We start from the raw sequence: 54631 nt of genomic DNA, 5'->3' as shown, positions 1-54631 counted from the left end.
CCCATGTGTACCACTGCTGTAGCAGACCGAATTCGGAAGGAATGTGCAGTACCACACAGGGACTCTTCCCTCTCCTGTCCATTTTTGATTGACGAATGTGAAGCAATAGTTATGTATCGGATAGAATTAGGTCGGATAACCAAGTGCCCTTGACAGACTGGTCGGGGGCAGGGAGCTCGCACACCCATCCTGATGGATGATGAAGGGGCCAGGCGTGGGTGTCCTTAACTGAAGGAATCGCCTGGTGTCCTTTACTGATTCTTATTCAATTTTTTTAAGCTAAGAGAGGAATAGCGGCTGTCAGGCTAGTAAAAGACTTAACCACACGTCCAGGTAACACAGTCAGGCAAGGTATAAAAGCACCTGATCTGTGGCGGGAGGGCTGACTGTGCCTGATATCCCCAGATTTGCCCCATAGGCCATAAAATCTGAAAGCCAAAGGCTTTGAACCAAAAGTCAATGAAATCAGCCATAAGAGTGGACAGAGCCAATATGTCGCTTCTCCCACAGCCCATCGAGGCTAGGCATCGCGATGCCATTAGTAATTCCAGAAATAAATGTGCTGGTAAGTCGAAGAGAAACTTAAGGTGAAGCTGCACAATTGCGCAGAGTGGGAGTGACATCATCTTGGACCGCTTTGCAAGGGTACCGATGACAGCTCGATTATCCATCCCAAAGGAACGTGGCGATCTCTGAAGTCCTCCATCCAGGGTGAACTGGAACTATTATGAAAGAAACTTCCAAAGGTTAAATAGCATGCAATAGTAACCAGGCAAGCCAAAAGGCCACAAAGTCCGACACCAATGATTTTGGACCTAAGTCCATCACATCCGCCCAGGCCCTCTTATAAGATGTCACTACTCCCTCAGCCCGTTGAGGTATGTCAACGCAATGCCATTAGTAACCCCGGGAAAAAATTCTGAGAAGTTGATGATAAACTTAAGGCAAAGCTGCACGAATGCACAGAGCGGAGCGACATCCTCTTGGAATTCGACGCCTGCTCTGCAAGGACACCTACGACAGCTCGACTATCAATCCAAAGACAAACACAGAGATCTCTGAAGTCCTTCCACCAAGGTGAAGAGCCACTACAATGAGAAGAAACTTGGAAAGGTTAAATTGTATGTAACCGCCAACTTCATGCACCACTGGTGTCCATGAAGGAGCCCTGACTGAATCTGATAATGTGGAAAGAATTACCAATTGTCCTGCCAGAGAGATATCCCCTTGTAAAGATCCAAGAAGTTCAGTCAGGAGTACACCCATATGAAGAGGAATGAAGTCCAGCGGTTTACCCAGCCAGAAGCGCCCCGAATGGCCGGCCTGGCTTGCGAAGTTCAAGAGTCCCCAGAGACTGAAACCACCATATGCGTGCTAGGGGAAGTGAAGAACTCTGGAAGAGGGGAGTTTTGGATCTCGAAAGATCCAACAGCATAAACCCTCATATTGTGCTAATATATGCTGGGATTCCCAACCAAAAGTGAATGAGCTCTGAACTGGAATCCTGGCCTCAAAGACCTCTAATTTTATATTTAAGTAAGGCTGTTAGTGGTACACAAACCATGCCATCCTTAGCCCAAGGCTAAGCAGCCCAGCAAAATCATTCTCAAAATAACCTACAGGGCCCAGGACAAAGCGATAGAAAGCACGGATTGTAATATATGCTTTGTTGTTGTTTTAATTATTATTATTATTAATATGTATTATTGCAATAGTAACATTAATCCAATTATATTCGATACTAACAAAAGATATTTGAGATTGTAAATATCTGCACGGTGCTTATTGTTATTATTATTAAATATTAATAATTATTATTATTGGTGTACTTATTTCTTATTTAAAGCACTGTTTCATACTGCCATCAATGAGATTTGCAATGGGCAGAATGTACGCAGGCAATTAACGGGGAGGGAGTGGTTTAATCAGCAACCAAGCATAGAAACAGCCTGACGTGTCCCTGTGGTTCTAATCGAATAAATAAGATTGCAAACCAATATTGCTCTTGCCAAAAACAAAAACAAACAAACAAAAAAAAGTCACCAAACAATATGCCCCCGAGTATTGATAATATCTATGCTGATGACCAGCCAATGCCCCAATATTGTCTGCATCGCCTAGGAAGCAGGACCCCACAGGAAGCGGGGTTTATTCTCAATAATGTGACTCAATATTATGCACACTGACTGGATTGACAATAATTTATTTATTTATTTATTTTAATTAAGAATGCTGAAGTTTGTTTGGCGTGGGCTTGGACACACCTGGACTAGACACCATTTAAAGCAGTCTACTGTGCAGGGGACAAATCTGAATTCAATAACCAAAATTTTTAAGGATGTGGAATCTTTTAAAGGTGTGGAAAAAGTAGGAATATGGTAGGGTGCCCCTAATTCCATCAGAAAATTGTTGAAGGTTATGGCGTTATGCAACCCCCAAGCTACATCTGCTTCATAGAATCTGAGTTTTTGTTGTTGTTTTTTGTTTGTTTGTTTTTTCCTCCCCTGGTGGTCATCTAGTCCAGCCCCCCGTATTGCAAGAGTACGCAGCTTCCAATATGGGAATTGAACCTGCAAACTTGGCGTTAACAACACTACTATCCTACCAACCTAGAAACAGTACCTCAGAGTTTGACTTGACCTTAGAGTTCGAGGGACCCTAGAGGTCATCCAGCCCATCCCCCTGTAATGCAAGAATATGCAGCCTTCCCCATATGGGGATGGAACCTGCGACCCTGGTTTTGTTTTGTGTTTTGTGTGTGTGTGTGTGTTTTGTTTCTTTCTCTCTCTTTTTTTCCCTTTTTTTAATATATATATCACTACTATCCTGCCAACCCAGAAACAATAACTCCACCTCAGGATGAGAACCAGAATCATACTCTATCGGCAAGGCGACAGCAGGAGCCCCCATTAGCTAAAGTGGTGCCAATGAACTGATTGGCGGCCCCTGGGGATGCCCTTTTTATTTATTTATTATATTATTACTTTCCAAAAAGGACACTATAAATCAAACCACCCTAAAGTACATTTATGCTAGGACAGTGAGTTGAATAGACTGTAGCCTTGGAAGGGGTCTGTAGGTCATCCAGTCCAACCCCCTGCAATGCATGAATATGCAGCTGTCCCACATGGGGATCAGTGTGCAACCTTGCCGTTTTAAGGCACCGTGCTCCAATCAACAGAGCTATTTCAAAGGGAATCTAGTACAGTATAGTGTATACTGGCCAGAAGCAGGCTTCTTCTTCTTTTAGTGTGATGCCCACAGAGATGTAGGAAATAGAAGCAAGCAAACCGCAGCATAAAAGGAAAAGCCACTACCAGTTAAATTAACTCAAAATGTAAAAAGATCCTAAGCAGTCGTAATACTGGGATTTCCTTATGATGAAATTTACCCTAAAAGAAGTAAGGATACTGGGCTAAATGTGTGGTAGCATGACGAGAGGTACTGATTTTATTATTATTAATTTATTTACTTATTTATTATTACTGGGCTAAATGTGTGGTAACATGAAGAGAGGTCCTGATTTTATTATCATTCATTATTATTTAATTATTATTTTATTGTATTTTTATTCTGAAAGAGAATTTTGTATGCAGATGTAATAATAGCTAGCAGATGCCAAATTCAAATAATCAATCCACAGCTTAAAGAGGCTAAGGCAGCAAGTACTGTTTCTTAAACAATTGAGAATACAATACTGAAATAAAACGGGGGGGGGGAGGACTTGCAACAGGAAGCATGTAACCAAATGTTAAAAGAACAGGTAAGCGTTTTATAGTAGCAAGCAACGTCTCACTTAAAGCAGGGCCAGATAATTCAGAGCAGCTATACTGTGTAACAAAACTGCTATGGGCCTGATAAAACTTCCCCGCAGCTAAACTATGTAACAACTGCTGCTATTGGCAAAGTAAACTGCAGAGCAGCAAATATATCAAAAGGCCAGGCGATCTGGTCAGCTAGGCGATCAGGAAACAATGTAAGCAGGCTGACTGGAAACTGCTGGGCAATTAAGCAGTACTTAAGCAGTAATTACTGGATCCGACCCAAGACTGCACGGCGATCAGGGAAACAAAGAAACTGGGATTAAGGTGATTTTGCTGATAGGTAGAAACTGCCAAGCCCTTAAGCAGCAGTTCAGCCGACTCTCTCATTTTTTATTTTATTTTATACGCGACTTATTGGGAACCTTTGCGAAGCAAAAAACAACAAAGGGGACCCAGCAATCCTTCCCTGTCCCAGGGAATAGTCCGACACTGAGAGCAAAATTGGGAAAAAGGCTGGTAATATGCAAACATAACTATAGCAACTGCAGTAATTAAGGCCAATGGCTCAGTGAATGGAAGCAATCAAGGGGCAATTTACCCCGCAATATCTATATCAGCAGCTCACAGTTAAGGGTTTTAAAAGCAGACTCACTGTAGTTTGCGACCAGAAAAGGCAAGGAATTTTAACTTTTTGTAAACTTTGTGGCCACGTGTTCTATTAAAATGGCGATGCACATGTGCTTCATGGTCGTCTTGGCAACCCTCAGCAACTCGGCAAAGGGAAAAACATTCAGCAGTTCCCTCTAAGCCTTAAACACTGCAAATGTTAGCAAGCACAGGGAAAATAGCAACAGCGATTAGAACTAGCTATAAAAGGGGTCTAGGAGCAGCGAAAGGGGGGGTGGGGTGGATGATTTAACCACGATAGCAACAAAGTAACCCTCGGCAACACTCCCAAAGCTACTGAAGCACGAAGCTGCTAATTAAACAAAAGGCAACTAAATAGGTTGTGCTGCTCTGGCTTCTTTTGCAAAATTAAAGCAGAGGTGAATTATGCACGTGTTGCAGCAACCCGATACAAAACAAACACGCACACATTAGTCAAGGGGATGTAGAGGGGTTTCGCTTTTTGTCTTTTTTTTTTTAAAATAAAAAAAAGGTAGCTCGCAAGGAGGGGTTTTTCCCAGCGGCAGAGAGAAATACAAAGGGCTAAATGAAAACACAAGGCAGAGATGCAAATTTCCAGGCTGTCCCCCCCCACACACACCCCGCAAGCATACGATACCCTACAGCAGCTGCTCCTTGCTCTCACAAGATCCGTCAGGATGCCGAAGGAAAAAGGCATCAGCGACGATCCAGATCCGATGAGGGGAAACGCAGTTGTTGAATCCAGAAGAAGCAAGGAAGAGTCTCTGCCGCGCTCTTGTTCAAATAGGTGAGCCGCGCCCCCCAGAGCGACCTAATTGGCTGTGCTAGGGGCGTGCCGCGGCAGGGAGATGACCAATGGGCTGGGGGGGAATGCTAACCATTCCCCCCCCACGTGAAGGCCTCGTGGCGCCCACAACATCTCCTCCCCCCGAGGTGGGGAAGAGACTTTATAAATTTTGCTAAGACAGATGTCACACCTGTGCCACGTAAACCCCCCAAAACCCCATGTTTCAAAACACACCACTCAGACGAAAATGCATGCTGGGAAAAGAACCAGGTTGCAAACCATCGCCCTCTAGCGGCGGCTACACTGGTACTGCATCCATAAAAACTTCCCTCTCAACAGCACCTCGGCTCCAGTTTACATACTAGGCCGAAGCCTTTACAGACTAAGCCAAATGGAGGTACTGATTCGCTTGGGTGGGGTTTGGGGGGAGGGGACAGGATAGGTCCGGACACGGTGGGACCAGTCACAGGGATGACCCAGGGGTGGGGGGAAGAGGGTGTGTGATACGTCATGGGTCAGGATACAGGGTGGGGGTAATCACAGGGATAAGCCGGGGGTGGGGGGAAGAGGGGGTGGGATACGTCATGGATCGGCACAGGGTGGGGGCAGTCACAGGGATTATCCACAGCAACCCGTGGCAGGGCCAGTTAGTATTGTTTATAAAAAAGTTTATTTTTGTAACATAAAAACACGGTTTATATTCTGCAATATATAGAACTTTCGTATTGAATATCAACTTTATGCATTGTTCTGTTATGTATTCTTTTGTTTATTAGTCTACTTTGTAATATAAAATCTTTGTAAAAAATCAATTAAAAAAACCAACAACCACCAGATGGAGCTGGTAGACAGCTGCCCTGGACACAGAACTGTCCTGCGCCTCCATGGACAGCTGTGAATCCAAAATGACTCCCAGGCTGCATACCTGGTCCTTCAGGGGCACAGTGACCCCATTCAGGACCAGGGAATCCTCCACACCTGCCCGCCTCCTGTCCCCCATGAACAGTACTTCTCTCTTGTCAGGATTCAGCTTCAATCTGTTAGCTGCCATCCATCTTCCAGCCGCCTCCAGGCAACTTATGAGTTGGCAGTCAGCCTGGTCATAAGACAGAAGAAGTGGGGTACTGCAATGAAATGTTGTTGTGTGGACTGTGTGTTGCTGCTATCCAGGAACCCGATTGCAGCCCGTCAACAGTTGCCACTGAGCATGCTCAGTCGTCTTTGCCTCAACCTCCCCTAAAGTTTTTATTGCATGCTTGAAAATGGGGGTTTCCCCCCATGCCAGCTGATGCCCTCCTTTCTGTTTTTGCTACCATTTTGGCCACGTAAGCAATAATAATAATAATAATAATAATAATAATAATAATAATAATAATTTATTATTTATACCCCGCCATCTGGCTGGGTTTCCCCAGCCACCCTGGGAGGCTTCCAACAAAATATTTAAAAAAGCTTCCCTAAACAGGGCTGCCTTCAGATGTCTTCTAAAAGTCTGGTAGCTGTTTTTCTCTTTGACATCTGGCAGGAGGGCGTTCCACAGGGCGGGTGCCACTACCAAGAAGGCCCTCTGCCTGGTTCTCTGTAGCTTTGCTTCTCACAGAGAAGGGAACTGCCAGAAGGCCATCGGCGCTGGACCTCAGTGTCCGGGCAGAACGATGGGGCAGGAGACGCTCCTTCAATATGTCACTATTGGGGTGTTATTTTTATTTTGATTGTGCATTTTGTGGTTTTATATTCTGATTTTAGTCTGTGAACTGCCCCTGAGACCTGTGGGCATAGGGCAGTACTGTATATAAATTCAAATAATAATAATAATAATAATAATAATATGTGCAATATATGCAAACAACTACAACTACATATCTCTGTGTGTAGAAGCTAGTGGCACATTTTACTGCACAAAGGTACAATGTCCATTCATTGGCTCTGCCACCCCCACCCCCCGCTGTTGGCATGCGGCCCTCAGGAAGTGCTCTCCCACTGATCCACGGCCCTTCTCCCATATACTGCCCCTGAAAAGGAATGCCCCATTTCGCCAGCAGGGCTAAATCCCTATTTGTTGACCTCTGCTCCATTCAGAGGTTATCACCATCAAGACGAAGGCAATGTATGTGGGAAAGCTATCGATCCCCAAAGGAATTGGGTTGAAGGCACAAGGAGAAGGGGACGACAGAGGACGAGATGGTTGGACAGTGTTCTCGAAGCCACCAACATGAGTCTGACCAAACTGCAGGAGGCAGTGGAAGACAGGAGTGTCTGGCGTGCTCTGGGTCTATGGGGTCACAAAGAGTCGGACACGACTAAAGAAGAACAACTAGTGACAGGTTCGAGATGGAGTTGTGTGTGTTGTGTGAGCAAGTTGCGGATCTGCATTAATTATATGTCATCGGAACCATTGGCTTCCTAGAATGGGTGTAAAGTCTATGCACTTCTAAACCATTTAGGAGATTTAGAATTGTAGAGTTGGAAGGGACCACAGGGGTCATCTAGTCCAACCCCCCCAAGGCAGGGATATTTCACTCAATGTGGGGCTCGAACCCACAACCCTGAGATTTAAGTGTCTCATGCTCTACTGACTGAGCTATTCCAGGAGTTTGGTGAGGATGGATTAGATCCCATTGAACAATCCCATTAACCTCCCCCTCTCCCACAAGAATGGTCTTGCCTGGTGGGGGCGAGTTTTGAACACCGCAGGGCTGTTGTTGCTGTGGTTTCTTGGAGAGGGATCATAATCTTAGTGATTTCCACACTTGAGGCCTGCTCTTCGTACCCTCTGACCTTTGAATCTGCAGTTTCCTGTTCTGAATGGTTGACAAGAATGAGCGAGACCTCAGATTCCTTCTTTGAGAGGGACTATTTGTCCGTCCAGATTGGCAACGTCTACAATGACTGGCAGGTTGTCCTCAGCACCTCAGACTGGGAGTCTCTCTCCCAGCCCTGCCTGGAGATTCTGGAAATTTGAACCTGGAACATTTCTGAAGCTAAAGGAGATGTTCCAACCTCTGAGCTGTGGTTCTTCCTCGAAAAGATGTCCTAAGACCATAGGAAACTGCCTTACACTGATTAGACCCCTGATCCATCTGGCTCAGTATTGCCTACACCAGGGGCCCCCAAACTAAGGCCCGGGGGCCGGATGCGGCACAATTGCCTTCTAAATCCGGCCCACGGGCAGTCCAGGAATCAGCATGTTTTTACATGAGTAGAATGTGTCCTTTTATTTAAAATGCATCTCTGGGTTATTTGTGTGGCCTGCCCAGTGTTTTTACATGAGTAGAATGTGTGCTTTTATTTAAAATGTATTTCTGGGTTTTTTGTGGGGCATAGGAATTCGTTCATATTTTTTTCCAAAATATAGTCTGGCCCCCCACAAGGTCTGAGGGACAGTGGACCGGCCCCCTGCTGAAAAAGTTTGCTGACCCCTGGCCTACACTAGCAGGCAGCAAAAATCTCCAGAATTTTTCCAGGCTGGGGTCTCTCCCAGACCTAGCTGGAGATGCTGGGAATTCAAATCCGGGACTTTCTTATGCAATGCAGGAAACTGTAGCAGCCCCTTGCTCTCAACCCGGAGGGTCTGTGTGGCTGGTATAACTGGACAAACATATATAGGATAGGCTAATTCTCTGTGGATTTACCAAATTCCTAGTTAAATCAATCAAGACTACTGCCCATCGCGTCATTGTGGGCATTGGATTCCATCAGCTGATGGCGAGTTGTGTGCATAAATCCCTCCTTTTGCCTCCCCTGATTTTCCTTTCCTGATCAGCCAAAAGGACCTTTTGTATTCCTCCTCTTCCAACCAACATGGACCTTGAACAAATTCAGCTTCTTAGACCGCCAAGGTGATTGGGGATGGCTGTTCATCTGTCAATGTCAGGTCTCCCAATTCCTCAATCTTAATTTCAGTTCTGCAGTAATGTGTTGTTGTTTTTTTAATTCGTGAGAAAAATTGCCAGCATCTTAGTGTTAATTTCTCCTAATAAATGCATTTCTGAAAAACTAATACAGTCGTATCTTGGTTTTCAAACCGCTTAGCTCTCGGACGTTTTGTCTTCCGAACCCCGCAAACCTTGAAGCAAGTATTCTGGTTTGTGAACGTTCTTTCGGAAGCCGAAAGTCCAACAGGGCTTCCGCGGCTTCGAGTTGGCCGCAGGAACTTCCTGCAGCCAATCAGAAGCTGTGCTTTGGTTTCTGAATGTTTTGGGAGTCGAACAGACTTCCGGAACAGATTCCGAGGTACGACTGTATGCATATTTTTGCAAAGCCATTCCCTCCAATGTAACACAGGTTTGCATGCTGTTTTCGGAGAGATCTACACTTCCCCCTAAAATAAACATTTTTGTTCTTGCTGGAGAACTGCCTTGCAAAATTTGGAGAGGTGCAAATTTCAAAGGCTAAATGTGTTTCGGTTTGGCGTAGTGGCTCGAGAAGTTTGGATGAGGTGGCTTCTCATCAAAATGCAAAAAAAAAAAAAATCAATTTTTTTCTCTATACCCACTGATGATTCAGAGAAGCCCCACCCCCCTAGGCCCGATCTCAGGCTGCCCACAGAGGGAACCTTTGGTGCAAGGTCAAGGGCAGACAGGAGAGAAGGAGGCACTGTGATTTGGGCATCCTAGGGAAAGGGTTGAGCATCCTTCCTGTGAAGTCTTTATTTTGCGAAACTTGTTTCATAGGCACCATTCCAAAAGGCACATTAGCATCTTGACATGTTTATTAGCACAAAGCCACGTTAGAACTGTGCATTCCTGCAGGCAAAACAAGCAGATGAAGGAGCGGAAACAGATCAATCGAAATGAAAACTTTGTAACACTAGAATATTTTTTCCATCTTTCCATTTTTTCCAAGTTTTCCATCTTGCTTCTCCCCCTGCCTCTCCCCCACATCTCTGTAAGCAGACATGTGGAATTTTTTTAAAAGGACATCAAGGAATTAAGCCCACCCTAAAGAAAAATAAAAGCACGCCAAAATGTGAAGGCTGCAGGAAGGGGCAGAGAGTTTCAGGCATGTCAAACCTGCTGCCCTCCAGATGTTTTGGGCTACAATTCCCATCTTCCCCAACCACTGGTCCTGCTAGCTAGGGATCATGGGAGTTGTAGGCCAAAACATCTGGAGGGCCGCTCTGTGCCGGGCGGAATGTTGTGCTGACCCAGGAGACTTCTACATTTGCCTAAAAAGCGCCTAGCCCTCATGAAACAAAACTGGGAAATGTTTGAAGGAAATGTTCAGAACCAACCTGGGCTCGGCTTCCAGGAATCAAAGAGCACAGATTTCGTGGCCTGTACCACCTTTTGCAAAACCTTTCATTGATATCACCTACACCTGCTTTGACACCTGCACGGGCACCCCTGCAGCTCAACAACCACCCCCTTTTGCGAAATCCGCGAATTGCAAATTAAGCAGCTCTCAAGTCTTTTTTCCCCCAGACTGCAGATGTTTGGCTTCCTGCTCCAGCCTTCCAAGTCAGCAGTCATGAGGGAAGCCCTTTTCCGGCTTGTGAAAGGTGCGTGAGAGATGAAGTTATATGGAGACACTGTTCTGGGCTTCGGTAGGATTCATGTAGAGGTACCCGATGGGCAGTTCCTTGTTCCTGGCCTCGATTTCCTTCGAGATCTCGGCCAGGCGTTCCTGGAAGGCAGCGATAAGCTTCCTCGGTGCTTCCTCTGTGAAATGTTCCTCAGGGTAGTAGCCCAGGGGTCTCTGAGAGAAAAAATTGTGTACATATTACCAGGAACATGACAGGCAGGCCTTACCTGGACCCTTGGCTCAGCTAACACAGTATTGACCACACTGGTCCAAAAGAAAAAAGGGAGGCAACCTTTTTTTTCACTCAAGGGCCACACTGCCCCAAAGTTAGTCTGCCCAGGGCCACATATTGGCAGGGGGTGAAGCAAAGATAGGCATGTGGCTGCAACCTGCTCTGTTTTTGAAACAAAATTTTCCTTCTAGTATTACCTTAAAGGTAATTACCTTAAAATTAATTACCTTAAAAAGTAATTACCTTAAAAATTACCTTAGTATTACCTTAAAAATTCCTTCTAGTATTACCTTAAAGGTAAAGGGACCTCTGACCATTAAGTCCAGTCGTGACCAACTCTGGGGTTGCAACGCCCATCTTGCATTATTGGCTGAGGGAGCCGGCGTACAGCTTCCAGGTCATGTGGCCAGCATGACAAAGCCGCTTCTGGCGAACCAGAGCAGCACATGGAAACGCTGTTTACCTTCCCGCCAGAGCGGTCCCTATTTCTCTACTTGCACTTTGACGTGCTTTCGAACTGCTAGGTTGGCAGGAGCTGGGACCGAGCAACGGGAGCTTACCCCATCGCAGGGATTCGAACCGCCGACCTTCTGATCAGCAAGCCCTAGGCTCTGTGGTTTAACCCACAGCGCCACCCACGTTCAGGTATCTGAAGAAGTGTGCATGCACGCGAAAGCTCATACCAATGACAAACTTAGCTGGTCTCTAAGGTGCTACTGGAAGGAATTTTTTAATTTTGTTTTGATTACAGCAGACCAACACGGCTACCTACCTGTAACTGCTCTGTTTTTGTCACCCTGCTTCCTCTCAAGGGGTGTTCACACATTACATTCAACAAATGGGCACACAAACATGCGTGGAGACAGCTGACCTGTGTTCAGTCCACCATGTGAACGGGCTTTCTGTCATCCCCCTTTCTCTCTATATGTCACCCCCTTCAGTGCTGGATTTACGTAAAAGCTAAACGAGCTATAGCTTAGGGCCCCACTCTCTTGAGCCCCCCCAAAAAAAATTAAAGGGAAAAAACCCCTGGATGTACATTTCCAAAATATAAGATAAAAAAACAAAAATAAAATAAAACCTACATACAGAAATGGTGTTTCTTGTTTGCCAGAAGCGGATTAGTCATGCTGGCCACATGACCCGGAAGCTGTCTGCGGACAAACACCGGCTCCCTCGGTCTATAGAGCGAGATGAGTGTGCAACCCCAGGGTCGTCCATGACTGGACCTAATGGTCAGGGGTACCTTTCCCTTTACCTTTACATTCTACTATTTATAATTATTAGTACATGGTTTGCATCATATGTTTACACCTATTATTATTTCATGTTATACTTATAGCAAGTTTCAATCTAGAGACTAGGTTATGTGTCTTTGTAAAGTGTGTTTCTAAAGGAACTTTTGTTATTGCCAAATGCCAATGTGTTTGCACTATTAAGTTTGCTTTGAATAAAAAATCATTTTAAATTAGAGCTTAATCATTATTTCACTATTAATATACTTCTTAATTGTATTTCAGTTCAACAATTATTTTGATAAAATACATATTTTGTTATGTGTGAATGTCTTGAGATTCCTATTAGGTCCACAAATGACCATATAGCATATATTCAACACAAAAAACAGCGGCAATTTGTTGTTGACAAAGGACAGCTGGACATAGAAAGGGCCCCATTACCTTCAGTAGCTTAGGGCCTCATCAAGCCTAAATCTGGCCCTGCACCCCTTTAACATGACTTACTGGTGAGGAGATATAGCAAGGTCATGGCCACTGGGATAGGCGTTGTTGGATAATGTCCCTGCATTGCGGGGGGGTTGGACTGGGTTCCCTTCTAACTGTGAAATTCTGTGTAGCATTATACCAGGGGGAACATGGAACTGCCATGATAATTCCACTTCCAGCCCTGTGCGGCAATGCCTTAGCTCTAGCATGGAAGTCCCATTTCAAACATTGCTTATCTACGTCGGCCGTCTAATTTAGCTTTGCAGACTCTGATTCCTTTATTTAAAAACATTTAAGCACTGCATTTTATCTCTGCCGCTCCCTGCTTCTCCTTTCCCTTCGCTCTGCCCCCAGCACACTCACCAGGTCTCCCGGCTCGTAGCTCACGATGGAGAGCAGCGTCAGCAGAGCGCAGGAGGAGTTGACTTCGGGAAGCGTGGCCAAGATGCTCTCCAAAGTCGCGGAGCCCTTCACCTTGGGCGGGGGCTGGCGCAAGGTGGCCGGCGTGTTGGGCATCCAGGCGGCGAAATCAAACTGTTGCGCGGGGGGGGGGGAGAAATGGCACCGTCAAGGAGGTGGGAGAAAACAGGTAGAGTCCAGGCGAGAGCAGGTGGGAAACCCAATGATAAAAGAATCGGTGTGGGAATTTGTCGTGTGTCACAGGGACTGGTTGTGGGGGTGTTTTAGCCAGCCTGGTCTGGTTGTGGACCCATTTCTTCGGAGGGCAAAACGATGTCTCGGGCAGAATCTACTATATGTTTTGGGAAATGGTTGGTTGTTTTCTAAGGGTTCAACTGCTTCTCGAGATACGGTTGCCAACATACCTGCCAAGTTGCTGTCGGAGAAATAAGGGACCGGGCCGGAAGTAGCAGACCAGAAGTAGCGCTGCTGCCATTTTGGAACTGGGCGGAGCATGCTCAGAAGTGACTTTTGATGCTGCTTTGCCCAGTTCCAAAATGGCCGCCGCGCCAGAAGTAGCACTGCAGCCATTTTGGAACTGGGCAGAGCAGCATCAAAAGTCGCTTCTAAGCATCCTCCGCCCAGTTCCAAAATGGCCGCCGCGCCAGAATAAACCGGGGGAAAACAAAAAAAATTCCGTTTTTTCAGCTAGGAACAGCTGGAAAAATGGGGATTTCCCGGGGAATACGGGAGACTTGGCAGCTATGGTTGCCAACAGGGGCGTAGGAAGGGTGGGGGGGGTGCGGTCTCCCCCGGGTGCCACCCTGACAGGGTGTGTGTGACAAAATGGCGGGCGGCACTCACTGCGGGGCTTGCAGCGTGCATGAACCACGTGTCTCGGCACCCGCAGGCTCCACGCTGTCCGCCCACTGCCTCCCCCCAGCTGTAGGGCGGCCGAGGCCCCATGGCTTACCTTATCCCGTCCCTAAGGGCACTGTGTGCCCCACCCCGTCTCTATGGGCTACGCGCCCCACCCCATGGCACGCCGGGCCAGGTCCCCGAGAGCCTTCCTCCACCGTTGGTCACCCAACTTGGCATGAGGGTTTCCTGAGGTAGGAGCAGTGGTCTTCACTGATGTTTTGATGCTGGCTGCTGCCAATCAAGATGGTGGAGCGAAGCACGATTGTGGTGTGACTTCACCCATTTGTGAGGGGTTGGTCACCTTTTGAGATGTCATTTCCTAACTTTGCATGATGGCTACCGAGGTGGAGGTAGTGATCTCTTGGACCAAACCCAAAAATGACATTATCCATTTTAAAAAATCACATTTCCATACCTGCCAAGTTCCTCTCTGAAAAATAAGGGACCGGACCGAAAGTAGCATACCAGAAGTAGCATGGCGGCCATTTTGGAACTGGGCGGAGCATGCTCAGAAGTGACTTTTGATGCTGCTGTGACCAGTTCCAAAATGGCTGCCGCACCAGAAGTCGCGCTGCAGCCATTTTGGAACTGGGCAGAGCAGCATCAAAAGTCGCTTCTGAGCATGCTCTGCCCAGTTCCAAAATGGCCGCCGTGCCAGAATAAACTGGGAAAAAACAAAAAAAATCCATTTTTTCGGCTGGGGAGCTATGCATTTCCTTTTGGGGTTTGGGTGGGGTGGGGTGGGGGTTCTACAGATTCCCAGGCAGTGTTGGGTGCCCTCTGCTCATAGCTGCCAAGTCTCCTGTTACAAAATACAGGATCAGCAGCGCCGGAAGTCGCTTCTACGCACTTCCAGTGCCGCTCTGCCCATTTCCAAAATGTCCACAGCGCCAGAAACATACACAGAAGGAGCTCCCCCTGGCCGGTAAGAATTCCAGCGGATTTACAGGGGTTTTTAAAAATCCAGGCTGCCAGCGGGAAACGGCTTTAAAAACGGGGGTTTCCCGCGAAAAACAGGAGACTTGTCAGCTATGCCCCTGCTAACCTGAAATTATGTGGGGTTAGTAGAACCCCCCCCCCCAAAAAAGTCTAACATGCCGTGACAGGCATCCTCTTGCAGTTCCTTGAAATTTTGCCTCTCCCCCTTGCGGTGGACATACCACTGGGAAACAGACACAGTCCAATACGGAATTGGGTTTAAGGAAAGGGATGGGGAGAAAGAGGACTGGATGAGGCCACGTACCTGTCCGCTATTGACAGCCGCATGCCTTGCAGAGGAGCAGAAGATGACCATGGTGAGGAACTTGATGAGCTCAGCTCTGGTTTCCAAGGTGGAAGGAACACCTGTTGGGACGGACAGGAAGTTTAGCTTCCCCCCACTCTGCAACATGAAGTCGTGTCCTATAGGGATGGTGTGTGGGCAGTTCTGTTGATGGTTAGAGATGTGATGGAGCAGAGGGGATTGTGGGAGAGGAAAGGGGATGAAAGGGAGGGGAAGTTTGTAGGTGGTGATGCCTTCAAAGCAAAGCCCTGTAACTGTTTGGCAACTGTTATAAGAATTATAACAGGACCCAGGTTATAAGGGACCCAGGTGGCGCTGTGGGTTAAACCACAGAGCCTAGGGCTTGCTGATCAGAAGGTTGGCGGTTCGAATCCCTGCAACAGGGTGAGCTCCCGTTGCTCGGTCCCAGCTCCTGCCCACCTAGCAGTTCGAAAGCACATCCAAGTGCAAGTAGAGAAATAGGGACCGCTCTGGCGGGAAGGTAAACAGCGTTTCCATGTGCTGCTCTGGTTCGCCAGAAGCGGCTTTGTCATGCTGGCCACATGACCCGGAAGCTGTCTGAGGACAAACGCCGGCTCCCTTGGCCTATAGAGCGAGATGAGCGCCGCAACCCCAGAGTCGGACACGACTGGACCTGATGGTCAGGGGCCCCTTTACCTTTTATAAGAATTATAAGGTCTAAGATATAAAATAAATGTTCATAAATGTGCCAGGCAAGCACATGCATAAATATATAAACCATATGTCTGAAACAGTACAGGGGAAAAGTCCTAAAGCCATTCTGACTCTTCCAGTGACCTCAAATATTCCTCTGCAGTTTGGATGGAAAAGGGAAAAAACCTCCCCATTGTCACTGTGCTCACAAATCCTGCCTTAAGGGCACGTTTGGGTACGAATAGGGTGGCGCTGTGGTCTAAACCACAGAGCCTAGGGCTTGCCGATCAGAAGGTCGGCGGTTCGAATCCCCGCGACGGGGTGAGCTCCTGTTGCTCAGTCCCTGCTCCTGCCAACCTAGCAGTTCGAAAGCACGTCAAAGTGCAAGTAGATAAATAGGTACCGCTCCGGCGGGAAGGTAAACGGTGTTTCCGTGCGCTGCTCTGGTTCACCAGAAGCGGCTTAGTCATGCTGGCCACATGACCTGGAAGCTGTACGCCGGCTCCCTCAGCCAATAACGCGAGATGAGCGCCACAACCCCAGAGTCATCCGTGACTGGACTTAATGGTTAGGGGTCTCTTTACCTTTACCTAGGGTGTGCCTGTGACCTTGACTCAGGAATTAACTATTTATAATCACAAAAGAATGGCCAGGCTGTCCAGGTAAACCCATTAACAGGTTTCCTGCCAGACAGGATTCTGCTGTAGACCGCCCCTTCTGTCATGTATGTATGATGTTTTGGGGAGGGTGGTGGTCTTGGGCTACAGGGTGGGCAATTTCAAGAGTCTATATAAGGGCTTCCACACCATTGTTCAGGGTTCTCCTCCCTCCTGTGTGTGGGGAGTGAGGACCCTGTTGCAACAGTTTATTGAATCAAGATCAGGCTTACTAACTGCTTTGCTTTTCAATATTCTCTGGCTGGCCTCTGTTATTTTCTCCTACTGATAGAGAACCTAGGTAAGGACTCTCTACGGGCTCTCGGGTACCCCATTAAGGGAAAAGGAGCGGGCTTTTTCTTATAACAGCAACCACAAAGTTCCTTCTCCCCCTTCCTTCGCCAGGAAGACCTGGGGGAACAACTGGGGGGGTGCCCATGGCAATCACCCTTTGGGGCTTGCGAGGCACTTCCTGTTTCAGGCCCGGCTTCCTGGACCGTTGTCCTTTTCTTGCCCGGCAAAGGGACCATGAACTAGTTGGACACAGAGGCAACGGGGAGGAGGGTTACCTGATGCCGCCCTGCCCAGGAACGCTTCAGTGAAGATCTCGTGAACCCAGGCTTGCAGTTCGGGGTCGTCCTTCACAGATGCGTCAGATTTGTAGTAGAGACCGACGATTCCAGAGACAAACCTGGAAAGCGGAAGAATCAAGATATTCACAAACCTGCTCATGGAAGGAAATCGGCGAAAGCCTAATGGGAATTTGACACATGCTCTGATTCAACAGTAAAGAGTTGGTTTTCTTGGGGGACAAGCAGAAGTGTGGGCTGAGAAAAGCTCCACCTGTTGATTTTCTGTCTTTCATGTGCATTTTAGAGGCACTGGGACCATAGCTGCCAAGTACCCCGTTTTGCCCGGGAAACCCCTGTATTTTCTTACCGTTTCCCGCTCGTCTCCTGAATGGATTTATCTCCCGTAAATCCCCCGGATAGCAGCTCCTACCGGCGGCCATGTTTCTGGTGCCACTCTGCCCATTTCCAAAATGTCCGCAGCGCCAGAAGTCGCTTCTATGTCCGGAAGTGCGTAGAAGCGACTTCTGGCGCTGCGGACATTTTGGAAATGGGCAGAGCGGCGCCGGAAGTCACTTCTACGCACTTTTGGACATGCATAGAAGCGACTTCTGGCGCCGCGGCCATTTTGGAAATGGGCAGAGCGGCACCCGAAGTTGCTTCTACCCATGTCCGGAAGTCGCGTAGAAGCAACTTCCGGTGCTGCGCCGCTGCTGGTCCTGGATTTTTCAATCCGGAACTTGGCAGCTATGACTGGGACCCTGGCAGTAGGGGAAACAAGCGGCAACAGGGGCGCCCTAAGAGAGCGTCAGAAAATCTGAAAATTGTAGAGTTGGAATGGTTCACGAGGGTCCTCTAATCCAACCCCCTGCAATCCAGGAATCTTTCACCCAACGTGGGGCTTGTACCCACAATCCTGAGCTTAAGGGTCTCGTGCTCTACTGACTGAGCTTTTCCCTCACCCAGAGCACCTTCTCGCAAAAGTTTCTCCCAGACCATGTCAGGGAAAAAGCTTTAACAGAGATTCCTTTCAAATTGGCTGGAGGTCATGGCATTGTTTCAAGCCTAACACTTGCTCTCATCTTAATCATCACCCTTGATCCTTAATTAAGAGCAGATCTAATTTCCAGCTTTTGCTGAAGGCAATCACTTAAACTGAACTAGTCGAAACAAATCTAAAAAGGTGTGTGTTTGGGGGGGTGGGGAGAGGAATGTGATTTTAATACCTAATTTGCTTTCCACAATTAACTACTTCCTTTCCCTTCTCAGAGAACGAGGCCACCTGTCATTTCCCTCCTTTTCAGTGTTTATTTGGGGGGCAAAGCTAGTGGACAGATTGCTTAGGGAAATCAGACCCAGAAAAACCTTAACCGTGCAATTTTTCTCTGATATTCTCCTTGCTTCTGCTGCTTCCGAACCTACCTTCCTCATTTTGCTACATTAGGAAGAACATCCTGCTTGTAAGAGCCATCGGCACAGGTCAACTCTGTGTCCAAGACAGCTGTTTATCAGCTCCATCTGGTACGCAGGCTGAGTCCCTACCTGCCCACTGACTGTCTCTCCAGAGTGGTGCATGCTCTAGTTATCTCTCGCTTGGACTACTGCAATGCGCTCTACGTGGGGCTACCTTTGAAGGTGACCCGGAAACTACAACTAATCCAGAATGCGGCAGCTAGACTGGTGACTGGGAGCGGCCGCCGAGACCACATAACACCGGTCCTGAAAGACCTACATTGGCTCCCAGTACGTTTCCGAGCACAATTCAAAGTGTTGGTGTTGACCTTTAAAGCCCTAAACGGCCTCGGTCCGGTATACCTGAAGGAGCGTCTCCACCCCCATCGTTCTGCCCGGACACAGGTCCAGCTCCGAGGGCCTTCTGGCGGTTCCCTCACTACGAGAAGCCAAGTTACAGGGAACCAGGCAGAGGGCCTTCTCGGTAGTGGCACCCACCCTGTGGAATGCCCTCCCACTAGAGGTCAAAGAGAACAACAATTACCAGACCTTTAGAAGGCATCTCAAGGCAGCCCTGTTTAGGGAAGCTTTTAATGTTTGATGGATTTCTGTATTTTAATGTTTGATGGATTTCTGTATTTTAGAATTTCTGTTTTGTTGGAAGCCGCCCAGAGTGGCTGGGGAAACCCGGCCAGATGGGCGGGGTATAAATAATAAATTATTATTATTATTATTATTATTATCGGACAGTGGAACAGATTCCCTCAGAAGGTGGTGGATTCTCCCTCGCTGGAGGTTTTTAAACAGTGGTTGGGTGGCCACCTGTCAGGGATTCTCGGTTGTGAATCCTGCTTTGCAGGGGGTTGGCCTAGATGACCCTTGGGGTCCCTTCCAACTCTGCGATTCTATGATTTCCAACGTGCAAGACCCCGTGTGGCCAGAAACGGTCTCAACTCTGGCAGCCTAGATTCTTCTGGTTTTGGAAGAGCGGCAAGAATATTTACTTCCACACTTCAGGCATACCCAACCAGCCCCTTCTGTACCCAGATCCCAGGCCCCAATCCGCAAAGGCTCACGTCTCTATAGCCTTCCAAATCTTCATCCCATCATCCCTGTAGTAGTAATTGGGCAAGGACGCGACTCCTCTTTCTTGCAGGTCATCTGGGAGGCAGAGGGAGCTGTAGCTAGAGGCCTCCACGCCTTTGGCTAGCAGTTTTATCATCCCGTCCCGTCCCGTCGCCGTTGCCTGCAGACCAACAGGGGGAAATGCAAGGATCACAAAGGCAGATTCCCTCTGGGGAATTGTACAGAAATTTATTTATGCATGCTACAACAGCAGCGAGAATGGTACTTGCCCCAAAGTGGAAAGAAAGAAGCAGAAGTCCCAGGAAAGGAAGAACGGATACAAAAACTTATGGAATGTGCAGGGAAATGGCAGAAGTTACCGGAAGAATAAGAAATCAAGATAACGAACTTTTCTATACAGTGGTACCTCGGTTTATGAACACAATTGGTTCCGGAAGTCTGTTCATAAACTGAAGCATTCATAAACTGAAGCGAACTTTCCCATTGAAAGTAATGGAAAGTGGATTAATCCGTTCCAGACGGTCCGCGGAGTACTTAAACTTCAGTTCATAAACTGAAACATGGGTGTAATTGCTTCCGGAAGTCTGTTCATCAACTGAAGCATTCATAAACTGAAGCGAACTTTCCCATTAAAAGTAATGGAAAGTGAATTAATCCGTTCCAGATGGGTCCGCGGCGTTCATAAACCGAAAATTCATAAACCGAGGTGTTCACTGTATATATAAAAGAATGGAAATGGTTTATTGAATATTTCCCAGTACGTTTCCGAGCATGATTCAAAGTGTTGGTGCTGACCTTTCAAGCCCTAAATGGCCTCGGTCCAGAATACCTGAAGGAGCGTCTCCACCTCCATCATTCTGCCCAGACACTGAGGTCCAGCACCGAGGGCCTTCTGGCGGTTCCCTCGTTGCGAGAAGCCAAGTTACAGGGAACCAGGCAGAGGGCCTTCTCGGTGGTGGCGCCTGCCCTGTGGAACGCCCTCTCAACAGATGTCAAAGAGGAAAACAACTACCAGACTTTTAGAAGACATCTGAAGGCAGCCTTGTTTAGGGAAGCTTTTAATGTTTAATAACTTATTGTATTTTAATATATTCTGTTGGAAGCCGCCCAGAGTGGCTGGAGAAACCCAGCCAGATGGGTGGGGTATAAATAATAAATTATTATTATTATTATTATTATTATTATTATTATTATTATTATTATTATTATTATTATTTACAGATAAATTGCAAACAGATAAAAACATTGGCAGGATTATTGTAATAACCTGCAGTTTCATAAGAGTTTATGTTTCAAGTAGTAGACAAATTAAAGGAGCAAATTAAATGAATTTGGATATGCAGAAGATTATTTTAAAAAATAAATTTAAGGAACCGCAGAAAGAGGGGGGAGGAAGTCAAACTTTGAAACGTTAAATTGATTGCGAAGCTAATGAAATGTATAAATTTGAAAAGTATACCGTAAATGAAAAACTAAAACTAAAATAAAATACAAAGTCAGATTCCCCCTAACTGGAAGCAGTCCCTCAGCTGTCCCTCAACTGCCATGGCGCACAGACATCATTTTGGACACAAACCCACGCTGACGCATTAAGGGGTCTCAGCCCAGCTCCAGCCGCCCACCTCAGCCCAGGCCCCAACTTATGGGTGTGCGTGTTTTTGGCCGCTGGCTAGACACCTGATGTGGGACCGGGACCCAGGGCTTTCTCCTCCTGTTGCAAACCTCTCTTACCTGATCAAATACCCCTCCTGGTTGGATAAGACTGGTACGGGCAAGGGTGTTGATGTGCAGAGTATAACGGGTGTGGGGTATCAGGAGCTGTGAGAAAGAGAGAAGGAGAAGAAACACAGGTTTAAGACTCGAAGGGAAGTGTCTCCTGACTCACACTCAAATGCAAACATTTCAGGTTCTCATGATTTTTTAAGATAAGATATCTTTATTGTCATTGTCCCCTTGCGGGAACAACGAAATTTTGCCATATTTCTGCCATTTTCTGCTAGGTTATGCATCTGTTCCAATTCACACCCAAATCAAAGAATCATAGAGTTGTAAGGGACCCCTAAGAGTCATCTAGTCCACCCCCTGCAAAGCAGGAATCTCAACTAAAGCATTTATGGCAGAGGGCCACCTGGCCTCTGCTTAAAAACCTCCAAGGAAGGAGAGTCCACCACCTCCTGAGGGAGTCCGTTCCACTGTCAAAGTTCTTCCTGATGTTTAGTCGGAATCTCCTTTCTTGTAACACTAGTAAGGCATCAGGTTGTTCAGATGTTAGCAGCCCCCCATCACAGAGTGCGCCCCAATGTCTGGCCACCCGCTGGGAGACGTTCCCCTCAAGACCCCTTACCTTGTACAGAGGGTGGCACATTGGCAGCTGGCGAAGGGTGGCCATACTGTAGACCTCACAATGGAAGTGCGCTTCGAGGAGGTGGGTGTTGACCTCGTGGACGTGGAAGTTGGACATTCTCACCCAGATCTTGGCAAGCGTCCAGTCCCACTTGGAGTCAGTGGGCAAGAAAATGGGGTTCTCCGGGCCGGGGGTCTGTTTAAGCTACCGGGAAAGAACCAATGAGAGGAGATCAGAAAGGATGTTGTCCTGTTTTATAGACACCTGCAAGGCTGGGAACTGTCCGCGGAGGACAGCAAGCGGCAGGAGGAATGATAGAATCGTAACGCTGGAAGGGACCCCAGGGGTCATCTAGTCCAACCCACTGCAATGCAGGAATCGAAGACGCCAACAGCTCCATGGGGGAGCAGAGGGCTTACCTAGGGGGGAGGCTGGGTAATCAAAGAATGAATTTTTGCATCATTGTTACATGATTTAAAACTGCCTTATTTTCTGTACTGTCAGGGTTAGGCTGTTATTTGGGGTGTAGCCGCTGTATGCCTGAAGGAGCGCCTCCACCCCATTGTTCAGCCCAGATGCTGAGGTCCAGCTCCGAGGGCCTTCTGGCAGTTCCCTCACTGTGAGAAATGAGGTTACAGGAACCAGGCAGAGGGCCTTCTCGGTGGTGGCGCCCAGCCTGTGGAACGCCGTCCCATCAGATGTCAAGGAAATAAACAACTATCTGACGTTTAGAAGACATCTGAAGGCAGCCCTGTTTAGGGATGTTTTTAATGTCTGGTGTTTTTAATTGTGTTTTTAATACCCGTCCAGATGGGCAGGGTATAAATAAAAATATTTATTATTATTATTATTATTATTATTAGCCACAGGTGAGAGCAGAGTGCAGCGTGGGGACCAGAGCTGGACAAAATACCCCAGAAGGAGCACCATATGTCCCCAGCAAGAGGTACCGCCCCTCCCGACACCCCATAACTGGACCCCTTCCTCTGCCCCAGCTGCCACAAAACATGTCTCTCCCGCATCGATCTCCACAGCCACAGCAGGCACCGTAACTCCCCAACAGTTTGACTTCACCCCCAAAATCGCACTCCTCCATTGTCTCCCGAGACAGACGGGTGCCAGCAAATCCTCCGGGTTAGACCTGTCTAGCTCGAAGGACGTAAAAGCACGGTGTAAACTCAGAACCAGTGTCTGGGCTGGCTTCCAACTTCTAGCCGGGGTGCCCCAGGGGTGATCTGGTGGAGAGGGGCGGGAGTCAGCCCCCTGCTGCAAGGACGTTTGCAATGCTTCCGGTCCCACGCAGATAGCTTTTGGGTCAGGATGCAACAAGCAAGAAGCCTGCTGTTACCTGAATGGCTAATGGCATCATCTGCCCTTTGGGGTTGAGGTGCAGCAGGCAGAGGGGGGCTGCCAGATACTGACGCTTCCCGTTCAGTTTGCAGGTGGGGATGCCCTCAAGGATCTTGTAGTCGGTGATGAAGATGTTTCCTTTCTGTGGGAGAGGGGGAGAAAGAAATGGACCGGGGCGAGCGAGACGCAATGAATCAATCCTACAGCTATCTGTTACAGTGAAAATATTCATGTTGCATTTCCCCCCACTAACCGTAGGCAGAATCATAGAATTGGGAGGGACCCTGATGGTCATCTAGTCCAACCCCCAGCAATGCAGAAATCTTTTTGCCCAGCGTGGGTATATACCTGTATTCTTTCGTTTATAAGACGCCCCCATGTATAAGACCCCCACCTATTTTTGGGGACGGAGATTTAAGAAAATGGGGGGAGATGTATCTATGTATAAGACACCCCCTAAGTTTTGACATTATTTTAAAGGGGGGAAACCTAGTCTTATACACGAAAAAAAATACAGTACGGTAGTACCTCGGGTTACGAACGCGATCCGTTCCGGGTCGCAGTTCGTAACCCGAAAAGGTCGCAAACTGAGCGCCGCTTCTGCGCATACGCAAAGCGTGATTTTCGCGCTTTACGCATGCGCAAAGCGCGCGCACCGCTTCTGGGTTTACGAACACCGTTCGTAACCCGAACTGTTCGCAACCCGAGCAGTTCGTAAACCGAGGTACGACTGTATATATAATTTTTATTAATTTTTCTGTTTTACAATTTAGAATACTCATTGAAACATCCTTAAAATATCAATGACTTCCCTTCTTCTCTTTCCACAGTTCATTTTGCATATCATAAAGGTAAAGGGGCCCCTGACCATCAGGTCCAGTCGTGTCCGACTCTGGGGTTGCGGCGCTCATCTCGCTCTATAGGCCGAGGGAGCCGGTGTTTGTCCGCAGACAGCTTCCGGGTCATGTGGCCAGCATGACAAAGCTGCTTCTGGCGAACCAGAGCAGCGCACGGAAACGCCGTTTACCTTCCCGCCGGAGCGGTCCCTATTTATCTACTTGCACTTTGATGTGCTTTCAAACTGCTAGGTGGGCAGGAGCTGGGACCGAGCAACGGGAGCTCACCCCGTTGCAGGGATTCGAACCGCCGACCTTCTGATCAGCAAGCCCTTGACTCTGTGGTTTAACCCACAGCGCCACCTGGGTCCCCATATCATAAATCCTTGCATATTTTAAAAAAACTAAACGGTTCAGTATTCCATTATTACATCCATCGAAACTTATTTACACTATTGAATTTATCTTAATGCTGCCAACGTTTTCAAGTGGACACATTTCCCCCCATGTATTCAATAAACGTTTTCCAATGTTCTTCTTGTTCTCTTATTCTATATGTAAAGTCAGCAAGCTGCGCATATTTCATTGGCTTAAGTTGCCATTCTTCTTTAGTTGGGACCTCACTCATTTTCCAATTTGGGGCTAACAAAACACGGGCCGCAGTAGTGGCACACATAAATAAGCTTTTTTGACACCTGGGAATTTCCGTCTGAATGATCCCCAACAGAAAGGACTCTGGTTGTACTTTTAAACATTTTTTTCAATTCATTATGGATTTCCACCCCCAATACTCTTTTACCCTTTTACAGGTCTACGACATATGAAAGAACGTTCTGCCCAGGGCCGTCCCTAGGCCCGGTCTGGGTGGCGCAAGGCGCCAGGGCGCCTGGCCATCAGAGGCACGGAAGGGGCGGCGAACGCTGGTGTCTGCCTCCGTGCGCCTCTGCTGATGAGCGGCTTCAGGCCGCTCCCTAGAGGCGCGCGGGGAGCGCTGGCCTGGGACCGCCTGAACAGCTGAGAGGCACGGTGCGGCGGCCCCAGGCGCGCACTCCCTGCGCGCTTCCAGAGCTTCACACGGGGAGCGCGAGCCTGGGGCCTCCTCCTCCGCGCCTCTCAGTTTTTGAGCGGCTTCAGGCTGCTCTCCGGAGGCGCGCAGGGAGCGTGAGCCTGGGGCTGCCTCCTCTACGCCTCTCAGCTCCCCGCCTGCCCGCCTCACTCACGGGGGGCGCCGGAGGGATCTTGGCACCAGGGCGCGAGATATGGTTAAGACGGCCCTGTTTCTGCCCAGCATGGGTCTTGAACCCATGACCCAGAGATTATGAGTCTTATGCTCTACCAACTGAGCTACTTTGCTGTGGTCACCATTATTCCTGCCTTACACCAGGGAAAACTGAGCCCGAAAGGCTTGCTCAAGGCCGCACAGCGAAAAGGCAGGACTTGAATGCAGCTCTCCCAGATCCAAGGTTCCACCCACCGTTTTGCAGGGGGCAGGTAGTCTCTTGTGACGATCAAACACGAGTGTCAAGTTTACCTTCAGCTCCTCCTGGAGGCTAGTTGATTTCCCCAGGCTTCCAGCCACCATCTCTGGGGTCACCGGGAAGTTATCGGGGATGACGGGGCATTTCTTGATCACCACCGGATTCACACCGTTCAGATACTGGTAGCCAAAAAAATCGTCATCCATCCAGTGCTCTGTGACGTACTCTGAGGCAGAGAAAGAAGTATTGATTATTGATTATTTAATTTGTATACTGCTTAACATATTTTTTTTAAAAAATCTTATTATTATTATTATTATTATTATATAAATAATAATAATAGCAGATTAGACAGCTTTAAGGGATTGGACAATTCAGGGAGGAGGGGGGTCTGCCAATGGCTATTAGTCATTATGGCTAAATAGAACCTCCCTCTTTAGAGGCAGTCTACCTTTCAATAACACCTTCTGGGAAACAAAAGCAGGAGAGGGGCTATTAACTCATCATACCTGCCAAGATCCGGACGTAAAGATCCGGGATCGGCAGCGCACGCATGACCGGAAGTTGCGTGACGCAACTTCCGGTGGCGCTTCGCCCTTCTATGGGCACCAGAAAATGGCGGCGCCAGCGCCGAAAGTCGCTTCCGCGCATGACCGGAAACACGTAAAAGCGACTTCCAGCGCCGGCGCCACCATTTTCTAATGCCCATAGAAGGGCAAAGCGCAACCGGAAGTCGCGTCACACAACTTCCGGTCATGCGCGGAAGCGACTTCCGGCGCCGGCGCCGCCATTTTCTGGTGCCCATAGAAGGGCAAAGCGGCACCAGAAAAATGGCCGCCGGGCCGAAGCCGATTTAAGGGACAATACCGGGATTTTAACCTAAACGGGAGACCGCCGGGAAACGGTAAGAAAAAAGGGGTTTCCCCGGCGGATACAGGATACTTGGCAGCTATGTAACTCATGCCACTTGCCAGGGGACTTCTAAGAAGAAGCCACTATGGGCACAGGATGAGGGCATAGCTAGGCCTTTGGCCTGATCTACCAGGCCTCTTTATGCAATCTCAGCTCTGTTCCTTTTTTATCTATTTAAAGGAATGTATGTGCAAGGTGTGACCGGAAAGTTCGGTGAACGGTCACAGAAACCGGAGAGCGAGAAATATTCGAAGATACAACCGGCATCGGAAACCCACGAAATGCTCACAATTGTGCACGGAGATGAAGCTGTAACTCGAAAGACAATGTATTTTAAGCGTTTCCCTGAAGGGCGGCAAATGTCGACAGAGTTTGTGACTTATTGATGCGGGATCGGTGTTTGTGCGCCCGAATGATGGCGGAAGAATTGCATATTCCGCGTGAAATCGTTCCTGAGGTTACCGAGTTGTCCCACCCTCCATATTCTCCCAATCTGGCCCCACCGGATTTCTTTCTTTTTCCAAAACTGAAATGTGCACTGAAAGGGCAGAGATTTCCCAACATTTCCACACGTCCAAGCGGCTGTGATGAGGGAACTGAAAGCACTACGAAAAGAGGACTTCTCCAGAAGTTTCCGCCAGTTCTACGAACGTTGTCAATGGAGCATTGTATCAGAGGGGGATACTTTGAAGGCCTGTAAGGTTGTAGACTGGTACCTTGGTTTTCAAACAGCTTAGTTCACGAACAACGTGGAACCCGAACGCTGGAAAACCGGAAGTAGGTGTTTTTCAACCTTTTTCGGAAGCCGAACATGCTCCGTTTTGCATCCCCCTGTGTTTCCTGTTGCGCTGCTAATTTGCGCCCCCCCATTGTACTGTAATTCAAGCCTTCAATTTCCTATTGCAGTGTTCTAAGGAGATATTTAGGGACCCAGGTGGCGCTGTGGGTTAAACCACTGAGCCTAGGGCTTGCTGATCAGAAGGTCGGCGGTTTGAATCCCTGTGACGGGGTGAGCTCCCGTTGCTCGGTCCCAGCTCCTGCCAACCTAGCAGTTCGAAAGCACATCAAAATGCAAGTAGATAAATAGGAAACGCTATAGCGGGAAGGTAAACGGCGTTTCCATCGGCTGCTCTGGTTTGCCAGAAGCGGCTTTGTCATGCTGGCCACATGACCTGGAAGCTATACGCCGGCTCCCTCGGCCAATAATGCGAGATGAGCGCGCAACCCCAGAGTCGGTCACGACTGGACCTAATGGTCAGGGGTCCCTTTACCTTTACCTTTAAGGAGATATTTGGACCTTATATTTGGTGCTTTTGTTTTCTCTATTTATTTTGCGGGGTTTTTTGTTTGTTTTGAGGCTTTTTCAGTTAATTTGTTTTTGTGACTCTGTGGATCCCAGTTCAGCTACTGATTGATTGGATTGATTGATTGATTGATTGTGTGGCTGCAGAAATGGATAAAAGCCCCCCCCCCCATCCAAACAATAACTATAATCAGGGCAGGTAAGAATTTTTTAAAAAGTTTAATTTTTATTATCTACAATACTGTCTTATTTATTTTATAGTACTGTACAGTACATTGATTATTGCTTTCATTTTATGGATCAAAGGTCTCGTTAGATAGTAAAATTCATGTTAAATTGCTGTTTTAGGGGTTGTTTTTAAAAGGCTGGAACGGATTAATCTGTTTTGCATTACTTTCAATGGGAAAGCGTGCCTTGGTTTTGGAACGCTTTGGTTTTGGAAGGGACTTCTGGAACGGATTAAGTTTGAGAACCAAGGTAATAATAATAATAATAACAACAACAATAATAATAATATATTATTTATATCCCGCCCATCTGGCCGGGTTCCCCCAGGCACTCTGGGCGGCTTCCAACAGAATATTAAAATACAGAAATCCATCAAACATTAAAAGCTTCCCTAAACAGGGCTGCCTTGAGATGCTTTCTAAAGGTACCACTGTATGTTCGAATATTTCTTGCTCTCCGATTTCTGTGACCATTTACCAAACTTTCCGGTCACACCTTGTATATTTAAAAGGAGTGTCGTGCATATTTAAATCCTCACGTAAAATTATCCTTAGGCAGCGAGTGGCGGGAGTGGGGAGAATGGTTCATTAGAGAAGCATGTCATTTATTGTCCACTCTTGGTCAGATCCAGCTATTTTTGTCTGCTCAGGGCAGAGAGGAGACTCACCTGTGACAGGTGTTTTCATGAACCAGAAGACTCTGCGAATGTCGTCCAGGTTCTTCCACGACTCCGTCAGCTTGGAGAAGCCTTTCAGCCGCATCTCAAGTTCCCTGAGGGAAAGGAGCACAATCAACGGGGGGGGGGGGCAGCTTTGAAATCTACTGACCGCACCCCGTTTTTCTCCATATGAGTCAACCGCATCTTGCCCTATTTAATTTCCAGGAAACGCCAGCAGGTGGCGTCACTGAGCACAGCCAGAAGGGCGCAGGCATGCATTTGATTGGTCAGAAAATCTGTGATGTTTGCCTTCAAGTTGGATAATTAAATGTCTGTGGAAATGGAAGGGGCACCTCTATAGGGATCTCTCAGTGGGCAGTTATGCCAGCATGCTAGCGTGAACAGTCAGAAAGTTTGATAAGTGGGGTTCGGCAAGCAAGATGTCTTATTGCCTGTATCTAATGATAATATTTATTTATTTATTTATTTGATTTGTCAAAAGATCTCAGGGTGGTTCACAAGATAAAAATATAAGATAAAAGCACAAATAAATAGCTAATCCAGAAGCAACAAAACAATAACCCCTCTCCCACAAACACATTTAGAAGTCTATAGAACAGTAAGCAGCCAAAGGCCTGTACTATATTTTGCGTGGACAGGCGGAGTCCCCCAAAACCCCAGGCTACCCCTGAGCGGAATAATGACTCTAGACAACGTGTTATGGGATTCAAATTGGCCACAACTTTATTAAGATTCCGGTCTAGGGAGACCTTGGCTCAGGCATTAGGTGTTTATCCTTCCCAGTCCCCAGAGCCGGGGATCTGGGGGACTTCAGGGTTATCCAGAATGTGTGGGGATTGGGCTGGCTCTGGAGAACAAGCAGAGAGAGAGCCCCCCCCCGTTCGCCGCCGCTGGAGGGGGAGAGCAATGACAACCTCTCGGTGTGTGGTCAATGCCTCTCCCCAAGACCCCTTTAACGGGGGTACCCTGATCTTGACGACGCAAAGGGGGTGAGGTCACCGCCTCACGCCCATAGCTGCCAAGTTCCGGCCTGAGAAATAAGGGACTGGACCGGAAGTAGAAGACTGGAAGTAGCGCTGCCGCCATTTTGGAACTGGGCGGAGCATGCTCAGAAGCTACTTTTGATGCTGCTCTGCCCTGTTCCAAAATGGCCGTCGCACCAGAAGTCACGCTGCAGCCATTTTGGAACTGGGCAAAGCAGCACCAAAAGTCGCTTCTGAGCATGCTCCACCCAGTTCCAAAATGGCCGCCGCGCCAGAATAAACCGGGGGGAAACAAAAAAATCCGTTTTTTTCCGGCTGGGAACAGCTGGAAAAACGGGGGTTTCCCGGGGAATACGGGAGACTTGGCAGCTATGCTCACGCCCCTCCCTTCAGGAAGATAGCCTAAAGGATTCTGCCCAAGACCTAAAACTGTCAAAGTTGTGACGTATTGCTACAGGAAAGGCGAAACCTGCCAATGCAGGGAAATTCCTTTCCGGCCCTTCAACAGTGGCCCTGACGTAGCAGCGCCTGCGTACCTGTGATAAAGAGAGGTTAACCTGCCAAAAAAAATTTTTTTTTAATGAGGGTGTGGCTGTGGAGGGTGGGAGAAGCTCTGGAGCCGACTGCTGCTTAGCAGGTAAGATTCAAATCCTATTGTGTGAGCTGGACAGTCCCTCCCCTTACCTGGTCAGTCCCCTGGCAACACCTCCCCAGGTGAGATTGGACGATTGGCTGGGGTAGGCGGAGACCCCAGGTATCCAGCCTGGTAAGGTAGTGCCAGATCTGAACTACCAGTGAGGGATCCAGGGGAGCTGCGCACACGACCACGCAAAAGTCGCCCCCCATTTAATGTGGGGAGCGGTCATTTCACTCATAAAAATCATCATCATTTTTATATGAATCAATGCAGAAATAATATTGTCCCTTATTTCTGTGGTGAAGAAAAATGAACCCAATAATATTAGAGGATTTATATATCTATTGCATTAATATCCCCACCTTTTCCTCCATCTCAAGGCGGTATATATGGTTCTCCTCCCACTCCTCATTTAATCTCCACAACAACCTTGCGAGGTAGGTTAGGCTGAGAGGCAGTGGCTGGCTTCGCGGCCAAGTGGGCATTTGAACCCTGGTCTCTCCCAGGTCCTAGCACAGCCATCCCCAAACTGCGGCCCTGCAGATGTTTTGGCCTACAACTCCCATGATCCCTAGCTAACAGGACCAGAGGTCAGGGATGATGGGGATTGTAGTCCAAAACATCTGGAGGGCCGAAGTTTGGGGGTGCCTGCTTTAGGCTATCTTCCTGAAGGGAGGGGCGTGAGGCAGTGACCCCACCCCCTTGGCGGTGTCAAGATCAGGGTACCCCCATTAACGGGGTCTTGGGGAGAGGCATTGACCACACACTGCTCTAACCACTACACCACCACAAGGTCTTTAAGTCTGTGGCATCTAAAACTATCCATCTGCATCGTGTTTCTCTCCTCAAAGCAGCCCCGTGATGACGAATCTCGGGGGAGAGTGAAGGAGGCGCAGAGCACGGGGGCAGGAATTTCTCTTGGCGTTTTGCCGCTGTGAGCCTTGAAACTTTGCCAAGGTGGCAGGGGAGAAGGTGCAGGCGGTTCAGCCAAGTCTCAGATTCCAAGCATCTCTGACCCAGATTGACAGGTTAGGCAAGAGATGCTGATGGTATCGCTGCTCTCAGGCAGGGCTGTCTGGGCAGTGTGGGTTGAAAAAAGCAGAGGTGCCCTGGGATTGTGAAATGTGGCACTCCTGGAGAACGGGATGGTTCACCTGTTTGCTTGGGATGGGGTGACGTGGTCGGAAGGAGGCTGCCAAGCTCCACACCAGCTCAGAGACCTTGGCATGATCAAAGCACACAATGGGCCGGAGCTCAAACGGCAGTACAGTGGTACCTTGGTTCTCAAACGCCTTGATTCCCAAACACCAGAAACCTGGAAGGAAGTGTTCCGGTTTTCAAACGTTTTTCGGAAGCCGAACGTCCGATGTGGTTTTTGGCTATTGTTTCCCGAGCACCTGCACCAATCAGAGGCTGCGCCTTGGTTTTCAAACATTTCTGAAGTCAAACAGACTTCTGGAACGGATTAAGTTTGGCGCTTTTGTTATTGCTGTATTGTTTTCAATACTTGATTGGGAGCAGCCCAGAGTCAGGGCCGGCGCGTCCATTAAGGCGAACTAGGCAGTTGCCTAGGGCGCCAAAATGGAGGGGGCACTGGCACGACGGGGAGCGCTGCTGGCTTCGCAGGACTCGCTCTGCCGCATGGCCGCTGCACCCCGACGCCACCTACCCGCGTCCAGGGCAGGCGGCAGCAGCGGTGCCGGTGCAGCCCAGGCGTGCCCGGAGCGCCGAGGGCAGCAGCATGTGGAGGACACGTGGGGCGAGAGCAGCCCCTTCCTGCGGCACGCGCGCACCAGAGCCAGGCCTTTGGCTCCAGGCGCTGTTGCCACGCTCTACTTCTCGGGCAGGTGGGAGCAGCTGCTGTTGTGCCCGGGGGTCCGTGGCTGAAGCCCGAGGGCGGCCAGAGCAACCCAGCCGTCGACGTTGCAGTTAAGTGGGAGGGAGGCTGGGAAGGGAAGGGGGTGAAGGCTGGGCCAGGCCTGCAGGGAGGAGGCATACGCCCCGGGGGGGGGGGGAGCGCCAGAAGGTGGTCTCGCCTAGGGTGCAAAAAACCCTATCACCAGCCCTGCCCAGAGGGAAAACTCAGCCAGATTGGCGGGGTATAAATATGTTGTTGTTGTTGTTGTTGTTGTTGCTGCTGCTGCTGCTGCTGCTATTTATTTTGCATTTTTGAGGCTTTTTTGGTTAATTTGTTTTTGTGACTGTTTTTGAGCTGTGGAACCCAGTTCAGCTACTAATTGATTGATTGTGTGACTGCGGAAATGGATAAAAGCCCCTCATCCAAACAATGACTATCATCAGTGCAGGTAGGGGAAAAAAATTAATTGTCTTATTTATTTTATAGTACAGTACATTGATTATTGCTTTCATTTTATGGATCAATGCAGGGGCGTAGCCAGGATCAAAACTAGGGGGGGGGGAAGCCATGGTTGTTCAGGGGCGGGGACAAGGCACAGAAGGGGAGGGGCCACAAAGTGGGCGGGGCTAAAGGGCCAACGGGCCTGATGACATCGTGGCGGTGGCAGCAGAGGCCACCTTGTGCTTCTGGGGCTGGTAGCGTTGGCGGCTACCCTGCTTGGCTGGAGAGGACGGGAGGGTCGGGCAGGCGAGAGGGGGTGGCAGGGCGGGCGAGGGCGAGGCAAGACACGGCCGCAGCCACAACGGCTCCGAGGCGTTGCTGCATATCAGCATAATATTTCAACCATGGTTCAAGCCCCACCTTAGGAAAAAAATCCTGCATTGCAGGGGGTTGGACTAGATGACCCTTGTGGTCCCTTCCGACTACAATTCTATGATTCTATTGATATATTACCATAGCATATGCATCATTCTGCTTTCTTGAATTGTCCTACTCCTAGGCATAGCATCCAACTCCTAGAGGCCTAGGTGCCCCCCCCCAATTACTGGTAAATACCGTATTTGAAAGAGTCATCCCCCCATGTTGATGGGCTTTCTATGTGGGGCTTATCTGCCCCCCCCCCGTATTTTATTAAGGATGGAAGAGGGAGGGAAGGAAGGAAGAAATAGAGAGAGGGATAACTCATATTTGTGGGTGCCTCTGGGTGACGCTGTGATGCTGGAACTCTGCATGTACAGGAGCCTTGTAAGCAGCTTTCTCTCTGCTTGATTTACAGCAGGCACGTCCAACAGGTAGATTGTGATCTACCAGTAGATCACTGGATGTCTGTGGTAGATCACTGGTAGGTCACTGGCACCCCTAAAAAAAGCTCACCCAAAATTATCCTCCTCCCTCAAAAAAGTTGAACTATGACCTGAAGCCCTAAACAAAAATGGGCCTCCCTCCCTCCTAAAAGAAGCTCAACAAGTTTGACCTAAACCCCCCAAAACAGGGCTTCCCTCCCTTTAAAAAAAACTCAACAGCTTTGACCTGAACCCCCCAAAAGGGGGTAGATCACCCCCAGTTTTAAACTCTGAGTAGATCAGAGTCTCTTGGGAGGTGGCCACCCCTGATTTACAGTATACAGATGCAGGCGGAGGGGCAGACTGGAACACCAATGCTTTTTATAAACATCACTGTGTCTGTCAAAGCTACAGCCTCCCCCCCTTCTTATTCACTTCTTTTTAGCCTTGCAGAGCCACCTTAGTCAAATTGAATCCTCTGAGTCTGCACCCTCATTAAATCGCCAATAGAACTCTTAATGCTCCTGAATGCTCATTAACAACTCCCACTTAAGAACAATAGGGTGAAATGGTCAGCTATCGAATCTTGCCTGGGGATATATGCTCCATTGTCTTAACTGCTTAACTACTGGTAGCCACTTTGCTTTATTTATTTGATGTGTTTTTGTTACTGCTGTGTCCCCCCCCCCCCCAGCAAGCGGAGACTTAGCTGCTCTTGCTAAAGCAAAGCTCTTTCCACTTCAGTTTTTGGAGGGGAAAAGTGCTGGTTATGGTCTGTAAAATACATTAATTTTTTTGCTTCTAGGGGGGGCAGCTGCCCCCTCCTGCCCCCCCTGCCTACGCCCATGGATCAATGGTTTCGTTAGATAGTAAAATTCATGTTAGATTGCTGTTTTAGGGGTTGCTTATAAAAGTCTGGAACGGATTAATCCGCCTTGCATTACTTTCAATGGAAAAGCGCGCCTTGGTTTTGGAACGCTTTGGTTTTGGAACGGACATCTGGAATGGATTAAGTTTGAGAACCAAGGTACCACTGTATCTGTGCTACAAATTGGTTTCAAGTTTCTGGTCCTCATTTTTTCCTTACTTTAGTTTTTTTAAACTAGTGGGAAGCGCCTGGCACTGCCCAAGGATCTTTAGGAAACATTAGGAATATTGGTATTTTTAAATGGGTAGCGTAATTTGTGAATTTGGACCAGTCACGCCTGAAATTGGGTGAAGTTAGGTCACCGGCATGGTTTATTCCACCAAATGGCGCATGACAGCTAAATGTCCACGACTACCCTGAGAACCCTCATGCCACATTTGGTAGGTATATCTCGATAGGCAGCTGAACCAAGGCAAAAGGTAGGCGATGCCATGCCAAAGTCATAGTTCTGTCCGCCATCTTGAATCAAAATGGCAGCCAGCATCGAAAGCATTGGCAAGGAACACCACCCCACCTTGGAAATTATTGTGCTGAATTTGGAGACAATATCTCAAGAGGCGTCTGAACTTATGCCAAAAAATGGACGACGCCACGCCAAAAGTGATGTTTCGGTCCTCCATCTTAATTTAATTTCTGGCTTCTGACAAATTTGAGAGTGAAATCACAGCCGTCTCTCTCTCTCTCTCTCTCTCTCTCTCTCTCTCTCTCTCTCTCTCTCTCTCCCCCCTTATGAGAAAATAGGGCTACAGATCCCACCCCCTGCTCCCGATCCACGCAAGCCCCATGGCCAAAGCAACTCACGATTTGACGGTGCGCAGGGCAAAGACAGAGGACTTGGTGAACAAGTACTTCGAATTGGAATCCAGATCTTCGGTGCTTTTCGCGTCGACGCACCTCGGCCAGCCTGGGGCGTACTCCTTCCAGCTGCAGCAAACAAAGAAGAGCCCGGTGAGGGGGGAGGAGGTCACCCAGAAGGAAGTCCATCTTTGAGCAACTCAGAAGTCAGCTATGGAACTCATTGCCACAGGATGTCGCGATGGCCTTTAGCCCTGTTGAGCTAATGCTATTGTTCGGTTTCTGATAATTGGTTCTCATGGGAAACTTACAGATTCTTGCCTCACACAATTAACTCAAGGCAGTGCCAATTTACTCTTGGCAGAAAGCCAAGGTCTGCCTGGCCTGGCAACAACTCTCTCATTGGTTAATGACCAGCACTGAACTCTGTTATCTGGGAATGCTAGCACAGTTGTTTCTTGTGGGTGTTAGGAGTAGGAGTGCTGCGTATGGTTGGAGAGAGAGAGAGAGTAAGGATTTATTTTGCTTTGCTTTGTATGCAGAGGTTTTCTTTTCTTTTAATAAATCCTGTAAATAGTTATTCTGCGTCTAGCCGACTAATCATTTCCACCTCTACTAGCTTCTGCGCTGTGCAGGAAAACTCTGCTACTAGAGCTATGCCTGACACTTCAAAATTCTAAGAGCTATGATTCCAAGTCCGTGTGGCAGTTAATTGTGGACCTGGTCCTGTTCACATCTGCAAGCTTTTCGCGGTGCTCACACAACACCACCCTCCTCAAAATTCCATCCCATCTTATTTATGGAGCAATGACCATTTCTGTGGAGAATCCAATAAATTAAAAGACCAACAATCACGGACTCAGTAAATCCTGCCAGGCAAAAGCTCTCAAGGAAGGAGCCCTCCGGGGCCAGTAAGGGATGCAACGTAGGAGAGAGGTCATGGCTTGTAGAGAGAGTTCCAGGAGCCATAAAGAGAGGCTTTGAAGGGCCGCATGCGTTTCCCGAGGGCCAGAGGTTCCCTGCCCCCATCTCAGCCTAAAGAGATGTGTTTTACTGACCCATAGGATTCCTGCCGTTTCTTCAGCTCTTCCTTGCGATGCTCCACGAGTTGGGGGTTTCCTTTGTCATCGCAAACCGTTTTGGCTGGAGGGACAGAGATAGGGAGAGAGAGAAGAGGAGACCAGGTAAATGGTAATTAATCTAATGAGCCAAATGAGAAGGAGGGGGGGGAGTGAAGGGAGAGATTTGCCAATTGTGTTATTGAGCTAAATCTGATCATATAGTCTGCATTGTATAATTCTGAGTGCATGGCTTAGCCACCCCCACCCCCAATTGCTCTCTTTGCCTCTCTGTGTGCCAAAGGGTAAGCCAGACAGAATGCCTTGCTAAGCTATCAAGGCCGGATGACTGTCTTGTCTGACGCTATCAGTCTGACGCACAGAGAACAGGCACTCAAGGCTGCTGGAAGATGCTACCGGGGTAGCATGAGTCAGCATGTGTTTATGCAAAGGACCGGACACAGGAAGATCATTATATGTACTTGTGACCCCCTTGCGTGCGCACATTTACAGAGGAGGGGGAAAGGAGCCCAAGAAAGTGTATAAGAAGCTTTGCAATTTGTGTTTCTCTACTCTTGTCGTGAGCTGATCACCTAGAGTCTCTTATTAATAAGAAATTAAATTCTTTCTCTGAATTCAACCCCCGGTGTCATTTTTGACTGTCTCTGTCCTGCCTGGGCGCAACTTAAAGGACCCTTAGTAGCTGATAAGGCTACAGGGGGAAGCTTGCCTACGAGCCGTACTCTTTGCCAGCAAAGCCCTGCTGCTTCCTAACACGCTGTAGTTACTCCTGAATGATGTGCCCTCTGCACATGCCCAGAGATACCCTCTCTCCATTCCATTAGACCGTTTCCGTGGATGAATCCATGGCGATTCTATGAACGTGTGCTTGTGTGCAAGAGAAAGAGAGAGAGAGCAAGACGTCTCAAACCTGGGAAGTAATTCATTCCCATTCGCACTTAAGACAGATTTTGTGTGTGTGTGATTTGTACAAACTGATGCACAGCCACCCTTTGAAATTTGCACTTCTCTGAGCTTTTGCAATGCAGCCAAGCAATATGTAGCCGAAAATGCATGTGTCGGAGAAAACAGCATTGAGAAAATGTCCGTACGAGGCCAAACCACATGCAAAGAGGGAATATTTCACATTAACACGAGTTTTCACGAGGTCTCGCGTTTTTGCTCTAGCTTGTAAACTGGTGTGGAAAGGTGGAGGGCTGAATTTAAGCCTGGGAAAATGAGAAACCAAGCAAAATTGACAGTCTCCCATCCCGGATCGAGCCCCTCCTTTTGCTTGCTGGTTATAGTTCTGGTTACCATTACCAAACCAGCACGGACACAAGCAACAGCAACGCTTCTCCTCCATCGTCTCTCCATCACTGCTTCTGCAGAATGAAAACCCACAAAGCTTTGGGCCTGCTTGGTTCAGTGAACACCCACCCCCAATCCCTGGGAAGGGAGAGAGGGGACCAGTACCTGCCCCCTCCCTCAGGGTCAAGGTGCAGGAGCCCTCCAGCCACTGGTAGGAAGGGAAGTTGTACGTCTCCCCCTGTGGGGTCGTCACCCTGACGAAATTGCAGAACCAGTTGTCCGTGGGGAAGAATAAGTACGGCTCCTTGTGCAGGCGGATCAGATGGATGGGGCCCAGGTCCTGTTCGATCAGCACCTCGTAGTCGTCTACCTAGACACACAAAGGGAAACCTGGTCTGGAAGGGGAGCTTTAAAAGTGCAATGCACTAGATTGCAAAAGAAGAAGAAGAAGAAGAAATACAGAGATTCCTCTCCAAACACCCTTTCACCCAGCCAAAAACTTCGGGTCAGCACTCAGGCAGAGCTCGGATTACAGGGGAGAGAAGAGGGACCTAAAAGTAGGCACCCTCTTTTTCCTAAGGTCTCTCAGCTACAGAGGTACCTCGGTTCTCAAACGCAATCCGTTCCCGAAGACCGTTCAACTTCCGAAATGTTCGAAAACCAAGGTGCAAAGGGCAGTCTGCAATTTCAATTGGAATAATTGAAAAAACATGCCGCAGAAGCCGTTCGACTGCAATACCTGCCATACCAGGCTTGAAATAGCAGACCGGAAGTAGCGCTGCCGCCATTTTGGAACTGGGCGGACCATGCTCAGAAGTGACTTTTGATGCTGCTTTGCCCAGTTCCAAAATGGCCGCCGCGCCAGAAGTCGCACTGCAGCCATTTTGGAACTGGGCAAAGCAGCATCAAAAGTCGCTTCTGAGCATGCTCCGCCCAGTTCCAAAATGTCCGCCGCGCCAGAACAAACCAGGGAAAAACAAAAAAAAATCCGTTTTTTTCAGCTAGGAACAGCTGGGAAAACGGGGATTTCCCGGGGAAAACGGAAGACTTGGCAGCTATGTCGACTGCTGAGGCACGTTCGAAAACAGAAGCAATTACTTCCAGGTTTCCGGCGTTCGAAAACAGAAATGTTCCGCTTCCAAGGCGCTCAAAAACCGAGGTACCACTGTACTGATATGGGGAAGCAGGAATTTGGCTAAATCTAATGAATGAGTGAATCCTTTCTTTCCTGCTTGGTTCCAAGGCCCTTGATCACCTTGATCTGTCCCAAGTTGCCAACGGCGCCCTTAAACAGATAAACCTGGTGGGTCACTAGGGGCCCCAAACACCACATTTCATTGTGTGGGGGCTACAGAGTAGTGTGTACTGGAATTGTCTTTAGAAATCTGGTTTTGCACTTTGTTTCAGTGGAAGCAGAATTGCTTCCACACCATCACCTCCATCTCACTAAATTGGCGGGGGTGGGGGGTGGGGTGGGCAGGAGGCCGCCGTTCCCTGGTTCTCCTCAGGTGCCAAAATGTCTTGGATTGATCCTGTGGACAGCTCCAAGCAGGGCCGGATTTAGGTTTGATGAGGCCCTAAGCCAGGCATCCCCAAACTTCGGCCCTCCAGATGTGTTGGACTACAATTCCCATCATCCCTGACCACTGGTCCTGTTAGCTAGGGATCATGGGAGTTGTAGGCCAAAACATCTGGAGGGCTGCAGTTTGGGGATGCCTGCCCTAAGCTACCGAAGGTAATGGGGCCCTTTATATGTCCAGCTGTCCTTTGTCAACAACAAATTGTCGCTGTTTTTGTGTGTTGAATATATGCTATACAGTGGTACCTCGGTTTATGAACACAATTGGTTCCGGAAGTCTGTTCATAAACTGAAGCGTTCATAAACTGAAGTGAACTTTCCCATTGAAAGTAATGGAAAGTGGATTAATCTGTTCGAGACGGTCTGCAGAGTACTTAAACTGAAGCGTTCATAAACTGAAGCGAACTTTCCCATTGAAAGTAATGAAAAGTGAATCAATCCGTTCCAGATGGGTCTGCGGCGTTCATAAACCGAAAATTCATAAACCGAGGTGTTCATAAACCGAGGTTCCACTGTATAGGATTTATGGACCTACCGTGTTTCCCCTTTTTTAATACGTAGTCAAAAAGTAAGGCATGGCAGGGTTTTTAATCGTTTGAGAAACGTAAGACATACCCCGAAAATAAGCCATACTTCCGCGACGTGCGGAGCAAGACCACCTAGCGCCCCAGCCAGCTAGCGGGACCCAGTACGCCGGCCGCAACAGGAGGAGGAAGCCTGCCGGGTTGGGTCGGTGCCCGGAAGCGGCGGCTGCTGCTGCAGCGCCGATAAAGCGTGCAGCAGTGCCGCACGGAACACTGAGGGCACAAGCCAGCAGGACCCAGCTCCTGCAATGCCGGCCATGGCAGGAGGAGGAAGCCTGCCAGGTCGGGTTGGTGCTCGGAAGCGGCGGCGGCTGCAGCGCTGACAAAGCGCGAAGCAGCACCGCTCTCCCTCTCTGTGTGGGTGTCAGTCTCTTTCTGTGTGTGTGCGCGCGCGTGTCTCTCTCTCTCCCCCGTGCGTCTTTCTCTCTCCCCCCCCTGTGTGCGCGTCTGTCTCTCTCTGTTTGTGATCGCGTCTCTCCCCCCCCCCCGACAGAGAAAAGGTGCCGCGCAGGTTCCTCTTCGGCTCGTCATTCAGCTGCCCCAGCCTCCACGCCGAGAGCTGACGCCGCTCCTCTCCTCCTCCTTCCCTTTCCCCCCCCTCCTTCCGTTGGTGCGTCAGTTGGGGTTGCACGCGCCAGAGCCGCAGGCCCAAGCCTCGTCCCCCTCGCGCTTCCCTCACTAACATCTCGGAGCAGGACGGGTCCCGGCCTCCCTCCTCATTCCCCGGCCAGCGTGAGAGAGCCCGGGGAGCAGCCTCTATACCTCCGCGCGCACACACACACGGCCGCCGCTGCCTTCGAAGCCATGGCAGCAAGCGCCAAGCCGAAGCAGGAGGAGAAGCACCTAAAGCTGCTGAGGGAGATGAGCAGCCTCCCAGTGCTCCCACCCAATCGTGAGTGCTTCGACTGCGACCAGCGCAGTCCCACCTACACTGACATGACGGTGGGCAGCTTCGTGTATACCTCCTGCTCCACCTCACAGAGTGAAGTCCCCCCCGTCCCCCCCGTGTGCACGTCTGTCTCCTACGCAGGTGGCCATCCAGCCTCAGCTTAGAAGCCTCCAAGGAAGGAGAGCCCTTGATTCAGGATGGGGGAGGAGGGGAAACGGAGAGAATAGAAGAGGCAGAAAATGCGCGCGGGAGAGAGCGCCAAGTTGTACCGGCACTTAAATAAAAAAAGACACCCCCTGAAAATAAGCCACCGTGTGCTTTTTTGAGGAAAAAAAGTTGTAAGACGGTGTCTTAAAAAGGGGGAAACACGGTAATAAGTATCTAAAGCCATTTGCACATAACAAAATATGTATTTTATCAAAGTTTATTTGGTTTTTTATCTTATATATTGGAAATTTACATTCAGTTTTTTTTCCTTTAAATTTTTTTGCGGCCCCGAAGAGAGTGGGGCCCTAAGCTATATAGCTTGTTTAGCTTGTACATAAATCGGCACTGGCTCCAAGCAAAGCTCTTGGTCCTTTAATGACCATTTGCTCCCATATTGCCCCCTAGAAGCAATTTCTGGAGTTATTTCTCCATGGGATCTTCTGCCTCCTCCTCCTCCTCCTCCTCCTCCTCCTCCTCCTCCTCCTCCTCCTCCTCCTCCTCCTCCTCCTCCTCCTCCTCCTCCTCCTGGCCTTGTGGTGAATACCATTAACCGCAATCTAGAGCAAACAGCATCTCTGTCGTTTGGGAAAGGATTAGGCAAACGCAAGGACGAGAGGTTGGTCAACAGCTCTTCCTTACTCTATGTAGGCCAGCCTTTGCAAATGAGGCCACTGGATTTATCATCGGAAGATGTGAGACAGATGTTGTTGTTGTTTAGTCCATTAGTCATGTCCGACTCTTCATGACCCCATGGACCAGAGCACGCCAGGCACTCCTGTCTTCCACTGCCTCCCGCAGTTTAGTCAAACTCATGTTCATAGCTTCAAGAACGCTGTCCAACCATCTCGTCCTCTGTCGTCCCCTTCTCCTAGTGCCCTCCATCTTTCCCAACATCAGGGTCTTTTCCAATGATTTTTCTCTTCTCATGAGGTGGCCAAAGTATTAGAGCCTCAGCTTCAGGATCTGTCCTTCCAGTGAGCGTGAGACAGATAAAGTCCTCCTTCACCCAGTTCAACTGTGGAACTCCCTGCCACAGGAGATAGGGGTGGCCACCAGCCTAGATGGCTTGAAAAGAGGATTAGGCAAATTCATGGAGGAGGAGGGGGTGGGCGATGGCAGCGATGTTTCTGAAGACCAGTTGCTAGAAACCACAAGTGGGGAGAGTTTTGCTCTCGTGCTTGGATCCTGCTTGTTGGTTTCTTACAGGCATGATCTGTGAGAACAGGATGCTGGCCTAGATGGAGCTTGGCCTGATCCAGCGGGCTCTTATTATTTTCTTACGGCCCATGCATGCATAAGCTAAGTTACCCACCGGTGGCCTAGAAGTCATGAAAGACCACCCATTTCTGCAGCACCCTCTTCCAGTCTAAAAACAACCCAGGGACAATCTTTAGGGGTTCTGGAGAGAGAGAGTTGGCAAGATGGGACATAGTCCTTGTGCAGAGTCAGACCACTGGTCCATCAAACTCAGGATTGTCAAGGTGGATCTGGCAGGGTTTCTGATGCGAGTGTTTTGTAACCCTGGTTGGAGATGCTGGGGACTGATCCTGGCATCCAAGGCTCTACCCCTGAGCTACAGGAAAGAGAGAGATGTGCTGGCGGCCCAAAGCGCTACAATAAATGTGATAATGTAAATGTGAGTGTGCTTCTAATAGAGAAGTTATGGTTACCTGTCGCTTTACGAAACTGATGATTTTGCAAGTTGCCACACACACACACACACACACACACACACACACACACACCAATTGGGGCGGGAATTCTGTACAGCTAATATGTGAATCACAAAGATACAGCTCAAAGCTAGAACGTAAGTTGCTACATGGTGCAAATGGCTACACGTAACACAGTTTCTCAACATGCACACTAACGCAATTTAGCAGAACACGGCGGGAATCAAAACTTAACCAGCAGAAATGGTCAGTGCTTATTGCACATGTGTATTAAACATGAAATGGGGCATGATTGGTGAGAATTGAAATGCTTTGTTTGGAATTTTATAAATACCACTGCCTGGACTTGCAGTTTGGGGGAATGATCCGACTTTGGGGAATGATCCCACTGCAACCTATTGCTTTGCAAAAAACAACACTGGACTCCTAACTCCCCGCGTTTCTGAGTTTTATTGGCGTAAACTCAGGAGATAAGCTATTTTTTTGGCTTACAGCACACACACACACAGAGAGAGAATGGGGCTGTAAAAAGATGAGTGAAAAGAGAAGAGAGTATCAGAAGGAGCGCCATGCCTTGACTTTAAGGGACGTTTCCCTGGGGAAAACATCTTGCACAGAAAGCAAGAAGAAGAAGAATAGTTTGGATTTGATATCCCGCTTTATCACTACCTGAAGGAGTCTCAAAGCGGCTAACGATCTCCTTTCCCTTCCTCCTCCACAACAAACACTCTGTGAGGTGGGTGGGGCTGAGAGACTTCAGAGAAGTGTGACTAGCCCAAGGTACCACCCAGCAGCTGCATGTGGAGCAGCGGAGACGCGAACCCAGTTCCCCAGATTACGAGTCTACCGCTCTTAACCACTACACCACACTGGCTCTCTGGGGTACGGCTTGTAGTTGGCTTTTGTCTGCCTCGAGAGACAACAGAGTGTGCCTTCGAAGATGGAGCCAAACACCTGGAGAATCGTAGCAGCACCTGCAGAGACCGGGAACTCATAACCGCTGTTGTTTTTGCTGCATTAGCAGCGCTGAAGCGACTTCCCCAGAGCACACGCCTGGGCAGTGTGTTTGGAGGCCTGGGCTGCCCAGATGACAAGACCCTCCTCGCTCTCAGCCTCGTTGATGTGGTCCAAAGGGAAGCAAAGCGAGATGTCTGGCACCAGCTCAGCTGCAGGAGCATACCTGCCAAGTTGCTGTCAGAGAAATAAGGAACCGGGCCGGAAGTAGTGCTGCCGCCATTTTGGTACTGGGCGGAGCATGCTCAGAAGTGACTTTTGATGCTGCTTTGCCCAGTTCCAAAATGGCCGCTGCGCCAGAAGTCGCACTGCAGCCATTTTGGAACTGGGCAGAGCAGCATCAAAAGTCGCTTCTGAGCATGCTCTGCCCAGTTCCAAAATGGCCGCCACGCCAGAATAAACCGGGGGGAAACAAAACAGGAACAGCTGGAAAAACGGGGATTTCCCGGGGGAAACGGGAGACTTGGCAGCTATGTGCAGGAGTCGCCGGAAGAAGGCGAACGCGGTGCCGTCCAACTGCTTCGGATTTGTGTAGAGTTTACTCCTGAGCTCGGAGAGGTCCCACAAGGTCAATGTGCCTGGCTGTTTACGAGGAGGAGCAAGCGGTGCGGGCCCTGCTCCCTCAGAGCTTACAATCTCACATTTAATACCAGTGAGGTGGCAGAGGAGGGGGAAGATAGCGAGGGAATCAGGGAGAAAGATGGGCTTAATACTTGAGAAGTACATACTGTTCTAGGCTCAGTGGCAGGAGGGCAAGGAGGGCAGAGTGTGTGGAAGTGTTGTGCCAAAGACTTCATTACAAAGGAGGGCAAGGCATTATTATTATTATTATTATTATTATTATTATTATTATTAGGCACTCCGTGGCTACTAGCCACAATGTCTGTTGACTGCCTCTGTTGTTGGAGGTGGTGATGTGCCTCTGACTCCCAGTTGTTGGGGATCCCGAGCGCAGAGAGTGTTCTCGCACTCAGGACCCGTTTGCGGCTTCCCTTGCGGGCATCTGGTTGGCCACCGTGAGAACAGGAGTCTGGACTAGGCTCTTCCGATGGTGTTATTTTTTTTACCCCGATTTTCAAACGTTGTGCCCAGGGCTTTTACATTCTTTCATCAAAAGGGACGCTGTTAAGTCTTGCAGACACAACTTCAGCCAATAATCTTAATTGCCAAATCTAGAAGTGAACTTGCCAGGACAGGTGTGGTGGTGGCAGTGGGAACAGTCTGTGCAATGCTGGGCGTCTGCGAGACCCAGGAAGGTCCATCAGGGCCAACGCTGGTCACCAGTATTCATTTTCTCTTTCCTTTCTCTTTAAAAGTTTCTTTAAAAATTATTACAGTACTGTACTAGAATGGCAATCCTGCTATGAAACAAAGAAGCTGACTCAGGCTGTGGCCAGTGGCCATTTTCTTTCCCCCAAAATGCTTGGCAGTCCAGACATAGGAAGAAGAAGAAGAAGAAGAAGAAGAAGAAGAAGAAGAAGAAGAAGAAGAAGAAGAAGAAGAAGAAGAAGAAGAAGAAGAAGAAGAAGAAGAAGAAGGAGAAGAAGAAGAATTTATTATTTATACCCTGCCCATGTGGCTGGGTTTCCCCAGCCACTCTGGGCAGCTCCCAACAAAAGATTAAAAATACATTAAAACATCAGACATTAAAAACTAGGGCTGCCTTCAAATGTCTTCTAAACATCAGATAGTTGCTGATTTCCTTGACATCTGATGGGAGGGCGTTCCGTAGGTCGGGCGCCACCACCGAGAAGACCCTCTGCCTGGTTCCCTGTAACCTCACTTCTCACAGGGAGGGAACCGCCAGAAGGCCCTCGGAGCTGGAGCTCAGCGCCCGGTCTGAACGATGGGGATGGAGACGCTACTTCCGGCATACAGCGGCTACACCCCAAAAACAGCCTAACCCAGCCTAACCCAAGCTGAACGATGGGGGGTGGAGAAGCTCCTTCAGATATACTGGGCTGAGGCCGTTTAGAGCTTTCAAGGTCAGCACCAACACTTTGAACTGTGCTCGGAAACGTACTGGGAGGCAATGTAGGTGGAGCCAGGAGCATTATGGGAAAATTAAAGATGTTTGGGTGATTGGAGGCTTGGCCAGTGCTGCTTGGCAGTTGGTCCTAGCAAAAAGTGTGTGTAAGAGAGGGGGGGGAGGGAGGAATGAAGGAAGCGAGGGAGGGAGGGAGAAAGAGAGAGAGAGAGAGACAGAGGGAGAGAGGAAGGAAGGAAGGAAGGAAGGAAGGAAGGAAGGAAGGAAGGAAGGAAGGAAGGAAGGAAGGAAGAAAGAAAGAAAGAAAGAAAGAAAGAAAGAAAGAAAGAAAGAAACTTCCACTGCTTGCTACAGGGAGCTGGGACTTGAAGCCTGGCCACATCAGCCCCCACCGTGTGGGAATCCCCTGCAGTCAACTGACAGGAGACAATCAGCCAAGTTGTGTACCCCCAGCAGTGACCAGAAGAGGAATGACCTCTGGGCGAAGTGCCAAGAGAAGGAACGCCGCAACAACCGGACGCCTTCGCCTGCCCCAGCTGCAACAAAACATGTCTCTCCCGTTTCGGCCACGGCAGCCGCAGCAGGCGCTGCGACTCCCCAACAGTTTGACATCACCCCCACAGTGGCACTCCTCCGTTGTCTCCTGAGACAGACGGGTGCCAACCGGGGTGGGAAGCCAGGGAGTACAGACATGAGCCAAATGACACCTTGACCAAGTCTCTACCAAGCATGGTGTTTCTTTCCTACAACCTCCTCCCGTTGAGACCTAGAAGCGACAGCGTATGTCACCCCCAAACAAGAAGCAACCGGTTACGCATTTACACCGCCCCACGAGCAGTGAGGAGCCCCGAGAGGATGCCCGGTTTGCCACCTTAACCCTCTCCCCCCAGCCCTGATCCCCTCCCTTCTTGGTACTCACAGCCCCACGGACAAAATCTCTGCCCAGGTGGTCCAGGCGCTGCTTGGGGCTCTCCCCGCGAGCCCCCACCAGAGTGATGGAGACGGTGCTGTAGGTGCCTGCCAGCAAGATGTCACCTGTGGCCACCTGGACCTTGTAAGCAGCCATTTGGGAAGAGGCGAGAGGAGGCTCTGATGGCGTGGGTTTGTGCGGTGTCGGTGCCGAGGCAGGTATGAACAGCATCGCTTGCTTCTCCTCGAGGGCTGTTGCACAGCACACACAAATACCCCGCCTCTCTCAACCCTCCTCCAGAGCGGTTTAGGCCACAGGCAGCTGCTGCGATGCGAAGGGTGGGGCTCAGATCAGATTCCCCAGTTGGCTGCAAAAGTTCTGCTGTGACCACTTCTGGGCTCACAGTGGCGACAATAAGACAGATTTGCTCCCAGAAAGAAATTGCAGGAAGACCCACACTGGCTGATTGTGTAACTGTTTCATAACCCTCTGCCTCATTGGGACATCGCTGCGCCCTTGTGCATCCCTGCAAACACACACAAGCAATGTGTTGCATCAAACTTGTTGGCTTAGACGAGCACAGCAAGAGCAAAATGAATATTGCAATACGTTTTCACATTTTTGGTTGCTGTTGTTGTTGTTGTTGTCGTCACAGAATTGTAAAGTTGGAAGGTGCCGTCAAATGTCATTTTGTACAACCCCCTACAGGGTACCTGACAGACAGCCATCCAACCCCTGTTTTAAAAACTCCAATAGAGGAGTATTCGCCCCCCTTTCCAGGGAGTCTGCTCCACTGTCGAACAGCGCTTACCATCGAGAAGTTCCTCCTAATGCTTAGTCTGGATCTCTTTTCTTGTCGCTTGATATTTGAAGATGGCTATACTTTGGCCACAGGGACCCAGGTGGCGCTGTGGGTTAAACCACTGAGCCTAGGGCTTGCTGATCAGAAGGTCGGCGGTTCGAATCCCTGTGACGGGGTGAGCTCCCGTTGCTCGGACCCAGCTCCTGCCAACCTAGCAGTTCGAAAGCACGTCAAAATGCAAGTAGATAAATAGGAACCGCTACAGCGGGAAGGTAAACGGCGTTTCCGTGTGCTGCTCTGGTTCGCCAGAAGCGGCTTTGTCATGCTGGCTACATGACCTGGAAGCTATACGCCGGCTCCCTCGGCCAATAATGCGAGATGAGCACGCAACCCCAGAGTCGGTCATGACTGGACCTAATGGTCAGGGGTCCCTTTACCTTTACCTTTATACTTTGGCCACCTCATGAGAAGAGAAGGCTCCCTGGAAAAGACCCTGATGTTGGGAAAGATTGAGGGCACTAGGAGAAGGGGACGACAGAGGACGAGATGGTTGGACAGTGTTCTCGAAGCTACGAACATGAGTCTGACCAAACTGCGGGAGGCAGTGGAAGACAGGAGTGCCTGGCGTGCTCTGGTCCATGGGGTCACGAGGAGTCGGACACGACTAAACGACTAACCAACAACAACAAGCCAAGGGTTGCCATGTTTCAAAAAGTAAGAACCAGGACACCCCTGTTGAGCTTTCTTTAGGAGGAGATTTTATTTAGGAAACCACCAAAACTGTAAAGCTGTTTTCAGGAAGACCCGAAATTAGTTGAGCTTTTCTCAAGACAAAGCACCCCCAAAACACAATATTTCGATTGACTTGCCTAAGATCCAGGACACTGTCTTCCGGACCCCCCAGACACCAATTCCGCCTTTGAAATCTTGATAATATCCGGGGAAATCCAAACATGTGGCAGCCCTGGCTATCGTATTTCATCTCAGCCTCTCTCTTTTTTCAGGTTAAACCTACCCGACTCCTTCGAGCGTTCCTCGTCAGGCTTGGTTTCCAGGCTCCTCGTCATCTTGTCTGCCCTCCTCTACACATATTCCAGCTTGTCAACATCCTTAAATTGTGGCACCCTAAACTGGACACAGGAACGCGGGTGACGCTGTGGTCTAAACCACTGAGCCTAGGGCTTGCTGATCAGAAGCTTGGCGGTTCGAATCCCTGTGACGGGGTGAGCTCCCGTTGCTCGGTCCCAGCTCCTGCCCACCTGGCAGTTCGAAAGTGCAAGTAGATAAATAGGGACCGCTCCGGCGGGAAGGTAAACAGTGTTTCCGTGCACTGCTCTGGTTTCACCAGAAGCGGCTTAGTCATGCTGGCCACATGACCCGCAATTTAAACCTTCAAAATGAAATACAGTTAAAACAGATTGCAGTGACGGGAATAGGGTGGTCTCTGGAAACACAAGTGCTCTCGGGTGTCAAGGGCCCAGGTGTAAAGAGGTGAATCTTCAGCATTTGACAGAGGCTGTGCAGGGAAGGTGCCACGGGTACTGCTGTGGGGAGGGAGTTCTGCAGTTTAGGGGCCAACACAGAGAAGTCCCTCTCCCAGGCCACATTCCCAAACCCTCAACTTCTGAGGGAGGTGATACAACCAAGAGGGCCAGTCCCCCCAACCCAATGCAGTTCCAGGCAGGCAGCAATACAAGAGGGCAAATCAGACCCCTAGATTGGGCTGTGGGGGCCTTGGTAGGTCACACACTGTTGTTGTTGTTGTTGTCTATTGACCCCCTATATTTGGAGGTCTCAGGGCAGTTCGCAAAACAAAATCAAAATATAACCCCCCCAACCAATATAATCACTGCAGATGGTGACAGCAGTCACGAAATTAAAAGACGCCTGCTTCTTGGGAGAAAAGCAATGATAAACCTAGACAGCATCTTAAAAAGCAGAGACATAATAATAATAATAATAATAATAATAATAATAATAATAATAATAATTTATTATTTATACCCCGCCCATCTGGCCGGGTTCCCCCAGCCACTCTGGGCGGCTTCCAAAAAAACAGAAATTCTAAAATACAGAAATCCATCAAACATTAAAAGCTTCCCTAAACAGGGCTGCCTTGAGATGCCTTCTAAAGGTCTGGTAGTTGTTCTCTTTGACCTCTAGTGGGAGGGCATTCCACAGGGTGGGTGCCACTACCGAGAAGGCCCTCTGCCTGGTTCCCTGTAACTTGGCTTCTCGTAATGAGGGAACCGCCAGAAGGCCCTCGGAGCTGGACCTCAGTGTCCGGGCAGAACGATGGGGGTGGAGACGCTCCTTCAGGTATACCGGACCGAGGCCGTTTAGGGCTTTAAAGGTCAACACCAACACTTTGAATTGTGCTCGGAAACGTACTGGGAGCCAATGTAGGTCTTTTAGGAGACATCACCTTGCTTACAAAGGTCCGTATAGTTAAAGCTATGGTTTTCCCAGTAGTGATGTATGGAAGTGAGAGATGGACCATAAAGAAGGCTGATCACCGAATAATTGATGCTTTTGAATTATGGTGCTGGAGGAGACTCTTGAGAGTCCCATGGACTGCAAGAAGATCAAACCTATCCATTCTGAAGGAAATCAGCCCTGAGTGCTCACTGGAAGGACAGATCGTGAAGCTGAGACTCCAATACTTTGGCCACCTCATGAGAAGAGAAGACTCACTGGAAAAGACCCTGATGTTGGGAAAGATGGAGGGCACTAGGAGAAGGGGACGACAGAGGACGAGATGGTTGGACAGTGTTCTCGAAGCTACGAACATGAGTTTGACCAAACTGCGGGAGGCAGTGCAAGACAGGAGTGCCTGGCGTGCTCTGGTCCATGGGGTCACGAAGAGTCGGACACGACTAAACGACTAAACAACAACAAAAACAAAAACCGAAAAATTCCCCCCCAACTCCCCCCATTTTAAAAGGGCATAGGATGTCAATCAAATCAACCAAAGGAATGTTTTTGCCTGGCGCCTAAAGGAGTATAATGAAGGCACCAGGTGAACTTCCCTGGGGAGAGCATGCCACAGACGGGGAGCCACTGCAGAAAAGGCCCTGTTCTCGTATTCCCACCCTCCAGACCTCTCAAGGAGGGGGCACATGAAGGAGGGCCTCGGAAGATGATATCAGCGTCCGGGACGGTTCATATGGGAAGAGGCGGTCCTTGAGGTATTGCGGTCCTGAGCCGTTTCAGGCTTTATAGGTCAAAACTAGCACTTTGAATTGGGCCCGGAAACTAATTGGTAACCAGTGCAGTCAGGGTGTCTTGTTATGGTGAGCAACCTGGCCGCTGAATTCTGCACCAGCTGAAGTTTCCAAACCGTCTTCAGGGGCAGCCCTACATAGAACGCATTGCAGTAATCGAACCTTGAGGTTAGCAGAGCATAAACCCCAACAAGAGCAGGTGACTCCCAGCCACCTGATCTAGGGAACCACCCACTAAAAGTGCCTCGGTCTTATCTGGATTGATGAAACCTGCTGGGTGACTTAGAGGCAGGTGCTGCCCTTCAGCCCAATCTACCTCACAGGGTTGTTGTGGGAAGCCTAAAAATAGGACCTGTGTGTGACAATAACACTCCCCACTTGTAATGCCCAGTTTACTGCTTCTGACAATGGAGGGAGAATGTAGCCACTGTGGTTAGTCTACTGTTTTGACGATCCCTCATAACCGAGTAAGATTGTCTTCCATAAACACAGTTTTAACAATGGGTCCGTAAGTGCTTACCTTCCAAGTCCCGGACTGCAGAATCCGGGACTGGCAGCTGTGTGACACCAGAAGTTGCATTGACGTAACTTCCGGTGTCGCTTTGCCCTTCTATGGGCACCAAAAATGGCCACCGCCGGCTTCAAAAGTAGCTTCTACGCATGACCGGAAGTGCGTCGACGCGACTTCCAGTGTCGGTGGCGGCCATTTTTGGCGCCCATAGATGGGTGGGGCGACACCGGAAGTTGCGTCGACGCACTTCCGGTCATGCATAGAAGTTACTTTTGAAGCCGGCGGCGGCCATTTTTGGTGCCCATAGAAGGGCAAATCAGGAAAAAAAATGGCCGCCGGCAGGAGAAAAGAACGGAGAAAAACGGGAGACGAAGTGATACGGGGGACCACCGGGAAAAGGTAAGTAAAAACGGGGGTTTCCCGGGGAAAACGGGGTACTTGGCAGCTATGCCGTAAGTGACTGTGGAGGCCAATTCTGGATCCACACATCCTTCCACAGTGGAGACATAGGCTTCCGGGCGGGAGTTGATCATGGTGTGGATTTGCCAAGCGTACCTTCATCTTAGCATGTTTCTCCCTTGCATTCTGAGTTCGAGTGTCTTCAAAGCCCATGACACCTTTGGTAAAGGTAAATGGTAAATGGAGCGCCCGCAGGCAAGTGTTTCCCAATTGTTGGTTTTATACTACATTTTTTAAGATTTGCATTGAGACAGTCTTTAAACCTCTTTTGTTGACCACAAGCATTACGCTTTCCATTTTTTAAAGTTTGGAATAGATTACTGTAGTTGCTTTGGAATACGATAATCAGGCATCCGCACAACATGACCAGTCCAACGACGTTGACGTGGAAGAATCATTGCTTTGACACTGGTGATCTTTGCTTCTTCCAGTACACTGTTATTAGTTCACCTGTCCTCACAAGTGATGTTTTTCGGAGACATCATTGATGGAATCTTTCAAGGAGTTAGAGATGGCGTTTATAAGTGGCCCATGTTTCACAAGCGTACAGTAAGGTTGGTAGTACAATAGCTTTGTAAACAAGCATTTTGGTTTCCCTGCGAATGTCCCGGTCCTCAAACACGCTACGCTCGCAGAGCTCAGGCAATGCTGGATTTCGGCATCATTGTTGGCTGTTGTGGAAAGTTAACTTGGCCTCAGTACATGCGCTTTCTCGGGCTACTGTACGTTCAGCAAACTGAGCACACCCCAAGAGTCCCTGCTCTAGGCTCTAGGGCTCATTTGCCAGGAATGGGAGACATTTCTCTATATATATACCCAAATTTTAAGCAATTTGGAAAACACGAGAAAGAGGCATGCAGTCAGAGGAGGGAGCATTGGTGCCACCTGGTGGCTATGGAGGGTGATGTAGCAGGCGCATTCCTGCTCAGTTTCTGTAGTTGGAAAGAAAGCTTGTCTCTCAAGGTAGCCTAGGTCAGTGTTTCTCAACCTTTTTTGGGCCACGGCACACTTGTTCCGTGAAAAAAATCACGAGGCACACCACCATTAAAAAAGTTAAAAAATTTAACTCTGTGCCGCCCTATATTGACTATAATTATGACTGTAAGAAACACTTGCCAATTGCTGTGTTGGTTGCAATCTCCTGTAATAAGGCTTCACAAGCCGTCCGGCGGGTCAGTGATGTGTATTGGCGGCCGCCAGGCTCGTTTGCACTGAGCTTTGGGAAAGAGGAGGAGAAATACTGCTTTCCGGCGGGTCAGTGTTGTGAATTGGCGGCCGCCAGGCATGTGACAATGCAAATCGCCCTTTTCGTCGCCGCACGTCGCGGCACACCAGCCAGCGTCTCGCGGCACACTAGTGTGCCGCGGAACAGCGGTTGAGAAACGCTGGCCTAGGTGCCCCCTTGGAATACAGGCAACTCCCCGTTTTCATCCGTTGGAGGCATGCTACAAACATGGAAGTGACATGAAAGGGGGCAAAAAAACAGCCCCAAAAGAGCGCAAAAACGGCAAAAGTGGTGCGAAAATAGTGTCTAGCAATCCAACAAGCCTTTGCAAGTGCAATCCCAGAAGTCTTTGCACCGAGGTTTGGAGGGGGAGACTGTGGCAGAGTTTGGTGGCTTTGGGTTTTTTTGGAAGGGTTCCCCCCCCAAGGGTTTCCATAGGCTTGGGGGGCATTTACAGGCTCTTTCAATGGCGTTCACAATATACGCAATTTCACGTAAACATGCGGTGCCTCAGTTCGCAACCCCCGCATAAATATTTCCCACCTGTTTCCCACAAGTGTGAAACCAGACAGACATGAATTCCCATACCTGCTTAATCAGCTCTGCGAGGTCAATTAGTTTTTCCCTTAAGTTGCCTCTGACCATAGACCAGGCCTCCCCAAACTTCGGCCCTCCAGATGTTTTGGACTACAATTCCCATCTCCCCTGACCACTGGTCTTGTTAGCTAGGGATCATGGGAGTTGTAGGCCAAAACATCTGGAGGGCCGAAGTTTGGGGATGCCTGCCATAGACCATCCCTGTAATGACAATCCCAGCCAGGTGTCCTCCATATATTTTGGACTATGGCTCTGACCGGCGCTGCTGGGAGTTGTATTCCAGCAAACTTGGAGGGGCACCAGGTTGGGGGAAGTTGCTGTGATTCGTGTTTGGCCTGGTTCACTCGACCCAACCCAGCTGTTCTGCCGCCGCCCACAGAATGATTTCATCTTAACTACTCCTGCTCATTAACACAGGTGGCATCTTTAATTAGGGCGCTGAGCCCCATTGCCACACACGACTTGGTTTTGATTCATCCAAACCTCCTGTGACTAGGAGTGCCTCGATTTCTCTGTCAACACAGGGAGTGATAAAGAATAGAAAAGGCCCGTGTGGACCCAGGGTATGTGTATACCTAAGGTGCAAATCCTTCACTTGCAGTTCAATGGTTAATTATTATATCGACAATTTCTAAAGAAGAGGAAACAATGGCAAGGTTCTCTTAGAATGCAGGGGGCTGTTTGGCTTCAAATCTGGAATTTGTTCTGGACTCTATACAACTGGGCCCTGAAATCACGGCGGCAATCTCAGGCCTGCCCCTTTGAAATGCCTCGCCCCGATCCGAAAGGATGCACCTCATTTTCATTTGGATTCAGTATGCAGAGGGCTGCGTTCGTACACTTATTTTATTTATCGAGTCACATATCATTAGAATCAGAGATCAGAGGTGGAAGGGGCCCTGTAGATCATCTAGCCCAACCCCCCTGCAGATGCAGGAATATGCGGCTGTCCCTTATGGGGATCGGAACTGCGACCTTGGCGTTATCAGCACAGTGCTCTAACCAACTGGGCTATTTGAAGAGCCTGTGAAAGTTAACATTGAGGCGCCTGAAAATTTGAGAAGGAAGTGAGTGTGCAGTTCTGGTGGACTGTCTACAACAGGGGTTGGCAACCTAAGGCCCGTGGGCCACAAGCGGCCCATGGGGGTCGTTTAACCGGCCCAAGGACCCCACTCGGGAACCTCCGCCGCCCGCTCGGTCGGGTCCCGTGCTAAATCGGAGCGGAGCAGAACAGGGACCGGCTTCCACGATGCGGGCCAGCTTCCCATTGGCTGCAGGAAGCTCCTGCAG

At 49.0% G+C, this 54631-nt stretch overlaps 1 protein-coding gene across 1 annotated transcript; it reads right to left on the bottom strand.

Moving 5' to 3' along the window:
- Positions 1–9888: 9888 nt before the first annotated feature.
- Positions 9889–46819, bottom strand: LOC118094999 (hydroperoxide isomerase ALOXE3). Its single transcript, XM_035135837.3, has 14 exons — positions 46533–46819; positions 37846–38050; positions 36370–36454; positions 35318–35440; positions 28816–28919; positions 25759–25931; positions 23390–23533; positions 22042–22245; positions 21429–21515; positions 19688–19857; positions 17160–17281; positions 15242–15342; positions 13042–13212; positions 9889–10896 (listed from the first exon to the last, which is right to left on the bottom strand). Exons 1-14 carry the CDS (start codon positions 46752–46754, stop codon positions 10717–10719), a joined length of 2091 nt encoding a protein of 696 aa, XP_034991728.3. The 5' UTR covers positions 46755–46819; the 3' UTR covers positions 9889–10716.
- Between the last annotated feature and the right edge of the window lie 7812 nt (positions 46820–54631).

Source organism: Zootoca vivipara, chromosome 12, assembly GCF_965207765.1.
Source record: "Zootoca vivipara chromosome 12, rZooViv2.hap1.1, whole genome shotgun sequence".
Lineage (NCBI taxonomy): Eukaryota > Metazoa > Chordata > Lepidosauria > Squamata > Lacertidae > Zootoca > Zootoca vivipara.
The sequence above is the reverse complement of the archived record's forward strand: the minus strand, read 5'-3'. Positions and strand labels throughout refer to the sequence as shown.

Excerpts from the sequence above, each read along its gene's own strand:
- LOC118094999 (XM_035135837.3), bottom strand. The coding sequence starts at position 46,754 with ATGCTGTTCATACCTGCCTCGGCACCGACACCGCACAAACCCACGCCA. Across the intron at positions 35,441-36,369 it reads AAACGGCAGGAATCCTATGG|CTGGAAGGAGTACGCCCCAG; the intron begins GTCAGTAAAACA and ends TGTTTGCTGCAG. Across the intron at positions 25,932-28,815 it reads CATGAAAACACCTGTCACAG|AGTACGTCACAGAGCACTGG; the intron begins GTGAGTCTCCTC and ends TCTCTGCCTCAG.